This window comes from Carassius gibelio, chromosome A11 (genome assembly GCF_023724105.1).
Source record: "Carassius gibelio isolate Cgi1373 ecotype wild population from Czech Republic chromosome A11, carGib1.2-hapl.c, whole genome shotgun sequence".
Taxonomy (NCBI): Eukaryota; Metazoa; Chordata; class Actinopteri; order Cypriniformes; family Cyprinidae; genus Carassius; species Carassius gibelio.
In genome coordinates this window covers 17,740,720-17,805,890 of record NC_068381.1, presented here as the reverse complement: position 1 = coordinate 17,805,890, position 65,171 = coordinate 17,740,720, and the positions used below count along the sequence as shown (strand labels likewise).

At 37.6% G+C, this 65,171-nt stretch overlaps 3 protein-coding genes across 4 annotated transcripts in view; all 3 read right to left on the bottom strand.

The window, feature by feature from the left end:
• Positions 1-6,640, bottom strand: part of LOC128022554 (CTD small phosphatase-like protein 3) — a 13,616-nt gene extending 6,976 nt beyond the window's left edge. For both annotated transcript variants that reach the window (XM_052610227.1, XM_052610228.1), the window contains exons 1-3: positions 6,365-6,640; positions 111-222; positions 1-32 (exon numbers count right to left, since the gene is read on the bottom strand). The exon at positions 1-32 is cut by the window's left edge and continues 82 nt beyond it. In XM_052610227.1, coding sequence (XP_052466187.1) covers positions 1-32; positions 111-222; positions 6,365-6,466 — 246 coding nt within the window. In that variant the 5' untranslated portion in view covers positions 6,467-6,640. The remainder of the gene's footprint in view (positions 33-110; positions 223-6,364) is intronic.
• Positions 6,641-10,200: 3,560 nt separating this feature from the next.
• On the bottom strand, positions 10,201-46,063 carry LOC128022553 (AT-rich interactive domain-containing protein 3A). Its single transcript, XM_052610226.1, has 9 exons — positions 45,859-46,063; positions 34,206-34,700; positions 32,431-32,713; positions 18,353-18,425; positions 17,680-17,863; positions 14,899-15,146; positions 13,536-13,802; positions 10,902-10,991; positions 10,201-10,820 (listed from the first exon to the last, which is right to left on the bottom strand). The coding sequence occupies exons 2-9, from the start codon at positions 34,508-34,510 to the stop codon at positions 10,693-10,695; spliced, it is 1,578 nt and encodes a 525-aa protein (XP_052466186.1). The 5' UTR covers positions 34,511-34,700; positions 45,859-46,063; the 3' UTR covers positions 10,201-10,692.
• A 15,904-nt stretch (positions 46,064-61,967) lies between these two features.
• Positions 61,968-65,171, bottom strand: part of ccl44 (chemokine (C-C motif) ligand 44) — a 5,596-nt gene continuing 2,392 nt past the window's right edge. The window contains exons 1-5 of the mRNA XM_052610225.1: positions 64,255-65,171; positions 63,793-63,922; positions 63,335-63,476; positions 63,198-63,230; positions 61,968-62,410 (exon numbers count right to left, since the gene is read on the bottom strand). The exon at positions 64,255-65,171 is cut by the window's right edge and continues 2,392 nt beyond it. Coding sequence (XP_052466185.1) covers positions 62,402-62,410; positions 63,198-63,230; positions 63,335-63,476; positions 63,793-63,922; positions 64,255-64,315 — 375 coding nt within the window. The 5' untranslated portion in view covers positions 64,316-65,171 and the 3' untranslated portion in view covers positions 61,968-62,401. The remainder of the gene's footprint in view (positions 62,411-63,197; positions 63,231-63,334; positions 63,477-63,792; positions 63,923-64,254) is intronic.

Here is a 65,171-nt window from a genome sequence, read left to right as displayed (position 1 = left end):
AAGGTGACTGACTGGGGTCTTGAAATCTAACTCTAAAAACACAACAATATCAACAACCATATCATCATTAATAAACTCTTAAATAACATTTGTCAAATTAATTGATGTACCTTTTCTGTCAACAGTAGGTAAAGCTTTTCTCCTTCTTCGTGGACGTTTGGCTGCTGTTGGGACTTCATCAGCGTCCAGACTGAAGCAGTCTTCAACAACTTTTACTTCATCCTAAAGCAAGAGCAAAGAAGACAAGCAGTTATTATTTTATTTATTTATGTTTTGACTAGGGCTGGTAAGCAATTACATTTTTAATTTTTAATCTAACTAGTTACATTATGTGCTGATTAATTAATCTAATTACTCTGAAAAGATAATTTAAAGTCATTGTTGTGCAAAGTTTCAAAAATTAAGTTGTACGTTTGAAGGATTTTTTTTCGAGTATGGCTCTGTGTGACGTTAGATAGAGCGGAATTTCCTTATATGGGTCCTGAGGGCACTTCTGCCGGAAGCGCGCGCTCCTGTATAGCGAGGCTGAGCACAGACATTTCACTGATCAGAGCGAGAGCGTCGCGAAAAGTCACAAAAGAAGTGTGTTTTTGGTTGCCAGGGCAAGACAACCCTGCACAGATTACCAAAAAAAAAACAGCATTAAGGGACCAGTGGATGGAGTTTATTTTTACAGAGCATCAACGGAGTTGTGCAAGTGTTTTTGTTTGTTCCCTGCATTTCGAAGATGCTTGTTCACAAGGCCCAGTTTGACGACGGATTTGCGTATAGTTTATTTCTTAAGGATAATGCAGTCCCAACGAAAAAGTGTCACGATCGTGTGTTGGAACCGCAGGCGGTGAGCAAAACTAAAATATCTCTGCCTCCTTGTTAGTGCGTCCGCCTCCCATGCTGGAGACCCGGGTTCGAGCCCATGATTCTTTAGCTCCGCCCACACGTCACGCCTCCAGTCGGTCGTGTTTTTCCGGGAAAAATCGGTACAGACTATCTTTCTCTTATGAATATAATAAAACTAAAGACTTTTTTGGAGTTATGAAGGATGCAGTACTACTCTATATGTACTCAAGATTAACAGGATATTGAGTGAAAATGAGCATTTCACCCCCACTTTAAATTTTCTTAATTTTATAATTATTACTATGAAAATATTAAATTATTTCTTTAAAGATCACATTCTTCGTGATCCCATGTTTTAAACTTTAGTTAGTGTGTAATGTTGTTGTTAGAGTATAAATAATATCTGTAAAATTCTAAAGCTCAAAGTTCAATGCCAAGAGAGATATTTGATTTAACACAATTCGCCTACAACGAACGACCCGTTTGGACTACAGCCCTCTAGTTCCTGCAGTAATGACGTCACTAAAACAGTTTTTTGACTAACCAATGAAAAAGGGGGGCGTGGTCTTGTTGCACTCTGACGGAGGAGGAGGAAGAGGTGCGTTTGTGTTTGTCACCATGTCGTCGAAACGCTGTTATTTTCAATCATCTTTGTCTGGGCTTCCCAGGGACGCTGTACTTGGAGATTAATGGTTACAATTTATGTTTAACTCGGTTCCCCGAAAATTATAATCCACATGTAAAACTATGTGCAGCACATTTTGCTGAGGACAGCTTCCTCAATCTCAATCAGTTTAATGCCGGATTCGCACAAAGATTATTCTTGAAAGATGAAGCAGTTTCCTCTTTGTCTGGAGAAGGTGTTGTTTGTGGACCACAACCGGTAAGTGTATTTTATTATTTAAGTTGGTGCGTTTAACAGTTTCTGTAACTTACTACACAAAGGGCAACGCTGTTTAGCTTTGTTAACTAGATGTTAGGGCTGTGCAAAAAAATCAAATGTGATTTTCATGCGCATCTCGTCAGTAAAAAAGCTCCTGTAATTATAATTACATCTCCAGCACATGCTCCTGCCCACTTGCTTCTCAAAACTAGTCCAATCGCGTTACGAGGAGGGCAGCCTGCTCTCAGCTGCTGTCGAATCACAACACAGGAACCGCTGGCTCAATCAGAACTCGTTACGTATTTCTGAAGGAGGGACTTTATAGAACAAGAAAGTCATCAGCCCGTTTTTATGACAGTGAAAACTGCGGTATACAGATAGGTGAATTGTGTAAAAAATACTGTGTTTTTTTACACTCGAAACATGAACATGTTATTTTGCACACTGTAAACACAAAGCTTAAAAAAAAACATGAAAAAAACGTGACCTTTAATGAAATGATACTCTAAATAATAAATTAAAACTGCCAGTAGGTGGTGGTACATGTCTTAATGATTAAGTCATCGAGTCATTTATTAATTCATTGGATTCGTTCAAATGGCTGATTCATTCAGGAGTGAAGTAAATGGTTCTTTACTTATTGGTGCTCCTCTGCCCACCCTTCAAGAACTGTATACATCCAGAGTGAGGAAAAGGGCTCAGAAAATCACTCTGGATCCCTCACATCCAAGTCACCCCATCTTTGAACTTTTGCCATCTGGCCGGCGCCTCAGAGCCGCAAATACCAGAACAGCAAGGCACAAGAACAGTTTCTTCCCCCAGGCAATCTACCTCATGAACAGTTAAATATTCCCTACTTATGCTTATAAACGTGCAATATTCTTATATTTATTTGTTAACCCTCCATCCTAGAACATTCCTGCATCTCACTTAATCCTATTCCATTTTCATTTATAGCACAATTTTTTATACACTTTTTTTATTTGCCAATTTGTAATTCTCCTTTTTTTTGTCTGTGTGTTGTTGTCTCGGTGTACTGGAAGCTTATGTCACTAAAACAAATTCCTTGTATGTGCAAGCATACTTGGCAATAAAGCTGTTTCTGATTCTGATTTATGAATGGTTCATTGAATCATTAGGCTTGTTCGACTTGAAGTGGTTCATCACCCTCAGACCAATCTGTGTGTGACATCAAAGAACCGCAAGAGCTTTAGAGAGCAGACGACTCCTTGTGCTTTTGAATCACTCTCGCTGTACTTTTATGTCATACACCGATCGGTCTGTGTGCCACTTCAAATCCAACGCGACTATGGCCAATAGTTCAATGCACCAAATGGTTCACCCAATTAATTAAAAACGTCGATTCAGAAATTAAAAGCCCCTGTGGGTTGCTCGGGGAAGATCAGTTCTGATTTGTCTTTATCTTCTGGTTGGCAAAACAGAGCAAAACAGACAACATTGTGTCTAAAATAACACAATATTAACTTCTTATGAACTGTTGAGATGAGTATCACATTTGCACTTAGCCTACTTCTCATGTCATATTTCTTAACTGTTTGATGTAATTACGAGATAACATTTCAAACAGGGGAATTTTGCCTCATATCTTGAATTTTAGGGATATTCTCTAGGCTCCATCACGCAGTAAGTTGTTGCTCTGCCTCATATTAGTCATCAATCGACTGTATGAAATGGCAGATGATCCACAAAGGTCTGGGGCAGGGCAAGTGTGTTAAATACGTTAATAATTTTATTGCACTATTTTTCTCCATAATTAATCTAACACGTTAAATTACCACCCCAAGTTTTAACTCTACATCCACAACAATTGCTAGATTTATGGCAACAACAACTATATAATTTCAATACATCATTTACAATAATAACATATTCTTAAAAAACAATCATTATAGAAAAACATACAAGAAACAAAAGTACTGATAAAAATCATAAACAATCTTTCAGTTTAATCAGTGATAAAGTTCTAAAATACTCCCAGAAGAGACTTTAAAAAAATACATATATACATATAAATACATACACACACACAATATATATATATATATATATATATATATATAAACACATTTATATACGTAAATATATGTGTGTGTGTGTGTGTGTGTGTGCCAGTGTTGTAGTCGAGACCAGCTCATTCGAGTCCGAGTCCAGATCGAGTCCAGAGAGGGTCGAGTCCGAGTCAAGACCGAGTTCAGAAAGGGTCGAGTCCGAGTCAAGACCGAGTTCAGAAAGGGTCGAGTCCGAGTCAAGACCGAGTTCAGAAAGGGTCGAGTCCGAGTCAAGACCGAGACCAGAGAGATTGGGTCTGAGACAAGACCTAAAGAAATCTTCAAGAGTATGTCACATGTTTGGTGGAAACAATAAACGTTAAAAGGGCCACATAGTATGTGGTGTAAAGGTAATTTTATTAGTATTATGAAGTGTTACTTGTCAATATTAAGTGCTCATTTTCACACAACACCGTTGTACCACTATACACATCCATATAACCTTTCTAGTACACATAATATTACTGTACGACTCTATATTGTAATTCTACATAACACTTCTAGTACAAGTAACATTACTGTACCACTATACCTGTAAATGTTCAACTGTAACAGCTTTTACATAACTTTTAACCTTGAAGCTTAACTAATGACTGCTAATATCCTTACAATGTCTTGGATTATGTGCACTTTAGATGCTGTGAAGATTACAGATGGGCATAATTACTTTTCAAAAAAATAAGTGAGGAGACCATCCTGCTACCCAACCAAGCACGATGTGGTCTCATGATCAATCCACCCCAACTAAAAACTCTCTCTACTGGTGCAGAGGAAGCGGGGACTGACAAAAGTTACCATTTCATCACTTTCTGTAACAGCAACGGATAATCTAATGCTAATTTCAATGGATGGTGCGTTTTAATGCAGGGTAAAATACACACTAGTCGAAGTTTTTTTTAGTTACGGAGGGCATACACACAAGAGCCGACTGACTGTCCAGGAAAATTTCATCCAAAAGTGTGTATGTGCCAGGGGAAGAAAGCTGGATGAAATGCCATATAAATTCAATGCATTCTGTCAGACATTTTTTGGGGGGGAGATGTTTAGTGTTGAGACAGTCAGTCTATATAATTTAATTAAACAATATTTGTTTTTTTTCTGTGACCATTTTGTCCTACTTTGTAAAAATAACACAGTTGAGAGAAATAATGTAGCAATGTGGCTTTCTAGAAAGCGGGATCACTACAGGCGGATGGCAGGAGGGTAACTTAAGGCCGGTGACACACTGGCTGCTAGGCGTCTCTGCTGCGTGCCAGAAGCGTGGTGGCTGCTTCGCGTTTTCTGTGTTTTTACACACCAGAAGCGTGCCTGCACGCGGCGCTTGGTGCGCTGCTGCGGCTGTAGGTGACATAGAGGGAGGCCGCCAAAAAACCAGGCTCTTGTCTTCTATCAACTTTTTTTTTTTTTTTTTACACACCTACTGATAGGACACCGTCAACAGTATTGACGGCAAAATAGAGTATGTTTGACAGGTGCAATATTTGACAATCGATCATTATTAATTTATTTTTTAAATTACATTTATATCTGAATTTATGTCAACCTATAGACTTTCAAATATCCAAATGTCATGAATTAATATGTATTTGTGTACAAAATGACATATAAACATATTTTCCTAGTATATTTTGCCTGGAAACGCTTCCAACATGCACGCGTGTCGCGTGAAAAATAGGCGTCGGTTCTATTTCTAGCATGCACGGGTTTTCCGCGCGTCTCACGCAGGCAATCTGCAAGATCTAACCTGTTAACATGGGAGCCGAATTAAAAACAGACACGCCACGCATTGTGTTGCTTGCCTAACGTCTCACGTCAAAAGAAAATCACCAGTCATTGGATGTGTCAATCATACATCAATTTAAATAAACATTAACATACAGTAATAATCATGAAATATTTTGATTGGGACTCGAGTGGACTCGGGCATAAGTCCGATTCCTAATATGTTCGAGTCCGAGTCAATACCGAGTCAAAATGCACACGAGTCCATGACAAGACCGAGACCATTAAAATACGGTCTCGAGACCGAGTCCAAGACCGAGTCCGAGTCTCGAGTACTCAACACTGGTGTGTGCAATAAAAATAATCTTCAAATAAATGCCTACTTACAGATATCTTAAATATAATATCTCAATTTAATTTATGTTTTAATAAACAACAATAACTACAAGATCCATGTGGTTCTTCGGCGACAATATAAAGAGAACCTGATTGGCTTTTCAAATGCCATTCAAAAACACTTAAAATCTTATTGGCTACACGGCGAGCATTGGCCCCGCCCACAATCAGCTGAAGCAGCATTACGAAACCTACCAGAAATACATGAATTGCAAAATATAGTTATTCATATGAATAACAATATATAAGTAGTGACGAATAATGATATTTTATTAACATTTATAAGGCAAAATTGTTTAATTCCGCTCACCGGATCTCTTGCTTTAAATCGGTTAGCATCATGCTAACACGGCCTGTCAGAATCAGATCATCACATTCACAACACGGAATCACATGCTCAATCACACACAAGCTTTGTTTGCTTTCCATATGTAGTGTTTATGACAGTAAGTCTGACCTGTGTCTGAAGCTGCGGTCCCGGTGTCGCCGGAGCGGCTCGACGGCGGCGGGACGGTGTCGTCGGGTTTACATTTAAAATATTTCTCGACCGAAGTCTCATTTTGCTGGAGCCCCGATTAAAAGACGTGTTCAGCGGACATAGGGACTTTAACCTCTCAGGAATGATGTAGTAATGTTAGTACAAGCGTCGCGTTAATCTCCATGAATTCAGTCGTTCCACACTGACTTTAGTTTAAACCAGAGACTGATGAAAAAAACACAACCGAGCTTTAGCCAATCAGAACACGCGCTCGATGCGGAGGGCGGAGCTTCGAAGAACAACGGCGTGACGTTACGCAGAAGTCACATTGACAGTGTGTTTACAGTTATTGAAGCACCAATAATGGCAAAGCATCGTTTGACTGCAAAGTAATTTATTAATGTCAAATTAGGGCGAAAAACAACTAGTCTTTGTATGGTATGAATTTTTTTAGTGGAAGGTCTATAATAGAATACAACACGCGACAATGCTAGGTTTGTGATAAAATGCCCAAAACTCGATCTATTTTCCTCTAAGCAATGCAACGTTTTCAGCTGGACAGCTTTGTAGAGATGAACAGTCATTCAGCCATGATTACCATATTAAATCCCCCATTTTTTTAAAAGAATATGGAACACAGTGGACCTTTTTTATTTAATTTTTCAGTAAACAATCCCAGATATGGGTACTTGATAATTAACTATTCCATAAATTATATAGTTATATAAAGATTTTTTTTATTTTATGAAATGAATCTAGAACCATACTGACATTTCATCAGAATTACATTTTATTGTATGCAATGTCTGTTTACAGCTGAAGATCTCCATAAAAAAAAAAAATCAAACACTGAAAAACCTGATGCTTGACAATTCTAAAATGTAAACGTCAAGTATACATTTTGCAAACTCTGAAACAACATGAACTTTCTTTAAAAAAAAAAAAAAAAAAAATCAGAAACAGAAAACTAACACACACAAACTGAAGCTCCGGAATTACCTTTACATCCCGACATATAAAAATGCAAATAACTTAGGTTAAAAATAAAAAAATTCCATCTAATAACTACACTTGTTATGAACGTGTGTTGAGGTGTTCTTGTGTCATTGTTTGGGTTACCAGCATTCAGACTGAGAGATTGATGTGGGATGATTTCCCAAAATACAGGTTATAGAGAATTTTGAATCCTTAATATTCTTCCCATCACAGCATTTATGTGACATTCTTTGGATCCAATACACCCCCCCACCCCCCACCCCAGTTACAGATCGATATATTATTTTTCAAAATAAAGTTAATTAAACAAACGGCGATTAGAAAGGTTAGGATTGTCTTTGTCCTTCACCCCTAATAGAAGCGGGCAAGAGGCTGACACTATGCAATTGAAAAGTTTTCAAAAGTTGAATTGGTGCACAGCGGTACACGAAGCACCCTAACCAAAACCTCCTAGGAGCAATTTCAGATTCAACCCAAGCAAGCCAAAACTCAAAAGCACTCACATAAGAAAGGGATAATTAGAGAAATAATTAAGAAAAAAATGCATATACCTGCAATTAATAATCCTTGAGTCATTGTGCCGAGGGAAACATTTAGCATTACTAATATATAAGGGTAAAATAAATGTTACATGCACCGTGACTGCAGCTCTACGATGAACGTGTCTGTATAACTAGAGGTAGAAGTGTATTTCCTGAGAAGACAACAAATGCCTTATAACGTAAAACCTAAATTTCACAGCTGTCTATGTATCGGAAAAGTGAATGACTTGATTTTTAGTGTAACGTTAAGATCTGCAGAGACAAAAGCAGGCAAAGAAATATCAAAGAATAATAGAGAAGGTTTATTGTACAGCAATTTTGGTTGTCCTTGCAATAAAGTTAGCATGCAGTATTAAAGTCTGCATACGCTAAGGCATACATCAGAGTTCAAACCGACTTGACATCCCTATTATGGATACTAACAGCTTCAAATGGGTGATACGTGTATCTGTCTTACTCTTTGTGGTAACAGTTTTATTTCCCAGAACAAAAAAACAACAACAATAGATAATGGCCATTACAATTAAAGATCTACTCCTATATGAATGTGTCACTTAAAAGTTGAGGGATTTGATTCTAAAATGCAGAACAGCAGATAAAAAAAGAGAACAAATTCTCTTTAAGATATGTATTGAAGAAAAATGTGCCGTTTTTACAGTTACAAGCAAAGAGGTGCTGGATATCATGGCTAATACATTATAAAGTATATATATATATGCTGTTCTACCTCACAGCCGGTAGATCCATGTGAGAAGTGGCAAGGCTTGCAAACGATTCTTAGCTGATAAATGAGTTTTTGAGGTAGAGATTCTGGCAGTAATGACTTTGAGTGTGTGTTATAATGAGGTGTCCTTATATAAACAGAAAAAAAACTATAATATTGTAGAATACAGACAGAAATGGTAACATTTTCTAGACTGTACGGCAACTGTGGTCCTGGTAAGTGTTATATGCGATGCTTCAAGAGTTGCTAGCATGACCTAGCATGCGTGAGGATCTCGGCTGCGAAAGCAAAGGCTACAGGTTTGACCCCAAATAAAGGGTCAAGGCTTTTAACTTCAAGTTACTCAAGTTGTACCTGCAAGTGGTTTTGGATTAAAAATAAGGCTTTAAGTTTCAAGAAACCCCAGAGCATCTCTCGCCTATGAAACACCAAATAATCATTCAACTTCATATGAGTGAAGACGGTAGCTATTATACGACCTGGTTTGTGTCAAAAATGGTTCACCCCTAGATGCCCACCAAGTGGCTATTTGACCTTGCATACAGTGTAATGCTAGAAGAGCTTGGCATAATTCATAAACTGTAGCTACATGTTTCTAAAATCACTTCTTACTGACCAGAACAGTTGATGATCCATTATCTCAAATCCCTTCAGAAAAGAAAACTTCGTTTTTCTCAAGACACTTTCAAAACTTCCCATTGTAATTTCCTCTGGTTTGCGCGGTTGACAAAAACAAAATACAGACACAGAGCACGATACAGAAGCAGAAACTGCCCTGCGTGATGAAGCAGCAAGGGCTGCATCGTTGGACCCCTCAAAACTGCATTATATTACGCTTAAACTCCTGATGACGTGACAAGCTAGAGATCTTCAGTTAGTCAAGAAACTGTTCAAACCTTCAAAATAAACCTATGATACTGTCATGCTTTGAATCAAACTGCAATGATTTTCAGCCCAACTGCTGATCTGAGAGAAAGCTCGGCTAAAATTCTACACAAACGTAGGTAAAAAAAAAAAGCATCTGAACTATTTCCTCATAACGTTTAGAGCAACTATGGGTGAGAATAAAATGGTTTGTGGGACGCAGCAGGTCCAGGTACATTCGGATTCAACACCTGCAATAACTCAGCGACCTTTGCGAAGCTCACGGAGAGTCATGAAGATGCAAACATTAAATAAACAAGAAACATGAAAACAGGGTATGCATGCAAGAATATACATCTACATCAGCTCCTTAAAGGGACAGTTCTCCCCCAAATTAAACTTCTGTTGTTCCAAACCTGTATGAATGTTTAACACAAAAGAAGATATTTAGAAGAATGTTGTCGGTCGCCATTGACTTTCACAACTGACAAAAGTCAACGGTGACCAGAAACTGTTTGGTTACATTCTTCAAAATCTCATACAGGTTTGAAACATCTTAATAATGAGTAAATGAGTTTTTATTTTTGGGTGAACCATCCCTTTAAAAACGATTCTTAACCGACTTATATCAAGCTCTGAGATGGGAAACCAAACAGCTGGACACTTGCGACAAACAACAGTCAACTTCCGACGGTGACGCAGTTTATATTGTGTTCTTGTTCGCATTCAAACTGTGCCAGCCTTCACAAGGCACTGCAGATACATACAGAGAGAAAATCAAATCTACAACAATATATGATTAGTTCATACCCTCAAGCTGTTTGCGTCACACGTTATAACAATAATACTATTGCTATGGGTTCGCCTAAGCTTTTGTCAGTCAAGAGATTATAAAACCCTAAAAAGCAGAATCGCCGGACAGTGTGCTCACAGAAAGAGAAATAAATTATTCACAGGTTTTGCATATACATTATATCATCATCTTTATAATAAACTCTGTCATCATTTTAGATTTCTTTTGACTCCTGAACAAAGGAGAGTGTAAATAAGAGACCTGAGCTAGTGTACTTCAAGTTGAGAACGATTCAGTTATTCCTGCACTGGTTTTTTTTTGGCATATCTTCTGTAGTAAGTGAGGTTGCTTGGCTTTGGTTTTGCACTGACGGAGAGAGTCTGAGGTGCTAAGGCGATTGGTTGTTTGAGGATGAGGTAGGTGTGTGCTGGACAGATTGAGGCCTGCTGTTGCCCGAGGAAGATTTGTTGGATGCCCCTGATGAGGTCGACGCCGCGGACTGGGCGAAGAGAACACCTGTTGTGGGAAAACAGGAAGATTAGTCACAGTCAAAACAAGGAGTACTTGAATATAATCTAGGTGGTGATGGCTCCTTACCGGTGTAGACGACTCCGTTGAGCTCCAACGACATGCTGATGCTGTTTAGGCCATTGGTGGTCAGGCTCATGGCCGAGTCTTGCCTGCTCTCTGATAGACAGAAAAACAAAACAGAGTCATCAATACGAAAAGTAACTGCACACCTCGCCTCAAAGCAGCAAGAGGGGTTCTCACTTGATTCGAATGATCAGCCACAACATTAAAACCACCTGTATATTAGGGCTGCACAATAATGTTTAAATGCTTAATCATTAATATTTCGCTCTAAAAATAAATTGCAATCGCATTGCAAACCACCACATAAACAAAGGGGCTGTATTACACTTTTATTTGAACATGATATCTCAACAGTTCGCTAATGTTCATCAGTGCTTTTTCTGAAGCGTAAAGAGCGTGCATGCTCATGGTTGCCAGGTTGGGAAGATTAACGGGCTGTTTACATGAAACGGTTTACAACTTTTGGGGATTTATTCATGATGATGGCTTTTTGGGAGCATTTAAAGCTGCAGTCGGTAACTTTTGACGCTCTAGCGGTTAATAAACAGAACTGCTTGCGTCTTGCGGAAGAACATCGTAGCCGGATCTACTTTTCTCTGTTTATGTCTATGAAGAATCACAACGGTACTGGGTTACTCCGCCGTGGTACCCCCGAAGCAATCTAAAATAGTCCGAATATAAACACTTATTATAGGTGCACCCTAGTGATTCAGGACAAGCTAAAAAGACGGTTTGGAAAATGGATTCATGGTGTACTCGCTTATTATGTTCATTTTAGAAATCTTGAACACACAAACAAAGTTACGGACCGCAGCTCTGATTGGTGGTTTCTTACCGGGAGCAGATTAATTTTCTGCAAATGGCAGAGGAGCTTGATTTTTTTTCACGGATTATCCGTCTCATATTCTACTGTCAGGACATAATGACAGGTTTAACAAATACATTTTTACAAAAGTTACCTACTTCAGCTTTAACAGATTTCAAAATTTTACAATGTCGTTATCATCTCTTTCTATACTATAAAGACATGCATTTGTGAAAACAGGCATGCATATTACGTGTTCAGTCTATATGCATCCACAATTTCTTCACAAAGTCATATAACCAGCTACATTTGGATCCGTGTGACCTGGGACTATTTTGACAATGTTTCCACCTGTACACAAAACTTAAAAACAACAACAAATGTAATGAAAATACTTTTATGAATGAGACCCTTTCACGAAATCCTGACCAGAGATGCAAGGCAGATGGGTCCAGCAACATTTTTCCAAATATCATCTTCTATGTTCAGCAGATGAATGCATCTCATACAGGTTTGAAACAACCCGAGAATGAATAAATGATGACAGAAGTTTAATTGTTTTGGGTGAGCCATCCCTTTAATTCCCAACATTTAAGACATAGGGTACTGGTCCGTACACACCACTAACTCAAAGTATGAGAATTGTGGCACTCACAAAGCTACTAATAATATTCTGTTGGCAGAATAATTCCAGCAGGGGGCACTGCCTCAGCTATTTCAAGTTGATAGATAGAAGCAGGCTAAACAAATGAAAAGAGTTCACATGCTCGCAGCAAGGGAAATTTATTCAGCCCCTTCTTCGTCTTCCGATAAAATACACAAGGTGAAACTTGTAGTATTTAACACCTCTAACCAAGAGAAGGAAGTCATGCTTGTGTTGATGAGGCAGGGATTTCCCACGCGGCAGAAATATTGGCCTTTATCTTTTTGTCGTTGTGGTCAACACCTTCAGTCTGCTAATGAATCAGACCCTTCATGCCAGCATTCTTTAAAGTGGATACATCAATGCAATTCGACAGTTCTGATAAGATCTAATCAGAGCACTTCTAAACAGCCTTTAGTGGCCTGGTTCATTAGAATATTACACTGTGGGATCATGAGAGCTGGAATGACTCATCCTCGAGAACGCTGTTGACATCTCCACCTGACAACCACTGATCTGTAAAGCGCACGTACCACATGCGAGTAATTTAGTCTGGCTGTGGTAATATCTTCACACCCTTTCCTACAAAATAAACTGGTTCCAGCGAATGATGATGATTTCATTCCACATGCAGGTTTCCCTGAAACATCAAACATTTTATAAAAAGGTTTTTTTTTTCTTCTTCTCAGGTTGGTGTTTATGGGAAAGGATAAAACCACAGTTAAAATGTAAATTAAATCAACTCTTTGTAGTCTAACTGTGCCTGATTTTTACAGTGCAGTATGTTTCAACGCACGTTTAAGAAATAAGCATGACTGTACAACATACATATACACTTTTGGAAGTTTTTTAAATTTTTTTATTATTAATACGGTGTATTTAGATCTCACTTCAGATGCTAGCTTTTTTTTTAATACAAGAACACATCTCATGTAAACACCAAATGTTCATTAAAGTCCAATGAACCAGAAAACGGTCTTAAACCGTTATTATTAGTAGTATTATTTAATAAGCATGCCATTGAATGCCAAATAACAGATTTGTTTTCCATGAAGCCTTGTGAATAGAAACGCACACTTGATAGACTGTATCAGAACTGCTGGTGTGGTCGGTTTTAAAAAGTGATTGAACATGCCTGCTATTGACATGTTTGGTCCATCTGTTGGGCCGAATGTTAAAGCATCAGTACCTTGGCTGTTGATGCGGATGTTCATGGGGATCTGTGCGGTCATGGCCAGCAGGTTGTGTTGAAGGGCTCTCTGCAGTAGCCGCTGGTGTTCCTCCAGTGGCAGTGCAATCTTCTTCTCTGGGGGCTCTCCGGACTCCAGCTTGTCCCGCAGCTGCTCCAGCGCAGCGACCTGAGCGATGGTGGCCGCCTGTGCAGCCGCAGCCTGGGCCGCAGCTACCGAATGAGTGGCCAGAGACGCAGGCAGACGGGTCTGAACCCCGTCATCCTCTACAACAGACAACAGGACAGAAGCCTATAGAACCATATGGCAACATCCGAGTCATTTTTCTAAGATGTCATTAAATGTCATTAGATGGAACCACAGTACTGGCCAGATCACGTTACGGAGCGATAGCTAATGTACTCTTTTATAATCTTAATTACAATCTTAGATAACTCAATTAAGGTAATGTATTCAGACTACTTTGATTACTTTCAGATAACCTTTTAACCTAAAAAAAAAAGAGAGAAGAAAATATATTCTATGCTTTGTTGTCAACAAGAAGAAATGCATTCAACTTTACATTGTCAAGCAGTGTTTCCCAAACTATGGTTAACGAGTTGAAAAGCTAATCGTTAATTAAATAATAAACAGGAAAAATGTAAATAATACATTTTCTGAAGATTAAAACCATTAAAATAAAACAAATGAACAGACAAAAAAAAAACTATTATTATTTATTATTTATATATATATATATATATTTATTTATATATATATATATATATATATATATATATATATTTATGCATGTCAACTTGGTCATTAACTGACATCAGAGAAGCATGAACATGCCCCTGTGTTGTTAAATTATTGAAACATAACTTAAACTCTCGTGGGTCTTTAAGTAAATATTTTATATTTAAAGAGTTTGGCTGACAAAAGGACTGGGAATCTCTGCATTAATAAACATTAAAAAGTCACATGAAAGCATATAATAAAGAACTACACATCTCTATATTTTGTCAGTGACTGAGAGGTCCTTTTGTCCCCAAACTCAAGAAGTATGGATTACAAATTTACTTACATGGCATTTACACGGCCATTCTATTGTGTGAAATAGAGTCAAAGCTAAACGGTATGGGACACCCTAAGATTTTTTAGAAAGAAACTTGCTGCCATTGTGTGTGTAAAATGTAATCATGTATTCCATTTTTTTTATTTTTTTTTTATAATCTGATTATGAGCATTTTAAAATGCAATATATTCTAATTACCAGTACTTTATTTTTGGAATCTGGATTACATGTAATCAGTTTCTGCCCATCATTATGTAACCATGACCCACTGCATTATATTTTGTGAGTCTGCAAGCAGGCTTTACCTTTCTTATTTTTCTGTAAGGATGAGACCGAGGCTCCATTGCTGGGCAGGGTGATGCCCATGGGAGGCATGGAGAGTTTGGGTGCAGAGAGCATGGCAGATGTCCCGTTGGGCGAGTAGCTGAACAGCGAGCTCCCGAAGCCCTGTCTGCGTCCCTCTCGCCGGTTACTGTCGATGGCTGCCTGCAGCTCATTGGGGTTGCTGAGACACCTCTTCTCACATTCGTAAGGATACAGATACTTCATATATCTGCAGTGCACAATTAAAGGGGTCATGCAATGGAAAATCTAAATATTTTGGAGATTAAAACACATAAGTGGTTACTTTTAAATAATAGTTACTAGTTTAAACTCCCCAGATTAAAATATGAATGATTCATTTTGTGTTCTGAACTCATGTCTGTCCATCAATCTCAATAGCCATACTACTTCAGGTAAAGAAAGACCTTTTTGGTACAAAAAACATTGCAACCTAAACTAAATTTGAGAAATCTGAAACTGGATGTGCATGAGCATGATGCTATAAAATAGTTTATAGATCATTAGATCAAGGGAGATTCCCCACCTCTTGGAAATCCCCATTTAACCAGCAATTTTGAAAAACTGGTGGCTAAACAAATTATTGACCATTTTAATAATAGTCCTTTGTCAATTACATCTGATGCAGTTCGGCTTTAGGGTAAATCATTCAACATAAATGACTACTTGTTATTTTATTGAAAAGGTAAAGGCATTAATGGATAAAGGTGAAGCGGTAGGGGCAGTATTTCTTGATTTACAGAAAGCGTTTTAAACTGTAAATCATAATATTCTTTTACATAAATTACTCAATTTAATTAACTTATTTAACGTATTTTCATTTTCAAAATAAAAATCAGTACATTTAATTGAATCTCATCTCAATTATAAATTCAATTCATTGTGCCTGTCAACTGGTGTTCCACAAGGGTCAATACTGGGGCCAATTCTTTCTCATATTATTGTCTGACAAGTTGGTCTAATACACATGCTATAGTTCAAAAACCAATGGAATAGTTGTACAAACAAGCACTTAAATTGTTTTCAACATTTTCATATATCTTAAATACCGTATTTTTCGGACTATAAATCGCACCTGAGTATAAGTCGCATCAGTCCAAAAATACGTCATGATGAGGAAAAAAACATATAAGTCGCACTGGACTACAAGTCCCATTTATTTAGAACCAAACACCAAGAGAAAACATTACCGTTTACAGCCGCGAGAGGGCGCTCTATGTCTTCAGTGTAGTAGTGCCCTCTCACGGCTGGAGAATGTAATGTTTTCTCTTGGTTCATTTGTCTTGGTTCATGTTAAATTAATTTTGATAAATAAGTCGCACCTGACTATAAGTCGCAGGACCAGCCAAACTATGAAAAAAAGTGCGACTTATAGTCCGGAAAATATGGTATATATAACCTGCTTAGGTGGGAAAACATCACTTAGTTAAAAGTCTGCATAAACCGGAAGTAGCTGCTGAATTTATTGCAGTGTAGTGATGTATTTCAAGCTAAATCTGAATACTGAATAGAGGGCATGGTTTTATGTTTGCGCTCCTCCTCTCAGTGTCTCATTTAAAGCAAACTAGCAGTTGGAGGGGTGGGTTTAATTTTAATTAAAGATTTCCAAGACAAATTTTTTTTTTTTTTTTTTTTTCAGCAGATAAACTTTCAGATATTCATTGTTCACATCAAGCCTAGCTATGTTCGTTAGTAAAGTCAATTTTGATTTAATTTGGACTTTAAAAATGTTGGTTTAGTTTATTAGATTATACATGGTTTAACTCCTCCTCTGGTTGATTTTATTCAATTTAAATCTATTGAAAACGTTTGGTCAAGCAGTTTTTTTCATTCAGTGGAATTCAATACCACAATCAATTAGAGAATGTACATCCTTTAACTCATTTAAGCATCATTAAAACCAACAATGTGAACACTAATGTTGTTTATATATCTTAATAAGCTGCTTTCTATTTAAATTTTTTCTTTATTTTTTATTGTCAGTATTGTATAATTTGTTGTTTAATTTTTGGTTGAATTTCGCTGTTATTGTTTTTAAAATATAGTTTTTTGGCCTAATAACATCTGGCAAAGGGACTACATTGAAAACTAGCCTTTGGGCTAATTTGGGTACATTTACATTCACGAATGTTGATTAAATGAACACGGTCCCTTTTTTGTGAAAAATAAATAAATGGTGTAAATGTGTCTCACTGCTGTTTCTGCATTAGTCAGTCAAGCCAATGGCTAAACCAACTTCACACTCTTCCGGTTAGTAGCGTGAAAACCATCTGTTCTTTATATTGTGATTATTTTATATACAAAAAGCGATCAAAACGCTGGAGCAGTCAACTCAAGATAAGAGCGAGTGTACAAGTGATTTGATTCAGTATTCTTGACCAAACTCCCATTAAAATGACGGTTTACACTGCTCAACAAGTCTGTTATTTACATAGTAAGTTATTTACATAGATCGGGTTGCAATGAGATCCTTGCATCTTGCAACAACTGTGTTCGGCTGCAGTGCAGCGCTGCAACCTGATGCAACGCGATTCATTCTAAATATAGTGCTTTAATCAACACTTCTCCCTATCAGGTAATCTTGGCGGCTGATGGTAAGGATGCAGTGAAAGCTTTTGAGAGCGTTCCACATGTTATGCTCATTTCATATGCAAAGACGTTAGCCAATCACAGCAGTGGGTGTCTCCATTCTGCGTGTGCAAGTAAACATGATTTCTCCTGTGAAGGTGTCGGTGAGTACGTACTGTGTTCTGAGAGTGAAGGCAGCGCTGGTGATGGAGGTCGGCAAGTTCAGGCCCTTCGTGATCTCCCTCCACAACTTTTTATTTATGACCTCCACCAGCCCCCCCTTCTCTGTCACCAGCTGGTACAGCATATAGAGATCCAGCACCTGCTTGGCCATGATGGGAATCCTGTTCACTGGAGTCCCTGCATGGAAACCAACAGCTGCGCTGAGTGACTTAGCACTCAAACGTATCCTCTACAAACGAAAGGAACTCCTATTTTAGTCTTCGTTTGGGAAAACGGTAAAGGTTTTCTCTTTTCCCAAGCCAGCAGATTTCTGTGCTCATGCATTTGTGCTTTAAATAAACCTAGCTAATACAATTTCTCTCCCAGGTTATTCATTTCTTCATCAGGAGAGGGTTCAACAGATGTTGGAGAGCATTTTCTGCAGTCAGTTTAATAGGAACACGTTTCAACGGTTTCAAGGCCGGATCATGACATGGGCATGTGTTCGAACTCCCATGTTAGACCTGCCTTAGCATGATATGGAGAGAGAAAACTGCTGTGCTTCGATATAAATACACACAAAGATCACTGAAAGAAGAGCAGGGTGCTGATATGGAAAAGTCTGGGTCATCAAGGTCTCTCTATAAGATGACATATGGAGATGTTTTTGATTTTCTTTACACATACCTCTCTTCTGCATGAAGCTGAACAGATCGTCCAGGAACTCCTTCCTCTTTGGGTCACTGTCCAGTTCATAGAGCTGCATGTGAAAAACACACAGACAGACAAACGAGGTTAAGAAGAGCAGCGAATGAAACTGTGCTCTCATTACTCACTTTGCCATCTCTCATCCGAAACTGCATTATGTAAGCAATAAGATATAAGAGACTGGTCTGTTTTGTGAAAAAGTCATGGCTAAACCGAACTGTTAGCTAGCAAGTGCTCGAAACTAATAAACTAATACAAATAATGAAAATAAAGTGTAACTATTTCTTTAGAAGATATTGTTTCTGACATTAAAGCGTAATTAAGGTGTAAAAAATGGGTGATTTGAAGTTATGCATTGCAGCTGTTTATGCACCGAGGCCGTTTGGTACAGCATGCTACCATAATACACTTACTAATATGATCTGCAATATTTGCCAAAATAAGGAGTATACAAGGCACATTGTGCAGAATAGTACATACCAAAATGCAACACTCAAGACCTTTCTTTTCCACTACAATTTAATGATCAATAATTAATAATAATAACACATTAAATTCTATATACTTGTTTTTCATTTACACCATTTCAATTTTAAATGTTTCATTATTCATTATAAATGATACATTAATAACAATAATAATACATTTAATTTTTTAACAAATTAGTATTGTTTTTTAATTATAGTATAATTATATTAATTAATGATTATTATTATTCATTTAAAATCTTCTCTCCTGTTAAACCATTTTTACATTTAATGTATGAAAGGTGCTACATAAATCTTTTATTAATAAATAGTTATTTATAATTATTTTCAAAATGACGTCCACAAAATGCAAACTAACCTGCTGAATTAAACATGCAACATGACGAGGTGATCAAATATAGGGAGGCCGAGTGAGAACAACACAGCACACTATACTTTGGAACATTTATCATTGCATAATGCATTATTTCATAGTATAAGACGTATGCAGTAAGCAATAAGCAAGCTAGTTCCTAATATTCCCGAGGACAAGAACTGTTAGTTATATGATGATGAAATGTAAAAATGTTAATCAAATCTTCAGTTTTAATTAAAGCAATGTTTCTAACAAATGCGTGAATGTCTGAAGGATCTTAATGACAACAGAAACTTCATGTGCCAAAAAAACCCTATTAAATCACGCACAGCCAGGAACACAGGGCTGGAAGCAGAGCAGTGGGCAGTGTTGAATTGGTCATTCTTTGTCTCCTTGCCTTCTTGCTCTCCTCCACGGTTCCTGAGCTCTCATTAGCAGCAGAGGTGGAGGGTCTGAGTGAAAGTAAAGGGAACGCTGAGGGCCAATGAGGGTTAATTACAGGATGTATGGGTTTCTGAGGAGTGCCACACTATAAATCTCTCAAATGAACTGCCTCTTCTCTATTTTATTTTTATTTTTTATTTTTTTGATAGGTACTCCGCTCCACCCTTATATGTTAATCATAATTCTGTGTGTTCAAAACCAGTCAGTCACCCAGCAGGGAGCTTCATATCATTTTAAAGTACCTCTGTGTAATTCTTAAGGAAGAATCGTAAGGCATTTAACATATTTGTCTCAAAAAAATGCTTTGAAAACTCATAAAACTGTAACCGTGTTAGCAGAGTATACTGGAAAATAAAGCACAACAAAGTGCGCAGCTTTAATAAAATGATATGTAAAACTTCTGATTAATTGTTGAAGGGGTTGACTTTTTTTTTTGTGGCGTCACAAAGTCAAGGCGGGAAAAGTATGAGACTATATTTTTCAATTTGTATTTATGAATTAAAATTTCAACTAGCTGCAAACGTGTGTTTGCATGGTATTGCATTAGTGAAATAAATTTTTTTAAAACCAAACATACTTAAAAAAATACGTTAATTGAGAAAAAAAAAAAAAAAAAAAAAAAAAAAAAAAAATAATATATATATATATATATATATATATATATATATTTTCTCGATTCCCAACTCTGATATTGTCAAATAGTCAAGCTAGGGCTGAACATTAATGGTTAAACAGTTAAAATTACAATTATTTTGCATCATATATATATATATATATATATATATATATATATATATATATATATAATATGGTTCGTAATTATTTTTAATAGTTTCACTGCACTCTCACATAAACACAAATCATGAAAATGTTAAAGATTTAGGCACAGCATACAGCGCAGATGACTGCCTGAATAAAACAAAAGAAAAAGAAAAAAAGGAAAAAAAACCTAGTTGCACTTTTATTTGAGCAGAATATCTCAACAGAGATCACTAAACTCCAGTTTACAGGTTTGCTAGGGCTTTTAGCTCATCAGCATTTTTTTCTGTAATATACAGAGGGCGTGCGCATGGTTGCCAGGTTTGGATGATTAAGAAAGGAAAATGTATCAATTCATGAAAAAAGCTCTGATTAAGGATTTCAAGTTGAAATCTGGCAACCCGAAAAGATTTGTTACCAATGCAAGACAACGCAAACAAACAAATTCAAAATATGTTTTCAGGATAAATAACCCATGAGCAAATATCACAGATGATTATGCTTAATAAACTGAGAGAAGAAGAAACTGAACTATGAACTATAAAATGATTCATCATGTAACCCTCTAAGGACAAACACATAAAAAAAAAAAAAAAAAATCTATCAGCAAGTAAAGAGGAACCAGTCATTACGTTCCCAACTTTCTGTTTGAAATCTTTCCCTAAGAGCTTTAGCTTTCACAGATGGATAGACCCATGGATCCTTTTGCCCTAAATTCTGCGTATACACCCTAAGCCCCCTCCCTCGTGCAGTGAAAACACATCTGTTTATGTGTTTGAAGCGGGTGGAGGCAGAGCGTCCAACATTACCTCAAATACAGGGTGGAGAAATGTACCCAAACAGAGTCGGTTGGATGTGAACGTTTCACTTCAAATGATTTCAGACCTTAAATGTGGTGTCAAAAATTTGGTGGTAAATTGCTGGTAAATTTAGCGAAAAGTACTGACCAACATCACAGCAAAAAAACCTAAAATCAACATAATAAACAACCTAAACGGGAGAATACAAACAAGCATTTTCTGTCCTCATTTGAATTCAGGAATGTTTCCAAAGAAATGGGCTACCAAAATAATTACACATGTAACATACCTAACAAATCACGTTACACTTAAGGATGCATGATAAATCCTATTTCTAATCGTAATTGCGATTTCGGTTTCTTGCGATATTTGCCAACTGATTATTTATTAAAGAGATGCTTTATTTTAATTCGGCATTTGCGTTCTCTTGCATTGCTAACAAGTCTTCCTAAGCTTTCATGGTTGGGACTCCCAGAGCGTCAAGAGTTAAAATCCCTGAATCTATATATTTATATATACATATATGACAATAATCAGGATAAACACTAATGTTTTAAGCAAACTAATCATGATTAACAGTTTAAACAATCATGCAGCCCTAGTTACAATTAACAAAATAAAGGTGTGTAATGCTTATATGGGTCAGTTTTACATTTCAAAAGGATTTCAGAAGTGAGCGAGTGAATGAATGAATGCTGAATTGGATACCTTGGATTGACACTGAGAAGGTCTGACATTGTTTTATCGACACGTGAGCTGTTGGCCTCCAAACGAAGCAACAACATTTCACACCTGACAATCACCTCAAGAGGCAAGCAAAACGAGAAAAGGGGGGAAGGGCCGGAAATGAGAGGCTCAAACGGGGGAAGGGTAATTATGAAAACACATAAGAACAGTATCGATCTCATAGAGGCGCCTTTTCTCAGACTCCTCAATCTGACTTCATTTGAATGGTGGTGTTGCATTGAGGGCAAAGGAGAATGTGGTTTCTGTATTACTGAGAGAAACTAAAGGGTCACAACGTCTTTAGCTAAAGCACGCCTTCACCAGAAACACCTGCAGGGGATAAGAAATTGACTTCAGAAACCTGAAACTCTGAATACTGGCTATATTATTCAAATTTCTTATTAATTTAAACCCATACTGAAAACTGTGGGCTGTGAGCCAGTCCAAAGTTTCGAATACACTCAATAGATAGTATAAAAAACCCTGCATGATAATGATTCATAACTTTTAATCATGATTATTTTGCTCCAAAAAATATATATATATATATATATTCATTTATGAGAAAAGATCTGACGGGTGGGATTTGAACTCTTGATATCTAGCAACTACAACCATTATAGCTTACGAAGCCTTGTTACCAATGCAAGACAATGTGTTCAGGATAAATAATAAGCGGACAAATAATGCTTATAGCAGACAATTATGCTTAAATCGCAAAAATAAATAAATGAATGAATAAATAAACTCATCACAATTAAAATACAAATTTTCTTAAAAAAAACATTTAGTGATGGAAAACATATCGACGGTCACTATTACTATGCGTTTTTGTTTTAAAATGCATAACTTTTGCTACAGTTACGCCTATCGTTTACACTTCTCCTGCGTTTTCCACATTCGAAAACGGAGACTTTTGAAAATGCTGCTGACCCCGTTTTAGCTCGAAATCTCCAGGGTTGCGATTCAGTGTAAACGGACCAAAACGGAGACTTCTGAAAACGATTGCGTGGCTGCGCACGTGATCTCTGTGTATCCTTGATGACCATATAACGTCTCTGTCGAGTATGTCGCTGTATTTGTTTTGGCATGACTCCCAAATGACATTTTCGGCTGCCTTGAAATCATTAGTAACTTTGAGTAACAATTCCTCCTCATCATCTGTCCACACAAAGTCGTCCTTGCTTTTCCTCGTCATCGTGCTCATTGTTGAACCTGCCAGTGACTAGCAACCAACTTCTTGTTTACACTTTTAAGTCACACCCAGTGTGCATGAATCGTCACGTGACATGTGTTTTCTGTTATGTAGTGTAGATGGCAATCGTTTCTGAAACGCCAGTGTAAGCGTGAATCGTTTCAATTCTAAAACGCCGTTTTAAAACGAAAACGCACTAGTGTAAACGGGGTTTTAGATTTTTGACAGTCAATGTGTGAAAAATGTAATATTAATGAACACATTCAATACTTTTTTCTTTTTATTTACTTTTTTTACTATGTCTATTGCTGCTATGTAAATAACCTGTACAGCCTTTTGCACATTCTTCTCTTGTACATTCCTGCTCAAATATTAATTACGTCTACAGTATACTGTCCTTATTCTTTTTATCTTACTTTTTCCATACCATATTTATATATAATTTTATTGTGTTTGTATTCTTTAATAATTGCACTGTCCATGGAGTGAACCGGTTCACTGCTGGTCATATGCTCTCCATATAACCATGTGTGTCACAAATACAAATATTGAAACTTGAATTAAAAATGTAACATAAAAATGGTAAATTATTTGGTCCTATGGTGTTAACTAAAGCAATATTTCTGACAAACTCATGAATGCCTTTAGGACCTTAATGATAACAGAAGCCACATTTTCAAATTATTACACCAGAATGAAGCAATTTATTGAACCCACCAGTCAGGATTTAAAAGTTCTCATGTCAGAAGTCACACAAACAGCAAAAAATTTCACAGACAATGAACAACACAGATGACAAATTTAACTTTAAATTTGAGATACTTGCTCTGACAGAAATAAAGAGAACAAAAGGGAGGGACTATCAGCTATCAGGTTACATTTGGTATTGTAAAAGTAATTTATTGCATGCTGAACCATGTACACTTCCTATCAGGGTTATTTTATAACTAAAACAATTCATAAAACAACGTTACATATATACATAATACATTATTTGATAAACATTTGACTTCTGATCACAAATTCTTCCACCAACCCTCTCCTCAGGTCTCATTCACAAACGCTGTGTATGCAAACGCTCGTGTGCAAAATCTGTGTGGGCGAATGGTTTGACAGAGAAAACATGATTCATAAATAAAATGTACAGATTTGACTAAATTTAGAACCAACTCAAACCACATGTACTGAAAAAACCCTGACTCTTGGTTGAAAGAAACAAGTATATTAAAGGGAAGAAAACTTCTTAGAGATGAAAGACACTCCAGATTGATGGACAAAAAGTTCCATTCATTACATAATTTTACATTTATTTCTAGAATCCAAATGCATTAGAAAAATAGGCGGATTTTAAAATTACATTTTCTTTCAAATAAGAAAATTCTTCATTTTACTCATAAATGGTCTTCTGTGGTGGATGAATTATGGTAAATGCCCTCTTAATGTTTTCTATATTTGATCTCCAGTGACCAATTTCCAAGGAGTTTATTAATTGCAAATCAACAATTGTTGGGCACATTGTTATAGTTTACAATATAATTATGATTTTAATTCAAATAAATATTCAAATGTGAGCTTAACCTGAATCAAATAACATTGGTTGACCAGACAAAATTCTGACATTAAAATAATGAGTCAAAATGGTAAAATTATCAACCATTTTACCGGTCAACCCATGCAGTTTATCCCATCACCAAGGAAAACATGTTTTTTCTTTATGATATCAAAATGGTGTTTAATGATTAAGCTTGGAAAATAGCAGATAGGTTATGCTGATAAAATACATAAACTGAAACCAATAGTTGCTTTACTGAGAAGGCATATTGTTTGTACAGTACCTTTTTCATGATGTGAAATGTACCCTAAATCATAGAATGACTCATAAGAAGTGTGATGCAATGGAAATGGTGCTAGCCTAAGCTTTCCGTCCATCTTTGTTTATAATCCAGAGTCTAGAGGCCCGAGCCTGACATCAGCAGCAATGTCTGGACAACATCCATCTATGAACTACTCTCCATAACAGCAATTCCTGTCGGCAAGTGCTCGTTCTCCCGCTTGGACATGAGTGAGTTATCTGTGCAATTAAAGCTGCTTGAATGGCAGAAGGCCTTTGGGAGATGTCTGTCTGAAACTAAATATGAATACATGATGTCACGTCTACATTAACAACACCATTTCATTTATTCACTGTGTAGAACATTTTTTTTGTGTGATGGGAATAAGTAAGCGGTTGACTGTTAATAGGTCAGCGGTGGAAGCAAATCTGTGAATTAGGCAAATCAGGCACTGATATGTTTTACATCGGGAGAATGTTATTTGTTTAAACAAAGAGTGGGAGCTGGAATACACAGGACTGGACGATAAATCGCATCTTAGTCATTATCACCATTTCTGATTCTCTCGATTTAAGACGCATAATCATTTGATCGATTTACTCGCTGGTTATTTATCTTGAAAACCTTTCATTTTAAGCTGGCATGTTGATTTTGTAACAAGCCTCCACAAGTTTTCATCGTTGCAGTTGCCAGAGTTGAAATCCCTTAATCAGAGCTTTTTCTTAAATACATTTTCAATGGTTTACGTAATCATCCCAACCTGGCAACCTGTGCACATGATCTCTCTACATCATTGAAAAACAAACAAACAAACAAAAAAAAATAAACACCTGACAAACATGTAAACTGGAGTTTATGCGATATTAAATAAAAGCGTAAAACAGTCCGTCTGTTTTCTTTCATGCCATTTTTTACGCTGTTTGCTGCTGTCAAATGATTAATCACGATTAATCGCATCCAGTTTTTGTTTACATAATGTGTTTACTGTGTATATTTATTATGTATATATAAATACAAACACATGCATGCATGATATATTTAAGAAAAATAGGTTGTTTACATATTCATTTATTTATATATTTAAGAGTGTGTGCACTTTGGATGGGTTAAAAGCAGAGCACGAATTCAGAGTATGGGTCACGATACTTGGCTGAATGTCACGTCACTTTCACTTTTATTTTTTTTTTAATATATAATATAAAATATAAGAATATGAATATATAAACGTAAATATTTGTACAAAAATTATACTGTATGTGTGTATTTAAATACACAATACACACACATGTAAAATGCAAACAAAAACTTTTATTTTGGAATGAGATTAAATCGTGATTAATCGTTTGACCACTAATTTGCTGCAACCAATTCCACAAGCAAACTATGAGAGCTGATGTTCTCTTGATTCGTGCTTGTGAAAGTGCAATAATTCTGATGAGGTGTATATAAAAAAAAATATATAATAATTATAAAATATTGCGCAGCCCTATAAAAACGTGACGTAATTAGCAGGAGTTTATAGCAATCCACCAACTGGTCAAGTGATGATAAGGAACAGAATTAGCAAGAGTTTATGAAAATTTCACAGACGTTCAAACAATAAAAACAGTGACAATAACAAAATGTAATAAGCAACATTATACATTGATTTAACATCTGTTTGTCGGACAAAAACAAAAGTGACGATACCAAAACCAATTAAGAAGTGTTATGGATTCAGCAACTGCTCAAATGACGGTAACCAACTGATGATAAGAGCATAAATAGCAAGAGTGCATGTCAATTCTGACAATGCATGAAATCTCTGAAGCTAGTGGAATATACTGATGGATCAAAACTGCAACTAAATCATGTAAAAAAAATAATTCAAGCTTCACTTCAGCTTGGTGCATTTAAATGGCTCTCCTCCCCTCAGTTTGCAGTGAGCAAATCAATGTTTAATGTTAAAACCACTAAATGGCAACTGACTGTAAAGGGTGTGATGAATTTTTAAAGAGCCCTTTTCTTAACTGTCCATCTGGGCTCCATTTGTCCTGCTTTTCATGTTTACAGCGGACATCAAAGGATACTTATCTTTTTCTCAGGAAGTTTGTGTGAGAGGAAGAAGTGTAACATTTTATAGAGCTAGATAATGACTTTTTTTTCTCTTCATATTTGATATCATGAAAGTCTCTTATTGAAGAACAACAATGCATCCAGTTGGTTTATGATAAAATGAATTCTCAAATCCAGTTGCATGGGAAGGCTAGTGCCACCTTAAACCACAGAGCAACGAAACGGATGCAGTATGAATTATATTAATGCAACAAACCATCACATTGTAGCATATATTTAAATGAAGCTAGAGGAGCTATATAGATTTGACTCTCTTGGCTCTTTATCACCATGCCGTGCTGTAAGTGACAATGATGAAATCAGAGACGCTCCCCTTGAAATCCAATCAACTGTGGACTGTTTAAGGTTTCCACGTACTGTAGCAACTTGCAACATTAATATAGAATGCATGGTCAAAGGCTTTCAAATGAATAACTGCTTCAAATTAATTTCTGCTCAGAAAATGATTTAGTTAAACAGAAACAGAAACCACCTGGCAGCACCGAGAGCACAATTTGCATACGAAAAAAGAATCTGATGCAATGGACTTTTCTTGCATCTTACTTACAAGATTTAACAACAAAGAATAGAAAAAAGGCAAATCACATCAATCCCAATGAATTAAAACCACAAACTTGGCCAGCAGCAGACAACAGTACTAAAGCCATCTCATTGTGTGAATGATTACGATATGCCATTTTTGATACCAGTGAATAAATCGGGGGTTTTTTTGTTTCAAATTCACTTTATGGCAGGAACAGATAGTTATGCAAGAGGATTTGGCAGCATGCCTTAAATCACGATTAATTAATATCTGTATCAAACATAATCAGAGACACAGTGGCTTTGCATTTATTTTGGCCGTGTCCCAGCTGCTGCAGGAAAAAGAGCAGCTGTCACCTTTCACAGGCTCTGCGTAACGCCGGAGGACAGGCGGACTTGTGCTTAGGTTTCTGCAGGGTTAATGAAGTTAAATATTTAAAGACCTTTTTAAGACTACATCAAGGAAATTTAAGGAACACAATGTGTATAGCAACACTTCAAAGATCAAAGTATAAATACAACTTCCGACTGATCTCCATTACGTTTTAATGAATTTGACGAAAATAAATAAAAAGCTTAAGGTTTGAATAACTCTGTTTCAAACTACTAGGATATGAAAACAGCTTTTACTAGACCATCTGATCACAATGGAAAAAAAAAAAAAAAGTATTACACACTAGATATACAAATATCGAAAGATTTTTAAACATAGATATTTGAGAAGCAAAATGACATAAGAAATCCTTCCATCTTGAAATTGGTCAAAATAAAGTGTTTATGATTAAAAAGAACAAATATCTGCCAATGGTCTCAGAAAAAAACAACAACTGCTTAATTCAAAGTAAAAGTTTTTATTCCTCATTGACAGATACCTGTTCTGGTTTTAAACTTAATTTTGCTCAATTTCTCAAAAAGCCAGGACTTCACAGCTTTTTGCATCTTTTTTTGCATATCAAGCAAATGTATCTTAATTTAAGGATATTTCCGTTGGAAAAAAAGACAAAAATAATGAAGATTTGTTTATTGCAGTGCGCGCAACATTCAATGCCATGACTTTATGAATTTAACCCCCAGTTTCACAGACATGGCCTAAACCTAGTCCCAGACTAAAATACATGTCTGAGCTGTTTTAACTGAAAGAAACTTGCACTGCATATCTTTAAATATATATGAGTGCCACTGTTCACTCTCAAGATGATTTTTCTTTAGGAATGTTTATGAAAAGACATTTAAATGTTCGAACTGAACTATGGCCTAAACCGGTCTTAGTCTAAGCCCTGACTGTGAAACCAGGTCTAAGACCTTCTGCTCTGATTTAAGACTAAGAATTTGTGGAAGGGTGAATTAAGACTTTTTTTAAGACCCGCAAAAATGAGTCACGGGTTTTATTTGTTAAAGTGTGCCAGAGTTCAGTTTGGAAAGGTTCCAGCTGTGACGGCCGATAAAGACTATGGCGTTTTTTTTTGGCAGGGTCCAGATTATCACTTTCCCTCAGGCACATTCCTCACTGCCCCCACCCACCTGCCCAAAATAAACCATGGGCCTCAACCCTTTCCACATGTACGGAAGCACAAACTACACCAAACAAACTATTGTCACGAGGCAACAAGTAAATATGTCTACACACATTAGTGTGTGGTTGCAACTGGGTGTACCTTCCAGTTTCACATTCTCAAATTCAGAACTCAAGCAGGGGTGTAAAGTATTCATTATACAACCAATCAAGTACCACGCAATCATTGTGCAACATCTCAACGTATAGACAACGCTGAATGGCTTGACTCTTGATTGCATAACTGCCCACAACACTCACGTTTTCTGGCAACGACTTGATATGAAGATAATACTTGGAACTGGATGCTAATGCCCCAGTAGCATTTCTGTTGCAAACACCTGCACATCACATGCCCAGCATATGCATATCACATGACCTTGTACTCTCAAGCAGGGTACAAAATGTTCAAATCCAACTTGATAATTCAAAAAAATAATAACCCGCAATGCTCCTTAATCAGAAATCTTGGTTTAAAAATTCCCCAAGAAGGGTACAGACGTCACAGCACTTCTGGAGCACATGAAACAGTCATTATGGGAAAGCGGTATTACAAAGGCATGGAACATAATCACAATAGTACAACTGCATGTTGTCTTTCAGTTCCATAAATCAGCCACAAATGATCTTACGGTCTAGTGTTTTCACCTGTACCTGATACTTCAATGTTAAAAACATACCAATACCAGCCTTTCTCCAGTACAGGAGAAACTACAGAGTATCAGGTCCATCTTTGTCACCTGCTGATGACAAAAAACTAAAAAAATCTGATGTGTCAAAATAGATCTGTGCATTAAGTCTTGCTGTGTAAATACAACAGACCGGCCAAATGATCTTTTACCTGTAATGTGTTTGATTTGTCATTTTATTATCTTAATTCAAACTCTTTAACGCAGCAGGGGAACAAACATTAAACTGTTTTAAGTGTGTTTTTTTATTTGGCTGGCAGTGCATAACACAGCTGATTGACAGGTTTTGTCGTAATCACCTCAGCTCCGGACGAAGACTCTTCATTGTCTCAAAATAGCAGGACTACCGAACTCTTTCTGTATGTAGGAGTGAGAAACCTTCAATATTCAAAGTTCATTTTGAGAAATCAACAAATATGCATGTGTGGGATTCTTCATGATCCGGGATTTGGCTTCATGTTCTGAGATATGTTCTGATGTGTCTTAAAACTTCCTTTATTTTCAGTCACATGGCATCATAGCAAGCCCCAGGCTGCTCTTACGAGCTAAACAACTACAGCTAATATATAGCTGTGTGACAGACAATATGTGTTGGGATATACGCTTCAGGTTTAGCAAACAGCAAGAACAAACGAAAATACATGAAGTAATAAAATGACTTCTTTTACAGTTTCTGGATCGTAGCTACAGTCTGGTAAGAAAACGATGTTGGAAGTAGGGCTGTCACTTTTCGTTCGAAAATCGATTGCACAATCGATCGGACCAACCAAAAAAAGTTTCGAAAATGAAAATAGGGAATCAATTTTGACCAAACTATTAATTTTAAAATAATTAAATTATATTAAAAAAAACATTCAATGTCGGGCTGTAAACGGGTTCGCGCTTTTAAAAAGCTGTGAATCAAAACGTACTTGTCAGGCTCGGGACTAGCTGACTTGTGCGTTTCCAGCGCTCTCTTTACGTTCGTCCGAAATGTGGCGTTGAAAAGGGAAACGTCTTTTTTTTAGACATGGAAAATCGATTTTACAATCGATTCAATGAACACTTATGTCTTAAAAATCGAAAATGCTTTTTTCACAAAAGTGACAGCCCTAGTTGGAACGAACACGTCTAGCTTGTGATTAGCTGTGCACCAACATAATCGAAAACTACACAATTTGAATATTTAAATGTAGTGCGTTTTTGAGCATTGACAGTCAGATGTACTTGGTATAATGCTTAGTTCAGGAGTTCAACTTTCATAACTTCACAAAAAAAAAAAAACACACTCCGCATAAAACATTAGAGCTTCAGCCCCAGATACATTATTCAAGTTAAGTCCTGCTCGCGGTCATTGCTTGCAAATATTAAATTGAAAGACTGTTTTGCTTCAACAAACATCTTCGGGCATGATCCCCTAAGAAGGTCATTAGACTGTAACGCTGCTATATCAAACAATGTCAGTACAATAATATGCTGCAATTCCAGATAAATATTTGCACTAGGACTAGTGAATGCATCAATTTCTATTCTTTACACAACATTTATCCTACACACCTGCAACCATCCAGGTGTGCAAGGAGTGTGTTTACTTGGTCTATATATGTTTTTAGACCAACGTCATTGTAGCAGGACCTGTTTCAGGTTAGAATAACCCTGTCCACCAGGGTCTGATGAGGGCTCGGGGCAAAAACCAAAGTTAACAATAATTCTGCGTTCATGAATTCTCTAATCATCATAAAGGATAAATCCAGAAAATGTGTAAGTGGGAATCATTTTACAGTGTAGACAGCTTCAGTGATTATAACGGGGGTTTTAGGAAAAGTGCATAACTCACATTAGACTGAAATCATGGACCGTTGCTTTCTTAATATCATTTATTCATAGTTTAAAAAACTATTTTGTTTTTCATGCCACTGAAATATCCAATGTGATGTCTTGATTTTATCATTTGTCAAAAGGAATTTGCATATAACCAGAAAAAGACTTTCTATTTATTGACTTCAACCATTATTACAATATCAATAGCAATAATGATTCCCCCTCTAATGAGGTCCTGTTTTATAAAAACATATTTACACCATGTAATTTTAGTGTAAATGAATGTACATAAACATAAGCACCATGTCAGATGCAGCTTCTGATGCACCTTTGCAGTGTAAAGTTGGCTTTTGTTGATGTTGGAAACAATGTGACTGGTAACAGTCTATAATATTGTGATTAATTGCAGTAACTGGTTAAATTTAAAGGGATAGTTCACCCAGATGTGAAAATATTGTCCTCATGTTCCAAACCTTTATAAATGTCCTTCTTCTGTTGAACACTAAATAAGATGTTTTGAAAAAAGTTCAACAGTTGCTAGTAGCCACTGATTTCCATTCTATTTGTTTTCCATACTACGGAAGCTGTTTGGTTACCAATATTTTTCAAAATACCTTCTTTTGTGTTCAACAGAAGAAAGAAACTCATACAGGTTTGGGAAATTATAGATTATTATTTTTTTTTTTGTATATATTGCCTTTACAAAGGTAAAAAAAAATGCCCCTGGAAGGCAATTCAAGAGAGAAATATTGCCGTTTAGTGTAGAAGTTAATTTCTGACCTGTCTGAACTGCTCCTCATAGGTCCAGTCTGCGTGGTCCTGTCCATGAAGCGGCCCGTGGGATGAATGAGCGGGGTGAGTCAATGCCCGCGGTTCACTTTCAGAACCAGGCCGAGCCTTCAGCAGCTGGGAGTGAGGGTGTAAATGACGGTGGGGTAAGAGGAGGATGCCTCTGCCTGGGGTGACGGCCTCACGGCCCGACGGTAGCCCTTCATCACCTAGATCGTCATCATAGTCATCTTCCATCTCCCCTTCAAAGTCATCTTCATCCCATTTCCTTTTTCTGCCCAGGAACACATGAGATGAAATGTTACAGAGAGATGGTTATGAATTCAGGCAACTCATTAAAATTAATGAAACATTGCTACTTTAGTGTCACATGATCATTCAAAATGATACGAAGAAAGCATTTGAAATACAAATCCTAAATACAAAACGTTATTTGTAGTGCATCATAGTTTCCACAAAATATTCCAACATTGATAAGAAGAAATCAGCAAATCAGCATATTGAATGATTTCTGAAAGATCATGTGACACTGAAGACTGGAGTAATGATGCTGAAAATAAAATTTTAAATTACATTTTAAAACATATTTATATTTTAAAAAACACATATTTATAAACATTTATAAACAAACAGTTTTATATTTTTTATTTATTTTATTATACTGTAATTATATATCACAGTAATATAGTTTTTACTCAAATTCAGCTTTGGTGATCATAAATGACTTCCTTCAACAACGAAAAAAACCCCGTAAATATTCCAAACTTCTGACCGGTGTTTGTAATGACCCTTTAACCCTTTAACACATGTATATGCAACAATAGCTGGGTTTCTATCACCCTGCTTTTATGTGCATTTTGAAGTATCGCATCAGAATCGCGTGATGGAAATGCTTTTTTTTTTTTTACGCTCACTTGAAGTGGTTTTTGAATTGTGCGAAAAAGTGTTAATGAAAATAATTGGAGATGGAAATGCATTTTGCAAATAAATTTCTCCAAGCCAAGCGAATCAAAAAGTAGGGGACGAAAATATTTTGTAAATTTCCTACCTTAAATATATCAAAACTGAATTGTTTATTAGTAATACGCATTTCTAAAAATTCATTTGGACAAATTCAAAGGCGATTTTCTGAGTATTTCGATTTTTTTGCACCATCAGATTCTAGATAGATCTCCGCCAAATATTGTCCGATCCTAACAAACCAAAGATCAATGGAAAGCTTATTTATTCAGCTTTCATATGATGTATAAATCTCAATTTAGAAGAACTGACACAAGACTGGTTTTGTGGTCCAGGGTCACATATGGACAATATACAGTGTTTCTGTATAATAGCTTCTCAGCACTGTTAAATGACTGCGTTCCCAAACAGCAGCATCCCCCTCCGAAAGCAGTAACCACATTCATTGGGTTTCGTCTGCTCGTTTTGAGGTGGAACTAATTTATTATATAAGAAAATTATTATATTCACAGGCTTCTCCTATTTTCTTAGTGATGTACAATATAGTGCAAGTTTATCAGGAAGGGACTATTTTGTTCTCTTTGAATTGTTGGACGGAAACGATGCTTGTTCGCAAATGTTTTGTCCAATATTCCAATTTTGCACATACGTTAAATTCACAACTTTAGATGGAAACCTGGCTAATGTCACAAATTCAGCACAACACAATGCCATAAAAAAATAAAAAACAAAAATAAAAAAACCTTCAAACTCAAGTAGCAGCCAATAACTTATTTGCTTTCATTTGCATATGACAGCCAACTTACATCTGCTCTTCCTCATCAGACCCCATCATATCCTTGTATTGCTCCTCCCCTTCCTCTTCATCCTCCTCCTCATCATCTCCTCCACTGCTGTGTTCAGACATAGGGCTGTCGGCTCTCTGAAGTCCAGCTGCTACCGCACGCATTGCTGCCAGCGCCACCATCTGTGCCTGCTCGGTTTCGGAGACAGTGATTGCTTTCAGCTCCTCCCCTACGGGGGCGGGGCTATGCGATTGCCCCGCCTGCTCCATCAGCAGTTTGGCTCTCTGCTGTCTGTGCAGGTTCTCCATTACCGCCTGCAGCTTCATTGCCTGGGAAACAGGACACGCTAGGATTCAGGCCCCTTCACTTCCCCCAGCAGCCGAAAACAGTCCGGACCACTTTCTATAAACCGGATCCAGAAGGCAGGGCTTCAGGAAACAGGAAGTGTTGGTCTTCTACTCAACGGACACCAGCAGACAGCTAAGGGGATGATGACCCCCACACACAGGGGCCTACCTGAGAAAGAAAAATGATAAAATGTTAATTTAAAATATTTGTTATCTAAAAATTGGCACTGCACTGAAATTTCAGCAACCAAAAAGATTTGGGTCATAATAGCAATTTTCAGTTTCGACTGAAATAGTTTTGGAAGCCAAAATCAATGACCGAAACCGCAACATTTAAATAGCATTTCTCGGCTGTCAGCAGCTAATGTGCACACAACGTAGATAAACTACAACAGCTAAACATGTCAGCTTTGTGGACACTGGATTGGCAATATCGATTTCTCATTTTAATTGAAACTGATATGGATTCTTAAATCTCAAGATCAACCTTTTATTCGGTGATGTTTTCGGCTGATGTGTGCACTTCACTCTATTTGTAGGACCTGCCATCCAATGATTGCAATAAGCTTTGTGCTTTGTTACTTTTAAAATGAAGCAATGTCTCAGCCTTCAAATTCAGTCAATTTGATCACAAACTACAAACAATAAATGTGGTTTTGCTATGCTTTAATATAGTCTGACAGATCACTGTAGCGGTTTGACACATGAACCGATCATCTCTTCCATTTTACTACTAGTTATAGCAAGAAATAAACATGAATGAATATCAAAAGGTGTTGAAAGAAAGAACAGAATCAAACAACTTGTAAACAATATATATATATATATATATATATATATATATATATATATATATATATATATATATATATATATATATATATATATTTTATATTTAAAACTTAACAGAATAGCTCAGAGACCACTAAACTACAACTTACATGTTTGCCTGCGTTTTCAGTTAATAAGCACTTTTTTCTTAATGCAGAGAGAGAGTGTGTGCACACGGTTGTCAGGTTGAGAAAAGCAAGTAAACCACTGGACAGTTTTGATTTAAGAAGAAAAAAAAGCTTTGATTGTAGGATTTAACCTTAACATCTGGCAACCGGAACCATGCTAACTTGTGAAGGCTTGTTACCAATACAAGATAAGGCAAATACCAAATTAAAAAAAAGTTTTTAGAATATATAAGCAGTGGGAAAATATCACAGACGATTATGCTTAATAAATTAAGAGGAGCAGAAATCACAATCATGATTAGAATAACTTTTCATAATGCCGCAAGCGCACCGCAGGTCATGTAGCTTCCTCACCTTTCCCGTAACAACGTTGAAAGCTCAGCCAAGATGAAAGAACAGCTGATCATAACTGTACATGGATTGCTATTTTTTTAAATAAATCAAGTAGCAGAGCTACTGCAAGCAATTTTTAGTGCTGCAAATTCATTTATCCATTGCTGAAATTTCCGCGTCTTCATGGAGAGAGCGGGTCATTGTTGCTTAGCAACGGCAGATGCCTCAAGAGCACTAGTGCCAGAAGGCTTTGGGAAAAAATCAGAAAGCAGCTCGTCTAATGTTTTCCACGCGATATGTGAACGGCCCCTTCGGTGGAACACTGTTGCCTAGGCGCAGGTGAGATTCTGTGTTTGATATTTTCTCTCAATACCGTAGATAAGCAAATGTACACGGTATGATAATCGTACATGTTTATATCGCGGTATATCGTCATACCGGTATATCGTTACAACCCTAGTCCCTTCTGTAAGTTACTTTGGATAGTTTTTTCCAAAATTAAAATGGTCATTTACTCACCCTCAAGTCATTTCAAACCTGTATGAGTTTCTTTTTTCTTATGGTGAATACAAAAGATATTTTAAAGGATGATATCTTGCATGACACCAGAAGTTTACGGGTTAAAGCAGAGATGGATGGGGGCGCTGTCAATTGTGATTTCTGAGCAAACACTGGAGATAAAGCAAAGGCAGCACTAAAGGTCTAACTCCACACTGATAACGAGCGACAAGCCGGCCTACATCCAGATTCATCATAGGGATCTGAAACCCATGCATTTACACCATACATTCAGTATAACATCTATGACTTACTCCTGGCTGACCAGAAACTGATAATCATGAATATGCACAAAGAACACCAACTAGTTTTTTTTTTCCTTTTAGGCATGTGACCGAGTAGAACGTGCAAACTGATAAAGACAAACAACTTTAATATCTCCAATCGCTGTCGTGCATGACTGCACAGACTAACAGCCTCTTTTATATGTGCAAACGCAGAGGAATGGGAATGAAACCGAGAGGTTCTGGTCTGGTGACATTTTTTACTCCAGCTTTGAGATCTCAGGATTATTATCAATGTCAGATCTGTTTTTGGAGAAGCTGCTTTGAAGCTTCTCATAATGAGAAGAAATGGTTTCCATTTACCTCTAAACACGTTTGATAAAGTCATCTTTAATCGAAATGTAAAACCTCTTAAGTTGTGCCACTAAAATAAAAAATTCCTTGTCTTGCCAATAGCCAAATATATATTAATAAACTCAGTTTGGTTACATTCTCCAATGCCCACTTTTTACAGTACTATCCATTCCTGGTAAGTACCTTTACACATTATACTCTTTACATCACACAGAATTGTCACAATATGAACATAAAACAGGTTAGTAAGCATTTAATATAACTAATAATGCCAAATCTAGGTTTAATATGAATATGCAATCAAATCTAGTTTATAAGAAACATCCAATGTGATGCACAGAAACCAAACTACATTTGTTTAGTTCACATCAGCAGTGTGCCAACATCTGAATATTCCTCATGGGGACTGAGAGCTAGACACCTGTTAATCACACAAATCAAACTGTTATGAAAGATCGGTTTTCATACGAAGGAAAAGCAGACTCAAATCTCTGTGCTTTCTAAATGATGTCTACAGTGGAATCTTTAAGGGGATGTGTGTTTTAAAGGGGACTTTTTGTGCATCACTGATTCCCACGGTGTCAGGCTCAAGTCTCAAATATCTCCAGGACATGAAGAAGCATTTATTAAATCAATGAAACTAGCTGAAAAATATTTCTAAAGGTTTCCTGATTATTTGCCGATTACAGTCTCGTCTGAAAATGTTTCACTTTGAAAATGAAACAAAAACTGACCCATTAGCTCAGCTGAGACTTTGTGAACAAATGATTGTGAACACTGTGCAGTGGTCGATCAATGGGGTTTTTAATGCAGACTAAACTGCAGGGTGACCCATATAATGGAAAAACATGACATACTAGGCTAACACAGTTTTATTATAAAAATGTGCACATCTATAAAAAGTGAATCTTTACACATTATAATTTGCAGAATCTATTAAATAAAAACAAAACAGAAATTGACTGTTGTTAGACTTGTCAAATGGGAGAAATACTCTATCATTATTCTTAAGTAATAAACAAATTATTATTTAAGATGAGACTCTAAAGGCAGTCAATTTTAAGATTTTGGGCTATTTGGCTTTTCATCAAGTGTTGTTTCAAACTAGTGGAAAAAAAGCATTCAAAATCCTTCTGTAAGTGTTGCTTTGCTTGCCCCTTCTCTATTTGCGTCTGTATATTTCAATTACAATACAATTCTGAAAGCCCTTTTCTCAAAATGTGATATTTCTTCTGCGCCAAGCCAGAAATCTCCACTTCAGCAGCATTTACAAACACATTCCTATCTATATCATTCAGTTTTTTTTTTTTTGTCTGGCTGTTTACATTATTTTCATATATATATATATATATATATATATATATATATATATATATATATATATATATATATATATATATATATATATATATATATATAAACAAGGAAAGGAAAGAGAGATCTAAAAAAAAAAACTAAAATCTGCATCAACAAAATACATTTCTTAATCCAGTGCTCGGTTTTCTCTTCTGGAAATTTATGCAAAATAGCACATATTTAAAAAGACATTTTCAGAGATAAACTACTGTATCGTTTGGAGAAGCATGGAGATATTTATTAGCTCATTTATTTACCCTTATTCACCTGGCGTGTCTTGCCTTAAACCCAAAATGGTTCTGAATTTTTATAATAAATTATAATGAGGTTTCATATAGGGATAGATGTAATTATAGTGTTTGGGGTTTTTCTTTATGCCGTGTTTTATGTTTACATAGATGTACAGCGAGAGATCCTGATCTTGAATCTCAAGTGCCTCTGGTGTCTCTTGAATCCGATTTGCAATGTTTAAGGGAAAGGTGAGTCAATTGCATAACCTCATTCCGATCTCTTAAACGGTTTACATGATGATGGCAGCGTGTGTAAGAGCTGTGGGTAAATCTGGGCCTCCACATACATGACACTTCCTTCCTCAGAACTGAACAAGAACAGAAGTGCACGCATGATTTCACATGTTTGGGCCTGACCTCCCGTATTCTTGAGGATATTGTGCCACTGAGAAGACTTGACAAACAACAGATAGAAAAAAGAGAGAATGCAAATGATTTACTATACATACAAGGTTTCTTCCTTGAAATGAGAAGATATAAGGTACAAAGCATTTGTACTTCTAGCAAAAAAGTAACTATAATATCCGTGGTTTGACATGATGTGATTCAAAAAGCAATGAACTGTCTTCATGTTTAACTGTGATGGCACTTATCGTCACCCCTTTCATTTTTCAAGAACAGGATGTAACACAACACCTCAAATTTACAGCTTCAAAGGAGCTGATGTGATGCAAGAAACCAGATTTCATGGTAGTGAACGCAAACTACCAAGAACGTGCTTCAACAGCCAGTGGAAGTCTGGAAGACATGCGGCAAATGCAAAAGACGTATGCATTCTGCTTATGCAGAAACCACATTTGTTACTCCTGTGAGCAGTTCCTCTTCAGTGACAGCAAAACAACAATCATTCAGGATTAAACAACCTGGTTAACTGTTGACTACAGTCTCTCGGACCTTTAAGGCAAATAATAAAATAGTATGCCATGTAAAGAAAGCAAAAATCTTTTTTATTTTTAGTCTACTTTTAAAAGCGGATCCGAGCCTGGAGACCTCAAACAGCCCCCTTTTAAGAGGCGTTTCAAGCCAGCTCTCACAAACGATGTAGCTACGCATTTACAATCAGTTGCAAAAATACAACAAGATGCATTGTTGGAATTAAAAAGACGGTATTTAAATAAATAAATAATATGCTTTCTTTTATGTCATGTGACTAGTAGTACAATACGTCCCAAGTCTACTGATTGGCTTATGTTTGGTGCATGAGAGGTGGGAGTTTTATTGACATTAAAGGTTAACAAAAATGATTGTTCCTTTAGTTTCTAAATCTACCAATACACATACCCAGAAAACAAAGTACAAAAGCGGTTACTCGGGCAGTTCCTTTTTAAATAATATGCAACCTTTGAAACCTTTAAAAAAGGTATAACCACAGTGACTGAGCTTTTAAAGCTTTTAATTTATTTATTTTTTGGCGCGTGCAGCTAAGTGCAATTATTCAAAATAAGTTTTGAGAATATGGAGGTAAATATTGCTTTGATCATCATCATGTCTCACTTACTCATCTAATTGTATTATATTACAGTACTATAAAATCTTGAACTCAATGTATCACCAGGTATTATTAAATCTTTTTTTTTTTTTTATGCAGGTTTTAACCTAAAGTCCACAGATGATGTTGTTGTTAGTCAACTTCCAGCATATTGAAAAGCTCCTTAAACTATGATATTAAAAAAAAAATTGTATTTCCTCTATATGAGCCTTTGACATATAGGAACTGAATCTGTGATGAGTTCAGTATAGTTGTTTCCACACAGCCGTTCATTACCACTCTGTTTCTTTGCATGCACTACTTTTCAGCAGTCCGCTTTCAGAAAGATCTGCTTATTTGAACCCTAAATTACCCAAAAATAAAACCTTTATGAGTTTCTCTCTTCCGTTGAACATAAAGGATGATATTTTGAAGAATATGGATAACCAAAGAGCTGATGGACCCCACTGACTTCCATAGAAAATATACAAATCTATCATTAGTTTAGTGTATCAAAAAGGTCCATTGCATTGTAGTACTATAGTCATTTTCCTAGCTCGGACTGAAATCACTGTACAGCAACACTGCTCGGGTCTATAACTGTCCATATTGTCATCTCTGCATTCCAGATTCTTCATGTAATGCTGTTATTGTTCTTTAACGCTTTATTATCCCCATCAACAACAGAGCTCGGAGCAAAAGTAGACAACACTGACATTTTTCAACTTTTACTACCAGACATGCAAATCATGTGCAGATTTTAATATTCAGTCCAAGAGGGTAGGTTAGGACTGGTAATTTTGCAGCCTGTAAGGTACGTGCCTGATGGAAATAAACTGGCTGTACGAGTCAGTTGGTAGTTTGACGTAAGACCGTGTTGTGAGTGGAGGGTATGTTTTCGCTTTGTATTATAATCTAAAGAACCCAGTCTTTTCAGTTAACGACAGTCTAATAAATGCACGGCCGACAAAAGAGCCCAGATGATTAATGTTGTAATTCTGCAAATCCAGTTTGTTGATTTTGTTTGCGTGCAACTACGATGGCAAACTGCCAGACTTAATACGCCAGAATTGTTTGTTAACCAAATTAGACAATGATCAAAAACGCTCCAGACCACAGGTACAAAGCATACAGTTTCTGTTACCACAACGTCTCTCCAAGTCGCTCCCAAGTAGCTCGGCAGAAAGGAAAAGCAAAGACCAGCTGGCTGGGATTCCCTTATGGCACACTCCCAAACAGTGAAATCATCACTTTTTTAGCAGGTGCTTGAGGTGAACAGCAGTGAACCACAGAAACGTTTTAATATGTGGCTTTTGGCAAAGGCGCAGTTTGAACCGAAGCCAAGCCACTCACTGAATCCACACATCCTCCTCCCAACACTCAGAATGCTATTTTCTGAAACAATGAACTCTGCCTTATTATAGAAACATCTAATGTGTTAAAGGCCGTGTGTATTTGTCAATGCAGCACACAGAATCCAGTTCCAAGTTGGCGATATACAGCTCCAAGTATGTGACGTATTAACTTGTAAGCTAGTGTTGTCAAAGGTGTAGTGTGATGGTAATAACTCGATACTATAACGATACCAGCCTCTGTAGTACCGGATCAATACGATACCTGCTTTCAGAAATTCCCATATTCGTGTGAGTGTCAAATTATCCTATTTACAACATATTTTTGCAGCTTTGAGAATCGTAACCGATCACAGACATGCTTGTTGAGCGCATGAATGCAATGGCTAATCAGAGGCTTTTAGTTTGAGTTTTATTCAGCGTGAGCTCTGTGCGCCTTGCAAATCATGTCACTATGACAAGTATAAACCATATAAACACAATGTGTAGAAGAGATTCGTTGTGCAGTACAGAGAGGTTTTTCGATTATAAAAGAGGTTTTGAATCAGTCAGTGAGTTTGCGCTGAACTGATAGCTTAAAAGGTACAATTTGTAAGATTTGTAAATACTTGTAAATCATGAGAAAATTCCCATTCTAAACAGTGACACGTCAATGACGTTAGTTACCCTTTGTGACCACCTTTACTGACTTAGAAACCACATAACCACAGTGTCGTGGACAAATGCAGAAGTAGCTTCGCGAAAAAACTCAACTAGAAAGAGATGCCGATCTCGCTTGTGTTTTACTCGACAGGTGAGTTGTTTTGATCCGTATCTTTACAGAAAACGTATGCCATTATAACGATCAACAAGATTAGGATTATGGGGCATACAGGTCAAACGCCGGGCATCATGTCTCTAGACCCGCACGAGGACGCGTCTGATCGTGTCTTTGCATTGACTTTGTATGTAATCTACTCGCTCAAATCGTTGAACTCTCGTTAAATCCATGATTTATCTTTCCGTCTGATCGATGGCCATCAGCGCTTGGGTAGAAGACAACAAATCTCATCATTCGACGCTCCTTCTTAGCGTCATCAAACCATGCGATTGTTACTGTTTTGGTAGTGCGCCCTCTCGTGGCAGATCATGCAACCTGCCTTTAATTGATTATAAACGGAGCGCTCTGTGCTTGGTTTCTGTATGAGCCCATGCATAATTTGAATAAAAGTTGAATGTTTTTTTAAGATGCCAAGTACAAACTGCAAAGCTTCAGGAGTGAGGACAGTATTAAAATGTGGACTGAATCTGCTATGTCTGATGAAGTAATAACCACAGCAATGGACGAGACAAAAACAATCCGATGTGACAAAACAGATTGGCGATTAAATCTTGTGCAATGTAACACTTACAAAATTGAGCAATATTCGAAGGCTACATGGTAATATTTAAATAACTTATAAGTGTTAATAGCATTACTAACTTATTTTAATTTTGGTAATAAAAAATTGGTGATAAGAAATGTGGAACTGTATTGTATTGGTACCATGACAACAGCAGTTTGTACTCATTGAACTCACTTTTACATGGTACTTTCTGTTTCACTTGGGTAAAGTGTTGCCCAAGAGCTCTGTGCTAAAAAGGCCACACCGAGACATGCATATGGATTAATCTAAAAACAGAGCAGTTCCCTCCTTGAGCTGCGACACTAGATATCTGATCTCGCTCAACAGTACTTAGAAACACGCAAAGCTGAAACCAGTTTGGCCAGCTCAGAGCCAGGTTTGCCAACCTGAAAACTTGTGAAAAAGATGACGGCTGATACGACGGCTTCATTCTGATCACAACAGGTGTGACCGGACACAGAGCCTCATTCCTGCTAGTATCTCACCTTATCAGTTTAAAGCCCACATACATACATTAATTGTAACAATAAAGAAATGCGTCATAAGGAATAAGAATTCAAACACAGTTAAGGATTGCACCATGTCATTTTCCCACTTCTCGTGCACCAAACAAGCATTAAAGTTCCTCTTCTGCTGCTGCTGACCCTTCTGTTTGTTTTACTGACAACTTTATCAAATCTATCTATTTGCATGTCATGCAAATCTGCTGACAAACAGACTCCTTTACATTATCTCTAGTCTAGCCACAGGACTAGTATAGAATTACATCTTCTGGTACAATGAAAACTAACCACATTATTAGAAATGCACGTATGCATTGTGGATGTCGCTTCCTGTGCACAGGTTTGAGACAATAGCATTTCTCAGACTCTGTTTGTTAGGTCTTTAAGACCAGAAATATATCACCAAATATGTCTTTAACACTAATCCGCTCTCTCTCTCTCTCAGGCCAAAGGGCATTTTAGCAGGCGGCCCCGTAAACCAAGAGATTTTTAATAGCACCTAAAAGCACCCGGACAAACAAGCCACAGTATTCGCTATTCCAAAGGAAAATATAAAGAAGAAGAAAAAACGGAGTAAGAGATTAAAACACTCTAGATACCATAGTAAAAAGTAGTCCAATTTGTCCAAAGTTTGAAATGCAATGCAACAAACAACTTATTTTAACATGCACTTTCTCTTCCGTTCTGCATTTGGGCACCTAAATTATGGCAAAATCCAACACACATTTCTCATTTATCTTTCTATGGAGTCAACAAGACATGTAAGGACCTCTTGTCTTGTCCAAGATTCATTATAGACATTGATTTAAATGCAAACATTGTGCATAGATTAATTCATTTTTGTGTTTGATCACGGAGTTCTCCAATAAAATATCTTCCCTTTAAGGGTATGATGTACTAAAAACAGAAAAGTTTTGCCTACTGATGATGAAAACATTGTCAGAACAATCCTTTCTCACGTGGACCCGCGGTGTTATGCATACCTGGCCAGTAGTTGGCGATATCACATTGTAAAGAAACACTATGGGGTTAGACTGAACATGTAAAAGGCATGTGCAGGACGTCACCATTTTCACATATTTGTGTTTTAATAGGTTACATGGATACGATAACGGTATAATTTTCAAAAATTTGCACTTTGAAACCCAGTGTGTAAACAAACGCCCAAATCGCATCAAACGTTTTCTGCTTTAGTTGACAATGCTGTAGTGTAAACGCTCCCTAACTGCCCATATATCCCAAGATTCAGTGCTAGTAGATACTGAATTAAATATCTTTTCCAGCTGTTGCGTGTAGTGTTTCAGTGCAGTGTGTGATGAAGCCACGTGTAGACTACACAAACAAATGTGCTTTTCTGTATATCGAATTAAGTTTGGAGACATCTGCTTGGTGCTGATTTTGAACAGGTAATTAGAATGGAGAGAATGAAATCAAATCAGTCTCAACAATAGCACTCTTTAAAAAGGTTTGCCTTCCCCCTTGGGAGAGACAGATCTGTAGGGATCCAAATCCATATACGAAGGCATATTGAGATATTATTCAAGATATATCTCACATTATAAAAAGGTAGACAAATATATACCATTAAATATTATTCATTACATACTTACATATTTAATATTATATCATAAATTACAGATTGACAATAATTGGTTCAATATTTTACTTACAGATATTCATGTCACACTTTTCTAAAATTGATTATTTAAAATGTATACAAGGCACCCGCTGAAAACAACATCACACAACATAGCCAATTATACCACTGTGTGTTCTAAACATTTCCTTTTTTCCATTTATAGTTATTGCATAATTATTCAGCTTTAAAAACACTTCATTCTGAAGTGAGAAAATTGTAACGTTTTAAATATAACAGTTAGACAGAACCTAAAATAAGGAAGAATATCTGTACACACTTAGAATGCAAACTTCTTCACTTAAATAGAATTGCATATTATATTATTTTTGACTTAGCATTATTATTATTATTATTATTATTATTATTATTTTAGTTATTATTGTATCAGTAGAAAAGTATTATATCCATTATATTAGTTACCGGACACTTATATTCACACTTAAAAAGGCCAATTTAATTCAATCAATCAATCAATAAACAAACAAACAACTTCCACATCCGCAAGATCACAAATAATCGACCTCCAAAAAAAAAAAAAAAAAAAAAAAATACACAAATATATATATATATATATATATATATATATATATATAAAACTACATCCAAGTTGAAAAAAAACAATTATAATAATAAACCCGGGTATTTATACTAATTTGCATACATACATCGCGTGTCTTATGGAAGTTACTGAATATTTGTTTGTCTTAAGTGTTTATTCTGATGGCTGTAAAATACATTGACACCAATACTAACACATCATAATATGATCAGCTTTAAACCAGCAATGACAGAAATGAAAACTCATTAAACCTCCTGAGGCAATGCATTTCCCATACAGTCAACACAGACAGGAAAAAGTGAATGTCGGCTGACTGAGAAGGGGAAAAGACACATTATTTCACTTACCAGTTTAACTTCCGTTTCGTCTTTTTCTTGGGAAGCGGAAGGAACATTCCTGATTTGCCTGTAAAAACAGCCAGCTGGCGACGCTTGAATCACTGTGGCGGACCTCCGAGAGCCAATAGAAACAGTATGGCTGGTGCTCTCACTGAAGCACCTCTCTCTTCCTCATTTGATTTCGATATAGAGGTTAATTTGGCTGTAACATCATATGTGCGTCTACTCTGAGGCGGTGCCTGCGGTCGGGGAGTCAAACCATTGGTTGACAAACAGCAATCAGATGCAAATTCCAAACCTCTGAATCAATGGGGCTGCCTTCCCCCACTCTATAGGCAACATCTACAAATAACTCAACGCTAATAAGTGGAGGACGGTCCCACGCTAAATAACCTGTGCATTAAAGACTCGTGTTTGTGTCTGGTGGTATATTTGTGTTGATGACCGAAACGCATTATGAAAAGCGGCCAGTTTAGCCCCTCGTTCCGTGTCTGTATATGTACACATATATACGCTATATGATGCTATCTATACATTTGGCGACGTTCCCTGCCAGGGGCCATTCCCTTTTATCACAGGCACCACTGATGTCTAGCTGCGGCTGGACCTCTCATGCAAACATAGAGCTATTCGATTATCATTAATAAACAACCTGTGTTGTTTGCCAATAATAATAATAACATATATATTAATAATATTCTAATTTAGGTTGGAATTAAAAACATATAGGTTAAACGTCAGTATATACTTTGAATTAACCTTCATGCTTATTATGTGTAATGGCCAACCTAAAGCGAACAATAGATTCGATATGCATCATTTTAAGAGATAGATTATGGTTTTATCATCCGATTAAGTGTGATATAAATGTTGTATGTATTAAGTAGAGGCCGTTTCCGAGAACGGGTAGTATGCACGTCTCAGTTTAAAGTGCAGAAACTTTTGCAGAGTATTGAGTCTCCACCCACTGGACAGAGCGAGTATTTCATTTTTGTGGACATATAATGTTAATAATCTAAGGTACAAAAGCTGTCACTGGGGCGGAACACTTTCATGAAGGTATTAATATGAACCTTTTAAGCTTATATTTGCACTTCATCAACCTGGACAACATTTATTTTTTTTATAAATGCTGTTGCATTTTAAAATATCAAACCGTGAGAGGCACACTTTCAATTAAAACGAATAGTAAAACATTATACACACACAACTCAAAGGCCCACTCGGAGCGAGAGCGAGTTGTGTCTGTGAGGACCCAGGAGAGAGGAGTTACACAATCTCTAGCTCCTTACCAGCTTAACCTACTCATCAGAACTAAGTGCCTTATCCAAACTCTTACCCTAAACCTACCCTTTAACCAATTATAAGTTGACACCTGAAACCAAGTCTTGACCCGCAAACAGGCATTTAAAGGGGTCTCAGAAAGTGAGGACCGGCTAAAATGTCCTCATTTTACAGGATTGTCCTCACTGCGATGGTCCAAAATTCAAAGTGCCATTTACAAAGCTGTACAAGTGCATACACGCACACACAAACATGCATTGAGAGAGAGAGAGAGAAGGAAACAATGGATACTGTTCAAAATGAAGACAATACATCACTATACACTATGAGGCGAACTAATTAAAATTCATTGCAAAAACAGAAGTTAGTTCAGAGAAAGCTCTTTTATTTTGTCAGATGCTATGGTTTGACATAGACATACCGTATATGCAATGACATGCATACATTGTTGAGTGTCTAAATAATTGTTTATTAATAATAATAATAACAACAATAATAAAGAAATCAAGAATTTTCCATTTATGTAGGCCTTGCGAAAATTTGTTTAGGAAGCTGCTGCAGATTAGGATTTATTTATTTATTTTATTATTATTATTTTTTTCCATCTAGTGGTTTCAAGACAAATTAAATTGAATGCACCTTTTAACCCGGAGCGCATTTGATTGTTTTAAAAAGAGGTCAAATTGTCACTTAGCTGTCATCAAATATAGGATCATTTTTAACAACTTTTGTAAAAGTATTATTTTTTTTTTATATAATTTTTTTTTTTTTCAGCTGGTACAAATTTTTTTTACATCATTTTGTGTAGGCCTATGTTGGAATGGCATGACAGTTGTTACTATTTCTTGTTGGTAGAGCAAAATTAGACAAAATTACGGGAGATTTGTGTGTGTGTGTGTGCATATATATGCCAAAATATGGTGCTTGTTTACTTAATATGTCTACATTAAGAAATGTATCAATATATTAAAACAGAGAGATGTAAAACAAAACATAATTCAATATTTTCAAGCTAAATATTTGGGGACTTTCTGTCTGGGGTTACATAGATTACTGTATCTTAATCATGCTTGATTTATGCAGCATCTGATACAATAGATCAGGAATACTCAAATCTGGCTCGCGAGATCCACTTTTCTGAAGAGTTTAAGAGCCAGTAAGATGAAAATTCTAAGCTTCCTATCACTGTTTAAAAGTCCTGTACAACAGGTTTAAATCCATCCAAGGTTAAAAAACATTGTCATTTTGTCAAAATATAATTTTAAAATTACCTCAATTCTCAGAGATCCCCAAACGGTTCACGCGAAGCTGTTCAAAAGATTCAGTTTCCTTAAACCCCACCTTTCAGTAGCATACTGTGTTCTGATTGGTCAACTAACATATTCAGGTTTGATTGGTTGTTCCGCACACAACTTCACGGTAAACAATGCGCTGAGGTGAATTATATCTTATTCCTCTCATCGCGAAGCAAACAGTAAAATAAAAAAACTTGAACAGTCTCGCTGCTTTTTCTTCTGTGTAGGCGTATTCAAGCCGCGCGTTTCAGTTTGAATCTGAATAGCACGTTCAGAGCGAGGGCGTGGTCACATTAGATATAATGAAGGGAGACGTGAAAAACGGACATCGCGTTGTTTTCATATGGATTACTTTATCACAGAATATCTGTTTTCGACAGCACTTGTTTAGTTTTAAAGTACACGTCAAGCTTTCTATAGATATCTCTCTCATGTATCTTCGTATTCACGGAGTTACACTTCATTTTAATGACGTGTTTGTAAATGAAGATCAGCGCAGACAAAGGCTGCAGACAGCACACATACTGATAAGACGCTCGGGAGAAAACAAACATATAACTTCATAATCATACTTACAAGTTGTGATTTGGAGATGCTTGTTGGTCTAAATAAAGTTGGTAATGAACCCTCTTTTATGGCCAAACGCTTTGAAAATCCCGCCTTGTACTCACCGAGATTAGAAAAGCAGTCATCAGTAAAATGTTGTGAACACAACAAGGATTTGTTGTACTGCTCTAGTATTGTGGTAAAAATGAATTTTAGCCTTTGGTTCTTCTGATCTTCATTCTTTGGCAGTGAAAATAAAACAAACTTGCCTTTACAATTAAAAACACACATCTCCTCGACATGATGCTATCACACCAACCATAGGTCATGACATCCTTCTTTCAGAAGCCTTGATCAAGTAGCTGGGTTTCAGGGATATGTGCTGAAGGGGTTTGTATCCCACCTTAAAGACATAACTTTTTTACGTGAAATTGGGGAATTGTTTCTCATCTCAGAGACTCAGACTCAAATCTCCGGTGTTCCACAGGGTTAAATTCTGACTCCTCTTCTTTTTTCGTTATGGTTCTACCCGGTCATATTATTCAGAAACATAATTGATCATATCATCTATATGCAGATGACACTCAGCTCTATTTTCCTGTTTAATTAAAAAATGTATCTACTTCTAATCTGTTTGCATGTCTTCAGGACATTAAATGCCTAAATCATCTTTGGATCGATTGCAATTGGTGCAAAATTCGGCAGCCAGATTATTGACTGGCACCGGAAAATGTGAGCACATTACACCAATACTCACCCCTCTGGCTACCGGTCAAGATCCATATATATATTAAGATATTGAAACTTAACTGCACTGAAAAGACTGTAAATAAACATAAGCACAATGTCAGATGCTTCTACTATTAAACGTTTGCAGTATAAAGATGGCATTTGTTGATGATGAAAATAAAGGATTGGTAACAGAATATAACAGTATAGTTATTGATTAAGGTAACAGGCTAAATTTGACTTTAAAGAACAGCATAGATACATCTCATAAGGTAATTATATAGGCTATGTATGATCTAAAGTTAGTAACTCACTACTTGAGTGACAGGGAATCATCACCTTCAAATCCACTGCCATCATCACTGTGACTTGGTTCCAATCACACCCGATTCCAGTCGTCGGAGTACTGATCACCTGCACTCAATAATCCTACCCAGTATAAAACCACCTTCACTGCAGTACTTTGGTGTCCAGTCTAAAAAGGCCTTTTTTCCAGCTGTTAGCGGTCACAGTGAACCTATCCTCCAGATACCATCCCCAGACAAATGGCCAGACTGAGCAGAAAATCCAGGAACTCGGACGCTACCTCCAGGCATACTGCCAAGAAGACCAGCACAGCTGAAACCGCTTCCTCCCTTGGGCCGGCTACCAACCTCCACTATTCCCATGGACAGGAGAAAAATCGGAAGTTCCAGCTGTGGACTACTGGTTCCGGGCGAGCGAGAGAGTGTGGGACTCAGCCCATATCCATCTCCAGTGGGCAGTACAGAGACATAAAACCTTTGCCAATGCCCGACATGCCTCCACTCCCGTTTACCACCCTGGAAACAAGGTATGGCTGTCACCCCCGGGATCTACATCTCCATCTGCCCAATAGGAAGCTGAGTCATTTACATTGGTCAATGGTCCATTCACAATCGAGAGGCAGATCGATCAGGTCACTTATCAACTGCAACTGCCACCAAGGTACCAAATTCACTCCTCTCTTCACGTCACATTCCTAAAACCATGTTCTCCTTCCATTCCAGACACCCTGGAACCCGAAGAACCCTCTCCTCCGGAGATCCTGGGCCAACTCTCCATCTATCAAGTTCAGGACATCTTGGACTCGTGGTGATGGGGTGGCCAACTCGAATACCTGGTCGACTGGGAATGTTACATACCAGTGGAACATTCCTGGATTGCCCGGGATGACGTCCTTGATCTTATGCTGCTGAAGGAGTTTCATTTCACTAAATGCTTAGTGTTGTAAAACTTAACTGGTCGATGGAAAATAAGATAATGTACATTCTAAAAATGTAAACCATTGGGAAAAAACAATATCTAGAAATATTTGTGTATTTTGAAGTGCTCACTGTAACAATACGTTCATATTCATTACTGTTGTTACATTCACAGCGCTTCATCAAATTGCTTGAAGCACAATGCAGCATCCACCATTTCAACAATATACTTTTAAAATCCCTCACTTACACTTATCTTGATCAATTTCTTTTCTCTTTTTCCACCTCTCTGAGGATGCACCAGTTTTATAGTGCCACATCATTTCCACATCATTTTCAAACATTAACACACTAACTGAAACTTTATAAAAGTTATTATATCAAATATTACAGTCTGAACACTAACATGGGGCCCCCTGGTGGCCACAGGGACCTATGCGTTTGCTTGTATTGCTAGGTCGGGCCACACTACTTTTACTCTTACTTGATAAATTATTTTTATAAGCACTTTAACTTGAGTACAGTTTCTGGATACTCTACCCACCTCTTTATATTTTGAACATGAATAAACTACCATAGCTCAAGCTCAGTCACTCTGGCAACTTATTCTGGGAAACTAATCTGGTCCAGAGACTAACCGTCAAGCTAAACTGAGCTCCTCTAACACTGACCAATAAGAACACATTGGAAATTACCACGGACTCTCTCACATACAATTATTTTACATTATCAGTCCAAAAATAAAAGTATACAAAAAATGCAACAGCAAATACAAATCCAATTCCAAAAATTTTTGGACACTGTACAAATTGTGAGTAAAAAAGGAATGTAATAACTTACAAATCTTATAAACTTAGATTGTATTCACAATAGAATACAGATAACAGATCCGCACACGCACATCACGCACTGCGCGTAGGGCACCAAGTGCTTGGGGGGGCACCCAAATGGCTAGCGCCGGCCATGTGCGTAAGGGTCAAGGCCGGAAAAACCATACTGGATGGCTGTGATCTTCGGACCCTTAGACGGCACTGGATCACATACAGGAATGCTACTGTAATGGAAATCACAACATGGGCTCAGGAATACTTCCAGAAAACATTGTCTGTGAATACAATCCACCATGCCATTCGCCATTGAAGCCATATCTAATCATGATCCAGAAGCACAGGCATTTTCTCTGAGCAAAGGCTCATTTAAAATGGACTTTGGCAAAGTGGAAAACTGTTCTGTGGTAGGACGAATCAAAATTTGCTTTTTGGAAATCTGGGACGCCATGTATTCCGGACCAAAGAGGACAAGGACAACCCAAGTTGTTATCAGCGCTCAGTTCAGAAGCCTGCATCTCTGATGGTATGCATGAGTGCATGTGGCATGGACAGCTTACACATCTGGAAAGGCACCATAAATGCTGAAAGGTATATGCAAGTTCTAGAACAACATATGCTCCCATCCAGACATCGTCTCTTTCAGGGAAGACCTTGCATTTTCCAACATGACAATGTCAGACCACATACTGCATCAATTACAACATCATGGCTGTGTAGAAGAAGTATCCGGGTACTGAAATGGCCAGCCTGCAGTCCAGATCTTTCACCCATAGAAAACATTTGATGCATCCTAAAGAGGAAGATGCGACAAAGAAGACCTAAGACAGTTGAGCAACTAGACGCCTGTATTAGACAAGAATGGGACAACATTTATATTCCTAAACTTGAGCAAATTGTCTCCTCAGTCCCCAGACATTTGGAGACTGTTATAAAAAGAAGAGGGGATGCCACACAGTGGTAAACATGGCTTTGTCACAACTTTTTGGGGATGCGTTGATACCATGAAATTTAAAATCAACTTATTTTTCCCTTAAAATTATACATTTCTCAGTTTAAACATTTGATATGTCATCTATGTTGCATTCTGAATAAAATATTTACATTTGAAACTTCCACATCATTGCATTCTGTTTTTATTCACAATTTGTACAGTGTCCCAACATTTTTGGAATCAGGTTTATAAATACCAGTATAGTCTACAGCAGATTGTATTTAATGTATTGTGCCCAAGATTTAATGACTATGTTTTAAGATATTTTTAACGGTATATTAAAGCTATAATAAAAATATTCATGGGAAGAAGGAGGCGGGAACCGGCGGACATTCAAATTAAACTTTAATAATAAAATAAACACAAAATGGACGACCCGCGGTCGACTACCATACACAAACAAAACTAAAACAAAATAGAGCCCAGGACTGGTCCTCTCTCGTCCTTCACTGTCGTCGCTCCTCTTTTGCATCCTTCCAATCTCCTCCATAGGACTCGAGACCGGTGAGTGGAGCAGGTGTCACTAATTTCCCATTCAGTTGATCAGCAGTTTCTACTAACGCAGCTTTTCTCTCTGATATGACAGCTGTACTTTATGGTTATAAGTAGAGCATTAAAACATTGCAATATAAAATTATACAAAATCTTTAAAAGCAATAAAAACACTAAATTAAAAGTTAAAGTCCATCTGTGTAGCTCGAATTCACTCATCGAATTTGCATGACTTTCTAACATTTACAGATTAAAAATATACCTGTGATGTCTCAGTTATGAAAACAAATTGTGTCAAATGCATTAAAACAGCACAAATATACACTTTTTGCTATGGTGGATCGATTTGATCCATGATCGACATTAAGGGCTGCATGCAATATGCGTGCACATTAAATTATCCTGACTCACTGAACCTGGATCAAATTAGTGAGATTACGTGAACTTGAATTGTCATTTATGAAACTGCTTTAGTCCGGATTGATTTGTTAAGTTATTTCAAGTCAGGTTTTGGACTTTAATCCCCGCTTTTCTTAGCGTCCTTTATGAAACAGCCCCATGGGGCTCATTCTTTGTATGTCACCAGAGACAATTTATAAGAGACATGCCACTTCCTCAATCCTCAATACAACTATATAAGGAAAACCCATAACGGCAAAGATGGCGGTCGTATGCACATGTCCCGCACCTCCCGCTGGAACGCGAATCATCTGCTTTTAACAGTCAAGCCGGGAAACATTTAAGCCTACTGTCTGGTTCCACTGACGTATGCGCACAGTTCAGGAACCCTTGCGCATGCGTAGTAAAAGTATAACCTGTGGGGAAAAGGCATTTTAAACCTTATTTTGAGGCAAAGTCATCAACATTTTTCAGCGATTTTTATCATATTTACTGCTGTTTCTATACATGCAGTTTTTATGTCCCAGTGACCAGTGAAAGTGCAGTTCTGACTCTATGCCCATTCATTTAGATAAGAGTCTGGTCTTGTTAGTCTGAAATAGCTGCTGATTTTGTGTTCATGGGTTTGTTTACAATGGGCTATGTATTGATACTCGACACCATGATCAGCAATGCAGCGACTGGCTGGTGGGGAAAGACAGCAATGTAATGACATATCTAATATTGGTACAGGCTTTACATTTTTATTTCAAATAAGCAATTAGCAATTCATTTAATTTTATATTTGAAATGGGTTTGTTACGTTGTGACACTGCCACAGTAAAACCCTGCACTATGCTCACTTGTGTCATGTTGGTTTTGAGTTATTTTTTTTCTCCAAAATTTTTTTGTTTGAGGGGATTTATTTTTTGACCTGTAAGAACTCTTATTACGGTGGGCCTACTAATAAAAGGAGGAGGGCGGCCATTTTGAGGGAACAGTTTCTTTGTTTGGAGGAGTGACGAGATGGCTTGTTTTTTTGGGCTAACCTAGCTCTGTGTAATGGTCCTAAGAGATCTCTGATAATTGACACATGGCATATTAGACTATGAAACCATTATATATGGACACAATCTGGTCTGTGATATATCGTAATTTCATTTGGCAGGAGATAAATGATAAGAAAAATATGCGCAAGGGCAGACCTTGTCGTCTGAGGGAGAACGTTGCGATAACACCGCTCCTAACCCCACCTCCGGCGCATCGACCTTCACCACAAACTGACGTGCTGGGTCAGGGGTGATCAAGATAGGGGCTGAAACAAAGCAGCTCTTTGTTTCACAGCCTCAACTGTGTCTGACCACCTGAACGCAGTCTTGGCGGAGGTCAAGGTGGTCAGAGGTGCGGCTAGTTGGCTGAAGTTGCGAATAAAATGCCGGTAGAAGTTGGCGAACCCCAGAAACCTTTGTAGGGCCTTACGGGAATCTGGACTTGGACACTATACTACAGCCTTAACGTTCTCGGGATCCATGCGTATTGCCTCAGTCGACACGATATACCCCAGAAATGGAATTGACTGTGCATGAAAGTAGCATTTCTCCGCCTTGACAAAAAGCCCATTCTCTAGCAACTTCTGAGGCAGTCGTCGGACATGCTGCACATGTTCCTGGAGAGAGGAAGAAAAAATCAATATGTCGTCCAAGTAGACATATATGAATTGATCAATCATATCTCGCAGCACGTCGTTGCAAGTGCCTGGAAGACCGCTGGGGAGTTGGTAAGCCCGAAGGGCATGACCAAATATTCAAAGTGCCCTCTGGGGGTATTAAAGGTGGTCTTCCATTCATCCCCCTCCCTGATACGGACCAAATGATAAGCATTGCGTAATTCCAGTTTTGTTAAAATCGGCGCTCCCTGCAACCTCTCGAAGGCCGAAGACATCAACGGCAAAGTATTCTTTACCGTGATGTTGTTCAGTCCCCGGTAATCAATACAAGTTTGCAGTGATCCGTCCTTATTCCCCACAAAAAAGAACCCCGCCCTTGCTGGAGAAGAGGAAGGGCGGATGAACTTTGAAGCTAGAGGATCAGAAATATATTTCTCCATAGCCTCCCTTTCCGGAACAGAAAGTGAATATAATTTGCCTTTAGGCAGAGACTTACCTGTCAGTAATTCTATGGCACAGTCGTAGGGACGATGCGGAGGAAGAGAAGCAGCACGAGACCTCCTGAACACTTCCTTCAGATTGAGGTACTCTGCGGGCACGTTAGACAAATCCACCACCTCCTCCTGTAACACAGACATAGACACAGACGGACAGGCAGACACTAAACAAGACTCATGACATTTTTTACACCAGGTAAGAATGGAGTTGGAGGACCAGTCTATTTTGGGGTTATGGAGGAGGAGCCAAGGGTGACCGAGGACTATGGGTGCCAGGAGAGAGTCAAGTATGTGGAAGGAAATGGTTTCAGAGTGATTGCCTGATGTGATGAGGGTGATGTCTTCAGTGACGTGAGAAATAACCGGGAGTTTCTGTCCATTTAGCTCCTCCTCTCCATCCGCGTCAGATGTGCGTCGACCCGCAAAGCCAGTTCAATGAGCCCATTCAGAGTAGTGGGGAGATCCAGGGCGTAGATCTTCTTCTGGACGCGGTCAGCCAGCCCATGCAGGAACATGTCCCACTGCGCCTCCTCGTTCCTATGGCACTCCACCGCCAGGGTTCGGAACTCGATGGAATAGTCCGAGACGGATCTTTCATGCTGACGTAGCTCTGCCAGCCTCCTTGCTGCCTCCCTCCCGGCGACGGCCCGATCAAAGACCCGGTCTCATCTCGGCGGAGAGTGCCTGAAACGAGGCGCAGCATGGGTCCTGGTTCTCCCACACCGCTGTTCCCCCGACCAGTGTCGTTAAGATTCCTCTCCTGGGAGTCCATCCTCCGAACACTGGCGCTGAGAAAATGTTTGAGGGCGGAAGGTGGATTACTCTCTGCCTCCATTTTGGTCAGATCGTTCTGTGATGCTGTAAATGGAGGACAGGAGGCAAAAGCAAGTAAATGAAGTTTATTGAATGGAGGTGTGATGAATGGAGGCTGGAGATTGACGCAGAAACCTCGATGGCAGCACAGACTGGTGAGTAGGTGATTTGAGTGCGTTGGTAGAGATGATGGTGGTGGTAGATCTGTGAAAGGTGGTGATAGTCCGTGAATGCTGGTGATAATCTAAAGATGACCGAACAGGAAACAGAGCAAGGGCAGGAACACTGGAGGACGAACAGACATGTACACCGGGGACCTCAAACAATGATCTCACAAACGAGACGAAAGACAGGGCATTAAGTAGGCTGTTGGAATGAGCTGCACCTGCCCAGATGAAACAATCAACATGACGTAACATGAACACAGCAGGAGACGGTGCATTCATGAACCGTGACAGAGATTGCTTTTAAATGCAAACTATGTGAAAATGGTGTAATATTGTTTAATATTTCTCATGTATTTGTTATTAATTTATATTGTAGTTATACATTTTATGAGTTTGCCCTTTCGAGTTCATGGTCTAGTGTGGGCATATACTTGACATGAATTGATTGGTATTTTGAATTCTGGAAAGTGTTAAGATTTATAAATGTCTCAGGAATAAAATTACTGAGTTTACAGTGTTTGCCTTGACAAAACAAACCACATCTCATTGTAACTAGTGATGGGAAGTTCGATTCTTTTCCGCGAACCGGTTCTTTCGGACGGTTCGATTCAATAAACCGGTTGAAAAAACCGGTTCATCGGTTCTTTCACGCTCGACGTAATGACGTCATTGGTGATGACGTAATGGCGTCACGTCTATCAAACATTCAAATATATAAAGTCACTAATCATAACTTTAGTCAGTTAAAACCTCATAATCATGAAAAGTTTACATTTGAGTTTTGCAACAACACCTAAATACAGTAACAGCAATAATGTGCATATGAGGATTTAAGTCTTGAAGATATAAAGTAAATAAATTAGGTGTCATCAGCGCAGAAACCATGATCCACTTACTAAACATAATCCATTGCGATGTATTTGTTATTAAATGAACTTACATTTCGCCAGATTGCCCTTCATCCAAGCCCTCGAAATACCCGCGCTCATAACATTAGTACAGAATCAGAATCAATCACCAAAAGAATCCCTTCGGTTCAGACAAGCTGTGAGTCAGTTGGCTTCACGCTGAATCGCGCATGCGCAGTATCATCAGTTCATCGGTTCTCAATTCGGACGCGTCCGACAGAAACGATTCTCGGTTGAGTGTACTGATGATCCGAAAACCAATGCAACCGGTTCTTGACTCGAGAACGAGAATCGCTCTAACCCCTTGCACGTGCTGCAGTTCAGTGTCAGCTGCTCTACTCATGTTCATGTTCTGTTTACTACAAACTCAATTTGTGAATGTCATCATTAACTATAAATACAGTACAGATATCTCATAAATCATCCCTTATTCCTATTAAACATAAGAGTCTTTAGAGTCTTAATTATTGTCCAACTTCCCTGAAAACTCATTTGGCCTATACATTATATACAATATACAGATTGGAAACATTAATCTAAAAAAAATAATAATAATAAAAAATCAAAATAAAATATAGTTATTTTATCACACTTTCCGATGTTTAACAAAATACTTACAAAATTACACGCATGCGCAGTATCATCAGTTCATTGGTTCTCAATTCGGACGCGTCCGACAGAAACGATTCTCGGTTGAGTGTACTGATGATCCGAAAACCGAAGCAACCGGTTCTTGACTCGAGAACGAGAATCAGCTCATCGGTTCTCAATTCGGACGCGTCCGACAGAAACGATTCTCGGTTGAGTGTACTGATGATCCGAAAACCGAAGCAACCGGTTCTTGACTCGAGAACGAGAATCAGCTCATCGGTTCTCAATTCGGACGCGTCCGACAGAAACGATTCTCGGTTGAGTGTACTGGTGATCCGAAAACCGAAGCAACCGGTTCTTGACTCGAGAACGAGAATCAGCTCATCGGTTCTCAATTCGGACGCGTCCGACAGAAACGATTCTCGGTTGAGTGTACTGGTGATCCGAAAACCGAAGCAACCGGTTCTTGACTCGAGAACGAGAATCAGCTCATCGGTTCTCAATTCGGACGCGTCCGACAGAAACGATTCTCGGTTGAGTGTACTGGTGATCCGAAAACCGAAGCAACCGGTTCTTGACTCGAGAACGAGAACTGCTCCAGCAGTGGGCGTGTTTGTTCATTATCTGGCTCGGCTCAGTGTTCATCTTCAGTTCGGTCTTCCCAGCATTTCATTCAGGGTACTGTTTGAGTAAATGAATTACTCCGGGATATTGGTTTATTCTGGCTCAGAGGGAGTGTCAATCACGTTAAAAAAGTTAACCGCTCAAGTAATTTGTGTATTTATGCTTATTGGAGACGTGAACCGTTTCAAACGATTCAGTTCGATTTGGTGAACTGGTTCAACCGGTTCACTAAGAAGAACCGGTTAAATTGAACGATTTGTTCACGAATCGGCCATCACTAATTGTAACCGATTGCCTGTGAATCACATCGTCCACAAAACAACATCCTCTAGTGGTGTGTAATGGCAGGATTGAAGAATTTTTACATGAACGCATCTTTCTGTGGATTGAAGTCTCGCTATAGTCTCTGCTAATGAACCATGTAAGGAAAAGCTTTCCTGAAATTTGTATTTCTATAAATGTAAAAAATATATGACTATATAAAGAGTTGTGTGAGCATTCATCAAATCTGACGGAGTTGACAAAACTTTGTGCACATAATCAACATTTTTGCACATAACCACATTGTACCGTGGTTCAATTTAGTATTTTTCTTAGCTGTAGCTATGAGGTCATTCTGACATATATTCATGCTTCGTTTTATTAAAAAACCTAACTTAACGCATTACGATGTTAGATTTTTACGTGCTCCCCTGGTTTTCTCTTCCTCTTCTCTAAAGCAGCACAGCAAGGCCTCGTCCCCTTCGATGCCTGTTTCTGGGGACGGGGTTTATCTTGGTTCCTGATGTAACGTACCTGGATAAACTGACAGAATTTTAAAAGATGATATCTCTGTATGCATTGAACTTTCAGATATTGAAACAATTCAGATATTGTTTATGCTCAAACAGCAACGTTACATACTTACGGTGAAATGGCAATCAACAATCACTTTAAAGATGTGACCACAGAGGCTTCAACAATGTTTGTATAAAATATAAAAAAATATATAAAAGATCCAGCACAGTGTCCTACTGTAAGATCGACAATGAGCAGGAAATAGGAAAGGGTTTCTCAGAGTTAAAGATGCTGCTGACATTTATTCAGAATTATAAAAAATCTTGACGGAGCTGACACAAAAAATGAGGACAACTTTGATGCATGTTTTTTTTAATGGGAAATATCCAGGACTTACTTTTTTCATTGTTTGATATATTACCGATCTCTGCCTTTGAATACAAATGTATATTTTAGAATTTGTTGCATTTTTCAACACTTTGTTTGGCAATTTTACATTGTGACCTCAGTTGAGGACAGGTATAGAGCATGTATTTAAAATAATGATGAATGAATTATATAAAAGAAAAAGCAATGAATGCCCTGAGTATGATTTCCTTTAGATGTAACTTATTTCAAGTATTTTTATTTTGTTGAATTTCTTCATTTTTAATATAAAGAGGGCTTTTGTCTGTGGGATGTTGTTTTGTTCCTTATTTCAAGAATCAGTGAATTATTATATTGTTAATATTGAAAGAGAAAAGTGACATGACATGCAGCCAAGTATGGTGACCCATACTCAGAATTCATGCTCTGCATTTAACCCATCCGAAATGCACACACACAGAGCAGTGAACACACACACACAGCAGTGGGAATCCATTAATGCTTGGCACCCGGGGAGCAGTTGGGGGTTCGATGCCTTGCTCAAAGGCACCTCAGTCATGGTATTGCCAGCCCGAGACTCAAACCCACAATCTTAGGAGTCAAACTCTCTAACCACTAGGCCACAACTTACCCATTGCTAATATCTATTTAATTATCTATTTAATGCTACCAAACAAGTAATTTAGGCTCATAAAAGCTGATAATGTACTCAAAAAATGGACTTTCAAACTTGAAGTAGTTACCCCTGGCTCTTTCTAAATCTCAGCAAAAGCGAACTCTGGGTTTTCTTGTTTCATGTTTCACACTGCTATTTTAGTCAAGTATAACAATTAATCCTGTGTATTTATAAACTGATGATTGACACAGCATGCTCCTAAACCCCGGGTTAACATTATTATTTGCATATTTCCCTGTTGAAAAAAAACAAAACAGCATATGCTGGTTAGGTCTGTTTTGAAGCTGGAATGCTGGTTTGTGCTGGTCATGTGCTGGTCTTAAATTGGTCAGACCAGTTTAGGACCAGCACATGACCAGCAAAGGACCATCTTAAACCAGTTAAAACTAGCATCCCAACTTCAAAACTTACCAAACCACCATATGCTGTTTTTTTCGACAGGGTTGTGCATCCTTATATTAAATTTATCAAGTTTTTTTCATGAGTGGACTTTTCGGTGGACTATAAAGGTAAGAATTAAACAGTCTCTCCTTCACTCTAGGTCATGTGTTTTCCATCATTTTTTGTAATTTTCCCCTCAAACACAATTGTTTATTCAACACGCGCTTCTGTGACTGACAAAAGCATAGCTAGATGTCCTAGTGGCTGTTTCGATACGTAAGCCGTCCGCCATACTGGAATGTTTAATACTCTAGAGCAATGCATCTGCACTGCAAGTGTAGTTATACACATATATCAATATCTATATCTTCAGTAGGCTACAGAAGATGCTTTTGCTAAACCAACACAATACAACACTAGACAAAGCCGTTAGTTAACAAGTACTTTAATTCAAATTCTTACCTGTGAAAGTTTATCCAGTTTCTTCAAGAATTAAAATCTAGCCATTTTTTATAACCAGATGCTACGCAATGTTATTGCATCTTGAAATGCATTGATTTTTATTCTGAGTGACGACATATAGAGCATTCCAAGATGGTGGATGCATCAACGTGTCTGTAGCTTTCGAATGTGGAATCTACCTATACTGTACCTATGGTCCAAAGACATGAATATAAGTTACACGATTGCTTGTCCGTTGCTAAGCATCTAGCCATAATAACATAATAACATTGTGGCTAAACCTGCTCCAGAGCAGGCTTTCATAACACAGAGTAAAAAGCAGTGCTAAACCCAGTTCTAAATTACAGGTGTTAAACATACCTAAAATGTGGTATAGAACTACCATAACTCTGTATTTAAGCACAGTGTGAAAAGTCCTTTAACCTCTCATTGACTAGGATGGGGGGAAATGTTATGTCTTTTACAATAAAAACAAAATCATACTTTTTTTAACCATTTATTATTATATATAAAAATTAGTTGTGTTTTAACATACACAAGATCATCTGTAATTGCACTATAAATTGGTTGAGAACAGTCATACCAGCTTACTGGACCCTATAGAAGAGCTTATATAAGTTATAGAGACTATACATAGCTGCAGAGATTATAAACAACCTTTAAGAAGTCTCAGAGAAGAATACTTTGGCATATAGATTAACAGTCATTTGAGAAGACATCTAAATATCACAATATATATGGATAAAATAGTGATTGGTAGCGAATAATATGAGACTACATATATTTTCCTACATAAGAAAACAGTTGACACACAAGAAGGCTGGAGTTTGATGAATCACCTGTCCTCCCTCAACTTTCACTTGGTCTAAAAGGAAAGAAGACAACTGTGATTACTTAAGTATTCACAGACTTTACAAAGTATAAAGACTAACATTAAACCAACAGACTAGTACCTAGATTAATCACACATGATCAATTTCGGTTCAAAGCAAAGAAAAAAATTTAAGACAAAAAGAAAGAAAGAAAGAAGCAGTCTGAGTGAACTATTCATTACATGAAGCTTTACATTTGTGTAACTTAATCTGAAACTATGTTTCTAAAACTATTAACCATAAGTTGTTAATTATTAATATGAAACATCATATATTTGAGGTTTATAAAAAAAAAACATCTTGATTGAACAACTAGGGATACTATTTATTGGCACCATACTGGCTTTTATTGGAAATTAATTAATGTACTGGATGATATTGGAAATATATATTGGGTTGAGTAGTCAAAAATGTAATGTTGGCCATAACAAATATAGGCAATATATTGGCCATAATTAATTGTATATCCATGCATTCCTATTTACGAATCCTCATGGGATTATGGCTGATATTTCTCTTTCCAAGGTGACGGTAACTTCTCTGATTGGCGGTTGTCTCTTCAGGATTGTATTAGTGTAGTTCTCCACTAGGAATTTACCAGTTAAGAACAAATGTTGATTCAAACTACGTTTCAATCACATTGATTGTGTCAGTATACCTCTGATCTTATGTCAGGTTCATACATAATCTCTAGATATCAATTTATCAATGAAAAAATACAATGGGATTTTTACTTCCACAACTGTTGTGCTTAAATGGCATCCCGCAGATCTTGTTTACCTTGTTCATCTTTTGGGAGTTAACAACAGCGACCTGTCAATAAAGACAAAATGACACTCAGTTTCTGGACCACAGAGTGAAAGTTTTACTTGGACACTGATGGTGCCATTAATTCCTTAAATCCACAGAGATTTTACCTCTGACATGGCGGGTAGATTCATATGTAGCCACATGGTCCTGCGGGCTTTGGGTCCCATCCTCTGGTTCAGTTTCCGTAGTAACCTCTTCACCTTCCTGTCACTTGGATCAGCGCACTTCACCGCCTTTTTGGTGTACAATCTGTCATGATTCAAACAAGCGAGAATGTGAGTGCCAAGATCTCAAGAGCTCCCTCCAAAACCTCTCTCTTTACATAAGGCAAATCCTAAATCTCTTAATCTGCTACGCTTCAAGTCAGTGCAGGCCAAATTGGCCTCTGTGAAGAAACAGTTTGGGCATTGTCCACCCAGCCTGAGTGCATTCTTTTGCTCTGCTTGCCTGACAATTACCCCCCTCAGTAATAAAAATCTGACCTGCTTAGACGGCAATGCCTGTGAGCTTAAATAGGGCATATTTGCGATGTCTGTGATTGCACCAGGATGCCTGGAATACTTGCATGATGGCTCTTATGCTGCAATCCGGCCCCTCCGTCTGCCTCTCATACCTCAGGACGTCTTTGGTCCGGACTTTGCCGTGAGAGTACTGCATGCAGCACTGAACATCTCGCTGCATTTGCACACCCTTCCCTGGCATAAACAGAAATCAAACAACGGCAGCAGAATTCAACACAGAATCGCACCTGGAACCCATGATTAAGTACCATAAACTGTGCATTTCAACTGGCATGCTCAACAGTTTGCAGAAGAAATCATGTGTCAATCAATTTTGGAGCTTCCTCTGCCTCCCATCATGCTTTAACACACCTCATATCTTCAGACATGTGTGAAACTCCAGCATCCGAAGCTCTTGAACCGGTCTGGCTATCATAGCATTATGCCTCTTTCCCTCCCACCGAGATCTGGTCCCAACCGCCCCGTTCCAACATCACAATCTGATGCTAGGGAGAGTTTCACCTTACCTTCCAGGCAGCCGAAGAGGACGGCCGAGAGGAAGAGGATGGAGACAGTCTGCAGGAACATGGTGGAACCTCAGAGGGATTTTTTTCCTCCGTGCTGTCTGCTGTCCTCTTGTGCTGTTTTTATTTCTCTCCTCTCTCCCTCCCTTCCCCTATTTTTTCTCTCATACGCTAACACACCCACAACCTCCCTCGCTCCCCCCCTCGAGTGCTGTTTTCACAGTCGTAGCATCTCCCCTCACTGTTGAGAAATGCACAACTCTCTTCAATTAACACACTGAGCTGTGAAAGCTCTGGTGTGATGTGTGGCATAATCGCTGCAATTTTGAGCCCATCATTCCCTGTTTGCTTGAGAATTTACAGATGCAAAGCTCTCAACAATAAATCCATACAGAATTCTTCCAACTTTAGATGAAAGAAGATTAAAGAATGCTGAAGGGAAGTAATCACCTTGCATTAAAATGGCCAACTTTTGGCAAACTTATGATTTATTGCAGTCAAAAATGTTGGAGCAGGATAAAATACAGTCCTGAGGTCTGTTTTTCAGGGAGGAGTGTGAGAAAACATTCAAACGAACAAAAACATCAGGAATTAATAGGGATACTAATGTGCAGACATTTAGAGGCCATCCTTATGTCAAGTTCTCGAATCATGGAGAGAAACTTTATGGTTTTGGCATACCTGGGATCATTAGATCGAAAATATGCCATCTGCGTGTCCAAGGTGGGTGTGTGAGGCATGCAAGAATTCAGCTGCAAAAACATACCATGTTCATATGACCTCACTTGATGCCAATACCTCATCTTGTCCCCATATCTCGCTGGCAAATAAGGTATCACACCGAACAACATTTTTTAGTATATAAACTTTAGCAGTATAAAGTCGACTCCAGCACATCCCTAGACTTTAAATGGGGTTAA

What these genes read in the sequence shown, in the direction of transcription:
- LOC128022553 (XM_052610226.1), bottom strand. Translation starts at nt 34,510, where the DNA reads ATGAAGCTGCAGGCGGTAATGGAGAACCTGCACAGACAGCAGAGAGCC. An exon ending in GCCTTCACTCTCAGAACACA is followed by an intron (nt 15,147 to 17,679) that starts GTACGTACTCAC and finishes TGTGCACTGCAG; the next exon opens with ATATATGAAGTATCTGTATC. An exon ending in CATCCGCATCAACAGCCAAG is followed by an intron (nt 10,992 to 13,535) that starts GTACTGATGCTT and finishes TCTGTCTATCAG; the next exon opens with AGAGCAGGCAAGACTCGGCC.